Genomic DNA, 57324 nt, shown 5'->3' on the forward strand with positions numbered 1-57324 from the left:
ATCTTTACTTTCTGAAGGCCACCAGCCCTTCAGCAGTTCCTCTGCGTGATTCCTTTTAATCACTTGATTTTTTATTACAAATTTATTAAGATCACAGTTTTGACTCTTGGTATCCTTCAGTATTATTCACTTATCTTAGTATTTCCATCATTTTGTTGCGTGTGGTTTTTTCAAACTTCTCATCTGAGTGTGTGAGTTAATTTAGAGCAGCATACCAATTTCCCTTAGAGTATGAATGAGGAAAACAAAGTATCCTTCTGTGAAGCAGCAATCTGGTCATTCCCAATAATAAACAAGAAATAAACATTCTGTATATATGAATGATAGCTTTGCATCCTATTTTATGTTTTATCTGTCTGCTTTCTGAGCACTCCACATTCAAATTCTACTTACTTTACTACGTTCCAATGGCTTCAGCACCAAGATCTCAGCAGATTTACATTCCCTTCTCTGGGCAAAATAGTAATTGGTCTTCTAGCAGATTGCTCTCCACACAGTTGTCAGCTAGAAACTTGGGGAAAACACTTAATTTGTTGCTATTTCTCACCCAGTGAATAGCCAACATCAGCCAAACAATCAGCTGCACCTGAAAAGTTTCCCAAGGCTGTAACAAAATAACGTGCAAGCGGAGAGGATTCGCCATACAGCAATCATCAACAAACCAAAACATTGCTCAAAAACTTCTATGCAGAACTCTAAGATCAAATGCTCATTAAGGAAGAAGGCAGCTAAATAAACTTGCATCTGAAATTGTGTGTTTCGACAAATGATGTATCAGGAACATATTAAAAATGAACACACCGGGTTGCTCTGATTGATCACAAAAAGGCACCGAGGTAGAAAAACGATCCCGGGGAGAAAATAAAAACTAGATGACACTGTGGGCTGTAAAACAAATAGGTGGACATCTGGGAGACCTGGAAGGGAATGCCTAACCCCCAGTCCTAGTCATTGGTAAAGCATGGTTGGCATTTCCATCTCTTTGGCTGGTATGGATGGAGCTATCGACCACTTTGGCAGCAATACTTTCCTCCCACTGCCTTTCAAACAGGTGAACACAAAACATCTTTAAAGAAATACCACAAAATGTATCTATTATATTACAAGAGAGCAGACATTAAGATCACACAGTGACTGCGTTGGCAATGCCAAGCTTACAAAATAAAATGCGATATACGCACAGAAGCACACATAGAAAAACTTCAGTTGTATTCCTTATTTCTTAAATCTCACCTTCTTTTCCCGTCAGAATGACTGAGATTTAATAAATAAATAAATCCATCAACCATCAGAGACCCCTTTAAATTGTTAGTTTCAAATGTGACCGTATTCATGCTCTGCTTGCTCCCAATGCTCGAACTAATAAGTCTATAGTCACTTATTTTACAGGGCTTATGTTCATTTCATAGATGTTATAATCAATGCAACATATCCCTAAATTTATTTTGCATTTATAAAGTTTGCCTCGTTTACTAATAACCCAGGAAGAATTTCATGTGAATATTCACTGGTTTGATGTTAGCCCTTTGAGGCTAATTTGTACTTGTTTTTGCTCTGATGCTGCCAAGTTCAGGCAATGCAGGAGCCAAATCATTACCAACACACTAAGCATTCCGCATCCATCTCATATCCATTCTGATCAAGTGGAAATAACTCCAAAAAGCAGTGGAAAAGCAGTCCAGAACAGTCCTTGCTGAAAATACATCTGACTTGAAACATCAGGCTCGGCAGTGACAAATCAGGACATAAGGTGGCATTATTTCCCTTCCTTAACTATCTGCAGGGCCAGATCTGCATGTCAACAGTGACACTGCCGTGCTATAAACAAGCTGTTTGGTATTCCAGGAACAAAACAAAACAACAGGGGAAACAAGAGAAAGAAAACAACTAGGAGAAAATAAAGTCTGTACTGAGTTGCATTCAGAATACTACACAAAGCCAAAACCTGACTCCTCCCAGCTTTAAATTTTCCCCGAATACCACATGTATGAAGTGCTCTGACCAAAAGCATCATTGATGCTGCATTAACTATAGAGGACTTCTTAAGGAACGTAATGAAAAACTGAACTCTTCTGCTATCCTTGACTCAGCTGTGATTGCCTACACCACAAACTTGTATCGGATTTATATAGACATTTAGAACAAAAAAGTGAGAAAGCAGTTGCAAAGGATGCAGAAACTGAGGCTGCCTGTTCATCCACTTTCAGTTCACACAGTTCAACCCACCAAATAAAGGCAGTTGTGATGTAGAACAAAAGCAGCATGTGAGTACTCTTCCCATTCCAGGTATACACAGGGTCTTTCCTTTAACAGTTGGAAGCTACTGCTCACAGTGGAAAGAAAATGAAAACTAGAAAACACACCACTGATTAAAAACTGGACTTGACTCTCAGAAGATACTGCAACTTCCCCCTCCCTAAACAACTCAATCAAGGCAGATGCCTTTTGGGAAAGGATGCTTTATTCACATACAAAACCTCACCCAATACAAAGAGAACTAAGAAGAAAACTGACAAAGCTGCATTGTGAGAGGTAAGATGGTCCTTTTTGGGTTTAAAGATCTCCAGACACTTTACTTAACAAAACAGAAAAGTTGCCCTTCTATCCCCAAAACAGTATTTGTTGCAATATTGCCAAATATCGAGACACATTCATTCATTTATCCTGATACTCTAATTTCTTTATATTGCATTTCATGTTAAATTCACAGCTTAAGGTCCAGGATTGATTTACTCAGGCCTAGAGAGGAAACACCCAAAACTTGCTAATACAAATAATTCCATGTTTTCTTCTGTAAATCTTGTGTCATTTAAACACTGAGCCACTGGGTCCAGAAAAAGGCAGAAGTGGGAAGCACACACTGACCAACATCAACACTTAAATGAAACGTGGCTCATCACAGTCCAAGAGATCCCAAGTACAAAGTCTGGACAACTTTTGGATCTTCCTTTCCTCTTACCCCATGTTACTGCAGCTCTGGAGGGTCTCTTTTACCAGGTTGGTTCCTGTCCTTCTGTAAGGATATTATCTTCATGAAAGTGCTCTGAGTGGGACTGACTTGCTGTAAGACATGGTTTGATTTCATTTCATTCCATCACAAAGAGTCCCCTGACACAGTAATTAATCATGTCCTTCCAGTGCACTGAACTGTCTGGAGATGAAACTCCACATTCCCTTCCAGGGTTCCCCAAGTACAACATGGAATTTGTTTCATCTTTGTGTAATGAAGAAATGGAGCACATTAGAGGAGTGAATTAACCCCAACTTCAGATTTATAAAGGTGTCCCTGCTCTGTTTAATTAAATGTGTCTTAAAATCTCCTAATCCTAAACTAAAGACTTAATAATGTTCAGGAACCTCTTTTTCCTTACAGTATATTGCTTTAATCTGCTGACAGCTTAATACTGAAAGAAACGTACTGCTCCTCTACCTGACTTGGCCAGTACAAAGACAAAAACCCACATGACTGAGATCAGCTTCTCTTACGAAAGCAAGCACGCAGTACATAAAGGATGCCATGTGACACCACCCTAAAAACATTTTAATGTCACAAAGTAAGTGTCAAAGATTGCTCATAACCTAAAAAAAGTAAAAATCAAAATCAGGAGTAGAAGGATGAACAGGATGAACAGAGTGTAAAGATTTGTTTTCTTCTTCTGAAGATATGGAGATCTGTCTTTTTATCCCAAAGACGGCAAGCTCTGATCCATGGGTTTATGGCATTACACGTTCCTTTGAGAACATCTTGAGGCACCAGACATTATCCTGGGTTTCTGTGTTTCATAGCTCTGTTCAGGCTCTTTAAATTTAGGGTGAAACACAGGCATTTCAATTCAGGACTTTGGAGCCGGAATGATATCAGCATCTGCTTAGTCCAAAAGGTATCAAACCATCAGCAGAACTTCAGAAGAAAGATGACAGATCATGGAATGTCTCTATATGAGATCTTTAGGAGACAACCGTATCAAGAGAGCAGCGGTGTGATCCAGTGATGGAGAAGGAAGGATGAAGGTCCCTCTCAATCCAAGCCATTCTATGATTCTGTGTATGAACAGGGGCAGAAAGTCAGGTTGTAAAGGCTGCCAGCCCACATGCAAAGTATTCATGGGAAGTTGACCAACTTCTATTCCTTTCTTTTCCATATCCATGGTATTATCCACGTTCAAATGAAAGTTCCAACTTCAAGTGCTTCTCTCTTCCTATAATCTCCTGTCACACCACAAAGTGAGAAGGCAGGGAGAAATGTACAAGAATCAGACACAGCAAATGCTGCAGCCAAAGAGTACACACAGCAGATGGACATGCTTTCTACTCTTTCTTTCCCTAAGAGGATTATTTCAACAGGGCCTGGCTGGCGTCAGCACCAGAGCTAAGCACCAGCAACAACGCCAGCCAACCTTACTCTCCTGTCAAGGGGTTTCATTAAGAGTTTGGTTCCCTGTTGCTCTCATGGTAGCTTGCACGTGCTCACTAAATATCCCACGTTCACTCCCAAGGTATTTGCTGATACAGAAATCTCTTCCACCCTCCTCCCAAGGACCTGAGGCTGCAGCACAAGTCATCATCCTGCTGGGAAATATTCATTACACAAGGATCGGACAGAGGACTTAAGCTGAATGTGTATTACCTGAGCGGAAAAAACATTACTAATGGACATCATGTCCACTTCTTGGATTATACCGTCAGTCAGTAAGGAGTCCATGTAGGCCAAATAGGTGAAGAAAACAGCAATGAACCACTTCTTCTCACACGCAACCACTGTGGTCTAGACGTGGCTCCTGGCCAGCTCTGGGTGCTATGTAGGTTGGCAATTTAGGCCCACTGTCTTCATTTTTCTCCTTGAGGAGGAGGGATTTCAAACCTTAGAACTAAACAAACATTCCCATGTACCAAAGACTAAAGAAAGACCATTGTATTCTCTCCTTCTCAACTGTCCTGGTTTCAGCTGAGCAGTGCTAACAGCACTGCTGTATTGCTGAGTGATGGAAGCATGACGGAGGCTGGGCTGTGTAGTGCTGAGTTAAACCACAACACCAACAAATCTACCTGAGAACCAGCTCTGTCCTTAAATCTCATTTTCCCATTGCTAGCTTGAATAAAAGCAGATTTGTCTCTGACTGTACGGACAACTTAAAGGCATTCTTATGACTTTACATACATACATACATACATTCTTATGTATTAAATAAGAACAGATGTAACTTTTTAAGGTCAGTCAACACTTCCAAAAATCATTTACAAATCCCTTTCAGTTAAAACTAAAGTCAGAATCTGTGCTTTCAGATAACTAATTTCTGTAGTAACATCTGTAGCTCAAGGGAGGCACCAAAGCATCAGACTCCAATATCACCTAAGCTAAGTACACCAACCGATATGAAACTCAAACAGTTTTTCAGTATCTCCTACTATCAGTGCTTGGCTCGTCTATGGATATTCAATAATTGAGTTGAAAAAGTACCAAGCTGTGATATTTAGAAAGGATACACCAGACATACTTTGTTAAAAATTACTCATCAATTGGAAAATAAAAACTCTATACATTTGCCTCTTCCTTTTCCCTTATCCTGTACCAGGCTGCACTCTGTCCCTGCAGAAGCCACAGAACATTGACTTTTATTTTGAAGATATTTGTTCTTTTCCTGAAGGCTGAAAAAAATTAGAGAACCCCAAAAATGTTAGCCAAAATCTTGCAGAAAAGTGAGGAAAAGGGAGAACCTGCAAAGTACTGCATGAGCTCCAGTAAGATGTTTTAATGCTTTCAGGTTAGGATGCAACATATGAAGTCTAGAGTTAAGGACCCACTTTTAGCAAAGTATACACACACACACACCAAAGCAATAGTTATATCAATCTGCATATAATCCTGTATCAGAATGCTTGTACAGGAATGTAGATGTTACAAATTGCATATCATAACCAAGATTCACTTTCACAAATTACTGGAGGTGGCATGCTTGAAATCTAAGTCTTCAGTACAAGAGTGCCTAAATGACAGAAATATATACGTTTTATGGCTAGTGATTGCCTGAAGTGGCTTAACACACATTTCACTTGGATCTTAAAACATGTGTCACATTTTTGCAGGCACAGACTGAAAGCACCTGCTACTACTACCAGTCTCCTTTGGAAATCTCCATCTGCCCCAGACAGCAAGAAAAATCACAAGTAGAGTGGCTCAGGATGTACTTGTTTGTGCAAAGAGCCCACGTGGTGCTCCTACACTCAATGCTGGGCATGTAAAGAGTTCAGTTTTCTAATAAAATCTTGAGATGCAACACTAGTAATATATCGTAGTTCTCTCCATACTTATGTCACATCATCTTAACCTGAGAATCTCTTTTCAGGTGTAACATCCACACATCCTGTATCTTGTATGCCTTCATAATTCTCTGTGAAAATCACCTCAAAATTTGATCCGCCAAACTAATAACACTTAAAGTGATGTAGATTTCAAGGACCAGAGCTCAGGGTAGAAACCAAAGCAAAGAAAGCAACCAATGACAACACAAGTGTTAATACTAATTGAAGTCCAGCCTCTCTGTGGGGATTATTTTAGGAATATAAAATCATATACATTTGTACATGTGCAATACATGCATATTGCCTTTATCCAATTACACTCCATTCCGAACAAGTACATATGCCATACGGGAAAGTCACCACCATGAACCCACATGCACACAGCACCACATTCTGCTTTACGTGCACAAATCCCAGTGTAAAAGCAGATGGAGGGGCCAGTTCTGTTAAGCCCAGGTGATTATGTCACAGGTTTGGGGTTTTGTTTTGTGTTTTCTTTACCAGCAAACTGTCCATTAACTTTTCAGAGAACTGAAAGCAAAAGGAGAGGAATTTGTGAAGTCGGTAGTCCATATGGCTGGCAGTGAGTTAATCTGCGTCTAAGCAGCAGGTAGCATGAGCCAGGCTGTCTGTTGGGGTTGTTAGTAACCTAGGGGCAGATCATGGAACAGCAGGGAAGAGGATAAACTCAGCCTACAAATACAGTCAGGAATGTGGCAGGAAATTATTTTTGAAAACATATTCAGAAGCATAATAGCAACAATCAGACAGTCAGACTTTGTGTATGAAACCTATCTGGACTTGGGGAATACAACAGTAGTGCATACAACAGTGGGATAAAACAGATTAGGTATATGTATGTGCATGTGCCCATATATATAAAAATAGAAATATACATTACTCATATAAAAATGAAAGGTATGTGCACACCAACAGAGAACATGGAGTAAAACATAGCTTTACCCTACAATTTATTTGCTTATGTTTCATGCAAACCATTCACCAAATGGCTTTATAAAATGTTAAGTATTACATCAACATCAAAGAACAAAATGTAGAATGGCAGAAACTGAAAGGTTTGGTTAAGAAAGGAAACATAAAAAAGCAAAAACCAACAAAAAAAACCAAGCCACATATTATAAGAACTGCAGAGGAGAAAGTCTTTGCAACCCCAGTGCAGACTGGGTAGAAAGTAACACATCTTGGTTAGCCAAGAATCAGGGAGCACAGAGGGACACGCAACCTAAGATAACCTACAGCACATCTGTAGAACAGACTAAAATGAGAAGCAAATCTAATGACATTTTTCTCATTTAATATTATTTTCAAAATGTCACTCAATAATTTTGTTATTTTAAGTTTTGTCACCATTCGAGAGGAAAGGTGAGGCAGCAAATTATTATCCGGGTTAGAACATCTTATTTTATTCAGCTTTGTAACTCATCCCAGATAACATTAACCCTCCAGCTATCAGCACCTTTAGGATGAGAAGTGGCAAACACTGATCAAATTAAGCAACATGACACTGGAGGGCTTTACAACCATTCCTTATCTTGACGAGAAGACTAAGTTAGTCAGTTAGTCTTTATGAATAAAATATAAAGGTTCTATGAGGCCATTCAGTTCCATAACCTCTTGTCTTCCACAGTGGATGCCCAGGTAAGAATAAAGGAGCAAGGCAATACTCCCCCATAACTCAGGAACTTCAAGAAGTGCTGCCTTTGTATTTAATACTAGTGATTAGTGCATTAGTAGAGCTTCTATTTCAGCTTCAGCAAAGAACAGCCCTCTTATCTGACCCTAACAAATTACAAGACAGTTTAACACTCAGGGAGATACTCAAAACTTCCCGTCACAAGTGAGAGCTATTCCTCCCTGAACTTAAGCACCAGAACAAATCAAACATGACAGATGTCATTTGTATTACATATTAGTGCACTACAGGAAAGCCACAGCTGCTAGAAAAATGTGCTTTATAAAAATCTCCAGCACAGACTGTATAGTTAATAGAAAAAAAGGAAGCAATAACACATTACTTTATCCAATAATTCTGACATTCTCTGCATCCACTCAAAAATATACACATTTTTCCTCAAGTGGAAGATTATTGAAACTCAGGTACAGGAAACAAAAGAAAAAAAGCCTGCTCTTTCAAATAGTAAAGGGAATATCATCTAGGTTATTAAGTATACAAAACCTGAAAGCAGATGTTTCCATCTCAGTTGAGCACTAGAACACTGTTCAGGTCCAAACAAAGCCATGCAGTTGGGATGCTTTGAAAGAAACAACGTTCCTTAGGAATTAATATCTGTCCCCAAAATTGAAGGATGACAGCAAAAGAGAAGAGCTTCATGGAGATGATAAATGGGCTTTGAAGGGGCATAAGCTAGATTTTAAGAGAGGAAAGCGTATTAACACAAGTGTGAAATAAACTCAAAAGAGTGTATAACAAAAAGGCCCATGGCAGACCAACAGTTAGGAACTGACTGCATGTGTGGCAAACAGGAGGAAAAAAAGATTCACTTGCTGGGCAGAAGAACTGCACATTAGTGCTCTCTGGATGATCTCTGATCTCTACCAAGTTTTAAGGGTGCTTGTCCTGGCACAGAAAGGCCCCATCAGAGATTCTACCATAACTCAATCACTAAGTTCTGCTTAGTGAGAAAAAAATCTTATGACACGTATCCTCAATGAAATGCAAGAAGAGACAGTCTGTAGTAGATGACAGAAATGGAGTAGATTGATGACTTCGTACTTTCAGACCTAGCATCTACAGGGCAATGCCACACCTTTCACTGCCACAGGTCTATACTTGCTGCCAGCCCTGCCATAGACATCAGTGGCCCTAGTGGTGCAAGTCTCAGGAGCAGTGTACCTCAGGAGCTAATTGGCACAAGCACACATTGTCTGGGCTGCAGGTAAACACAACCTTTTTCTTTCACCTCCTCCTTAGTCCCACAGCTAATGAGTCCCCAGAAGGCTACGTGTTAAGTACCATCTGCATTTTAAGCTGCATCTGGGACTCAAAGCAAATAAACTGCTGTTGAACACTCTTTGCCTCCAAAGAGTTTTCATCAGTACTCCACTAGCTGTTTTTCTCCACTTCTTTGGGTTCAAAAGTTCTACACAGAACTTGTTCCTTCACAAAACCTTCACAGCTTGCTACCTTTTATTTGTGTTTTTCAGTCCTCCTCCAGTGATCTCAATGATACCAGCTCTCACAGATCACAAGTACCACCATGTTGGTGTTAAATTCAATGCATGACTTCTTCAAACCCTTAGGCTTACTTATGAGAAAATTCCTTCCTCCTCCTCTGCATTCACTTCTCTCCTTTAACTCTCAGGTCCTCCAAAAGAGCAAAATACTTTTTTGCACTGAGATCTATTTGTCTCAGAAGTAAGAAGGAGAAAAAGGAGGAGAGGCTCTTCAGAGGGCTGGCGATGATTCCTTGTGTATCAGTACTGGTATTACTCGGGTAGATGCAAGCAGCATGTGGGCAGAGTTTGACCTTGTAGGTAAGTGATTTTGTCAGGTATGTCTGCTGACCAGCTGGCACTGCCCAAGTTGTCCAAACAGTGACAACACCTGACATTTCCACACCGAGAGCTCAGCTCCCATCTATCATGGGCCAACAGTGCTTTACATTGCTCAATTCTTTAAAGAACAAATGAAAAACTGTCGAGGTAATAGGAAGTTTTTGTGTGTGCTAATTATAGCACACAAAAACACATTGTTTGTGTCCAACCGTGGGTCACACTGTTGTTACAAAGCTTTTGTAACTTTACTAATGCCTTTAATATAAGCTCCTATTAATTGTATACTCAACTTAATTCCTGAGCTCAGTGCTACTGGATTGCACTAGCCTGGCAGCTGACTATAATTACAGCATGCTTATGGTGTGCTTAACCCGCATTTATAAAGAGCATTAATTCTCTGATTCTGTTTTAATTTGCTGTGGGACTGACAGACAGGCTTTTGACTGTTTTCCACAGAACTGATCTAGCACTAGCAGTAGCCAGGTAAATACACCATGCTATCCAGCTAATATAACTCACTACTGCTTTGAAAGAAGGTGACACAATACTTCATCCTCCTTAGGATAGCTGGAACTACACCATCCTTCCACAGCACCCTGCAAGCTGTCTTTCTTATAAGTATCAGTTCATCAGAAATATTTATTATCAGAACAGCTACCCCATTAAAAGGCATGGTCAGAAGCCCAAGGAAGAAAGGAGCTCATATGATTACTACAGCTGCTGAAGACTTCAAAATAGTGTTTCCCTAATCAAGAAGTCCCACAGTCCCAGGCCACTAATATTTCAGCAGTTCTAGAGACAAGAGGGAGGAAAATATTTCCTCGACCGCTTCAGAACAGTTCTGGACATACTCAGCTGTATCTGTAGATCAAATGCAAACAACACTTTGCATATTTGCTTTCCAAGCCTGTATTGAAGAAAACTCATAGAAGCACTGATAAAATCCAGCATGTTGCATAAATCTGGAGATAAGCCAACATCTCGTTTATTCAGTTGGCTCTCAGCCCATACAAAATGCCATTTTTGAATGACTCAAAAGCACTGAGACATACAGATCTTCCTGGTGCTATTGCTATGAATTATAATAGGATCAGAGTGCATATTACTTATGTGTTATAAAGGAAAAGATGAGGGTGGGCCACACAAGACCAAGAACTGTTGAAGCCTTAGGATGACATCTGTGGATTGGCTGCATCCACTACCATCTTCACATCCCCAGCTAGCAGGTAGCTCCTGACTACGAAGTTCTCCCAACTAACAAGTTGTCTTTGCAGCATGTCTTTTTAGCTTTCCTTTTCCTCTTCTTTTTTCCCCCCTTCTGGTTGTTCGGGAAAGTAATAAATGATAACTACAAAAAGACACCAGAAAGATCAATGGACAGGATACCAGGAAAGAGGAAAAAATAACATATTGCTTGCCATGAAGAAGACAGGAAGATTTAAGGAAAGAATTCAGAATGGAAAAGGTTGCTGAAAGAGGAAAGAGGATTGATTGTATTTCCAAGCAGTACAGGACATGAAGCAATGGATTTCAATTGCTACAAAGATGGTTTAAAGTTAAGCATCAGGAGGAATTGCTGCAGAGGTTTAGTGAGGTACTGAAATTGGTTGGCTAAGGAACTTCCATTCTTCTGCATTTTAAGGACTGGCTAGGTAAATACCTGTCAGGCACAGCTTAAATAGAAATCAGCTATTTTAGGACCTCTAGACAGATCTAATGGCCTCTCAGGATCTCTTACAGCTATCTTTTTGAAGATTCTTTTAAGCTTTGTATTTTCTTCTTTGTATGTCTGCCTATTTCTCTGTTATTAGCCCTTTCTTTGGCAAAAAGCTAAAACAAAATGGCAACATATGCCCTCATTATAAAACTTAAAGCCAAAATCCAGTTTCTCTCATTCATCCTCTGAAAAGAATGCACATAAAAAGACTTATTTTTTTAATGTTACTATACTGATATATATAATGTATATGTGTGTGTATGCACAAAATGCTAAATTCCAACAATTCTTTCTGCAGAATGTTAGGTTCTCAACAAAAACCTCATCCTTTTGGAACACATCTTTTCATCGTGCTTTTTTGACTGTTTGATTTCACTTTTCACAAGAAAAAGAAGCAACTTTCCAGCTTGAAATAATGATTGCTTTTTTCCTTTCATTATTCCTTTTTGTTACTTCCTGCAGTAAACTCCTCATTAGACAGCCATTTTGATTTCTGAACTTTGTAAAGATGAAAGAAAACACAAAGGCAACAAAAATACGAGGCCTAAAAATGTTCATATTGCATACAGAGCAACTGCTCATGCATCCATGCTCATGTGTAATACACACCAGTGATATCTCATCTTTATAGATTCATAACCTGCTTAATCTCTACTTAACTAAAACCAAACAGGGAAGCCCTCTGTCCCCAAATGCTGCTCTGCCTTTATCCCAACAGGCGAGCTCCGGGTTTCTCTGTGTATGTGATTATTGCTGTGCAATTCTTTGCCTTTCTCTCTGGGCCATTTTCTTTATGCAGGATGACTCATTAGCTTTTATTCCCAGCAGGGAGCTGACATCCAATTAACCAGCTGACAGTCCTCTAGTGGCTCCCACTAGTCCTGTAAGGCTCTGTTTACAAACACAGGCTGTTGCGCCCATAAGGGAGAGGAAGCTGAAAGTCCCCCTGCCAGGCCAGTTTGTTCAAAACCTTTAGAGCCCTTTAAACAATACCTTTGTACGTTAAAGATCGGACATATTGCTTGCAGCAGGATGCAAGTCATCCTAATGACTACATCTGTGTTAAGTGGGAAAGGGAGCAGCAATTGGTATCAAAACAGGAGTGTTGTGACATGGCAGCTGCTTAGATTAGGGTTTCAGCTGGACAGACGAAGAAAAACAGGAGACAGGGAAACAGTGAATTCTGTTAGAGTGCACCTGAAGATTCTGTCCGCAGTGATGTAAAGCTCTCTCAGAAAAAGAAATGGGTAAGAAGCTACAGCTGTAGCAACATTTGCTCAACATCTGGACAAGGAGACAAGACATTTTATTAACTCACGTAGTACAGAAGCTTTGAGTCTGACTCTTAAACAGGAACTCTTTAGTACTTGCATCTAACGCAGGCTTTCTCTTTGTAAGGACTGACAACATCGTTTTTCTGCCTTTCATCTGTTGCTGGCACTAGTTCTGCTTACATTTTCCTCTTCAGCCAACTTCAGAGACTATAAGGTGTCTATAAAACTATGATGGCTGATTCCCAATTTCTGCTTGATGCCAGCTAAACTGTATAGAGTTCCTACTCAGATGCAATCTGTCTGTCACAGTAACTTCAAAATGAAGTCAGAAAAGCTTCTCTTAAAATGGCAGCAAGTCTATCTCCCTGGCAGCAAGTCTGAAATTGGACTTCATATTCAAACGTTTCTAAGTATCATACAGGATTTTTGGATCATTATTTAAATCCTAATCTTTATCCCCAGCTCCCTTTCTGAATTAGGTACAAAATCTCTTACTGATCCAAACACTTTCAAACCTGAGCTCAGTTCCTTTAAATATTCATGACCATTGCCTGATCTCTTGAAATAACCTGTACTTGTAGCAAATCAAAGCAGTGGCTGGTTTTCCACAGTGAACAAGGTTGAAACCACCTTGAAAAGGTCTCTACTGTCCCCCTCTACTTCTCTGGGTAAAGAATCAAAGGGAAATGGATTCTAAGAGAAACAGGCAAGCATGAAGTCCCAGTTTTGATTTCCTCCAAGGCTGCTTTGCACCATGCATACACACTAATGAAGTGTTATACCAGGCTTAAAGAGCTATTTCATGTGGATCTCTCCCGCACACTCTGGAGCAATACAAATGAGAATTACTGAGAATTTAAGGCTGAACATTTAGTCTTAGTTCTTTGTCTAATATGTATCACAACAGATATGTTGATATAGTAATCTTCATAAGTAGTAATTGTTGCTGTTTGGTTACAATAGCAGACAAAGCTTTCTGTCAGAGAAACTCCCTATAAGCAAATACAAAGGAATGCTTTGGTCAGAAATCCACAGTAAGAACAGCTTTAATAGCTTGAGAATTTATTCCTCCACTTCCTCTAGGTGACTTAAGAAGAGATTAACATCACAGCATCCCAAATCTGTAGTACAAGCCACATTACAGCTTCCAGCCTGCAGCAGCGCTGCCAGCCAGGTGAGCTCTAACTACCTTCAGCAGCCGCACAAGTTTAGCCAGGGGCTTCTCACATTCTGTTCCTCAACTTATTGGCAGCATCTTCATGAAGTCAGCGATAAGAAATTGCTGAGGGACAGGGACTTATCTACACCCAGAACTGTTTCTGCCTTAACAGTGCCATGTCGCTGTCCCAGACCCTGGGCTGTGCTCCATTTGTTCTAAGCCAGAATCCTCTCTGATCCTGTGAAGAACAGAACTAGATTCAGTACTTCAGATGCAGCCTCACCAGTGCCTAGCAGAGGTGACTAGGCCACCTGACCTTGCTAAATTTACTCTAGTACACAGACCGCCTGCCTGCTTCTGTCCTGTCTAGTCACAGATAAGCTGTTTGTTGGCTGCGTGAAATCACTCATCCCGGGAGCTCTTTCTGCTGCCAAACAGCAAAATTGCTATTTTCCTACCCTCAGCATTTCCAGTCAGGAAAACTATATTAATTCTTACACTGTTCTAACCTCAGTATGATCCAGACAGCAATAAGCCTGCATTTCCTGGAGACCATGCACACCCATGGGGAAAAAAGATTCTAACTATATTGATCTGAATCCCGTGGCACAGCCCAATTCATCTGTAAAAGACCAACAGATGGACAGGAAGAAACACCCTCTTCCCTCCTTTGCTGATAACAGTTCCCACTAAATACTCTCCTGTGTCCAAGTTATGCACGCTGACCACTCTATGAAGATACTGAAATTCACCTTGATAAACTTCCTACTAAGTTCTGTGTGTCTCCCTCCTTCTTCCTCTACCAGTCACTCTCTCTAAATTTCCCTCTAATTAATTTCATACCGAGCACTGAAAATCCGCAAGATTCTCTCAGACATCCCATATCACTTTTTGTAGGAACACTCTGGTTCCCCGGTGGTAAGTTCATGGGTAAAAAGTTGACATCTGTGCAGCAGCTCACAGGCTGCAATTTCAGGTATAGCATGTGTTGCACCTTGAACTACCGTCTCATTTCAGCCCCCACCGTTGAGACCAATTAAGCACAGAGCATGCAAGGAGCCGACCGAGTGTCGCGTGCTGACTATAACCACAAGGACTTAGAGGCCACAAATCTGTTATTACCAAGCTGTTCCTGACAGCAGCATGCTGCCTCCTAACAAAAAGGCCAGATTAGGATCAATCAAGTCTCCCTCTGGCTTGCCTGTGGGACTTTGGACCACAACTTCTACCCAAAACTTTCCTCTTCTGCTTCTGAGCACCTAGCTAGCCCCAGGCTAACAAGGTGTCTGCTGAGTCAAGCATGAGCTGAACCATATGCTCATAATTAGTTAACTTCTTGCTTTGTTGCTTAGAAGCACTATCAATAAATCAGCGACAGCCCGTAGTGGCCTTAGGAGATCCAATGAACCACCCCCAGCCAGCACGCACCCCTCCCTGCCACATGGGCGACCAGCCATATTTCATTCCAGCTGTGGCATTGTGCAGTGAATTAACTTTATCCTCAATTTAAAAGCCAGCATGAAATCGAGAGACTTGAAAAAAAAAAAGAGTAGAGAAAGAAAGAAAGAAAGAGGAAAGGGTAGGAAGAGAGGTAAAAATCCTAGCAGGTCAACTCAACAAAAGACTGGTGAGGGACAGTCTACAGAGATGGCCCTGCTTAACCCATTGCTGGAAGGCTGCCCGTTGGTAGCGCACTGACTTTCAAAGCCATTCTGTTTTACTGCCCAACGCTGTGATTGAAGGTTTATTGTTAAACACTGAAGGGGGGGAACTCAGTGATATCATTGTTTCTAAACCAGTTAAACACACTGTTAAGCAGCAGCTCAGACAGTAGGTAAAGTGGAACTAGAGCCAACAGGACCAGGGTGAGACAGACTGAATGAAAACATCACCAGGAGATGAGTGTGCCATGCATAACACCGTGTTCAACTTGGTACTTGAGCACACAGTCGCATTATTAGGGTATATCTAGGGTATATATACAAACAACTGAATTTCTAGCAGCCTACACAGCAGCTCAGCACTCTAATCTGAACGTCAGGAGATCACCAGTGCAATCATTTTCCTGTACCGAATGTGTAACTGAAACCAAGTTTCTGTTTGCACTGCTCCCATTAGCAACTTGTATTTGGTAAGAGATGCGCTTGATGCTGAAAGGCAGAGGAACCCTAAGTCCCACAGCCCTGCTACTAAAACCTCACTTTCAAAGACTGCAACAGGACCAACTGATCTTCTGAATTGCACTTACCGGGTGAGAAGTGGTTGCGATGTTGCTACCTTCTGATCTTCCTCCAATTTATCATCTCAAGAAGCCACCTGGCTGGTTACCTGGGTTCATCTCTTCTATGCTGATATATCCATGAGTGCTTCTGGCCACAAAGCCACAGGCATGCTTCAAATCTCTTCCATCACTGACGCACCTGAATTAAAGCCAAACAGAACTATGTTGTTCCAAAAAAGGTTGTATTTTAAGAATGTGCAACAGTTAAAAGTCAAGATCCCATTAAAACACAGGTACATAAAGAGGTTTCCTGGTCTTTTTGTTTCACTTTAAGTATCTCCATAAAATACACACTTCAGAACATAACCTTGGAAATCAAGTCTGCAGAATCTGAATACACATCCCTATACTACATCCATGCTTTCTTGTTGTTGTTTTCCACACTAGAGATGTTTCACTATATGAAATAATAGTATTTACACAATCACTTCAGAATGTCCACTTTAAAGGCCTCATAGTTGCAAAAACAAACAAGTAAATAAACAAAAGCACCGCATTTATAATATTTGAACCTGGGGAAATCCAATAATAATAGACACAGAGAGAAAAAAAGCAACAACAAAACATGAAAGATAACTGCACAATGCTCCAAGGCTGTCCCAAGAATAAAGTCGCTTTTCTCCTTGCTTTAGTATTTGGGACTAACTGAGCTCTCTGACACAGCCCCATCTGAGGTGGTGGGTGAGCAGAACCTTATGATTTTGTAGTCCTCAGTTTCCCCCTCAAGACTTAAATCCACTTGCAAGAACCTGAGCAAAGATTCCCTCATGTACCCCACTGAACGAGCTCGACCTGCACGTGCAAAGCCAGAGAAGGGATTCTAGCAAGCCCTCTAGTGTCCACATACTGCACAGTTCTGTTAAACACCACTACACAGAAGTGCATGATAACCAAAACATCTTCAGCAACAAGTGGCCCTCCTCATTCATATGCTCGTTATGATTCTTGAAGATTAAAATACCCGTGCTTACAGAGGTCTGTTCATCAGCAGAATATCTAAAATAGCATTTTCTTCATTACATGTTTTATTCTAAATTGGTCTACAAAGAAATACAGCAGACTGCTGAAGGCTATCAAACATGTCTCCAGAACCAGCAGCAAAGAGGCTCCACAAGGACTCATTTTCTGAAAGCTGTGCTTCAGAGAAACCACTGTTTTCTCTACACAAGCCCTACAATTGCAGTTCTTACTGCAAGCCACAGGCTGTTCATACACTACAGCCCTTTGCAGATGGAAGAAGCAAGAGACTTGGAGGGTGACATGCTGACTCTGAAAAGTATCAGATGAACTTGCTGTTTTTCATATAACAACACTCCTTTCCAACCGTAAGAGGGAAAGTTGGTGAATGCTGATCTGACAAACATGGATCCCAGTGTGCACATCTGGAAACTGCTGAGCTTCAGAGTTACCTGTGAATGGCAGACCAGTCATTGGTGTTCCATGGCTGGCAAGGGGTCTCATTTCTGAATGACCAGGAGGAAACAGAAAAACAAGACAAAAAAAAAAGAGTCCCCTAGAGCCTCCAGGTAACTCTGAATAGCTGCCATTTAAGCTTCCATTCCTTCTCGTCCCACCAAGAGACTATGGCATAAGAACTTTGAGGCACATGTCCCTTCACCAAAGCCTACTTTGTAGCACTTTACTAACCTTGTTTCTTTCTCTTCTGTACTATTACAGTTTGCAATAGAATTGTACAAGTGTAAAATTACAGTATGGCATCGATCAACCCTGCTCACTCATCCAGGGGCAGTGAAAAACCAAAGATTTCTCTTGTTTCTTATGCACCCTGAGGTCTTTTTACATTGCTTTGGCATTGTAAACGGCTGCCAAGTGGACGCAAGCCTCCCCCCTACCCCTTTCAACCCCAGGACACCATTAAGTATAACTGTATGAAAAATCCTGTTAGCAGAAATTCTACTGCACATCATTGCTTCTAGGGAGCCCACAGTGCCACTAAAGTGTGTAAACCTTTCCTTAAAATGAAATTTCAGCAAAAATTCAGAGGAGAAAACAGCTCTGATGTGTTTGGAATGAAATTCTTCTTTTAAAAAGCTCTGGTATTTGGAAGACATTTACTCTTTTAATCCATTATATCAAAATCATTGACAAAATCACAATGAAACATTTTGTTCCTTCCTAAAAACAAAAAGCAGTGAGGAAAAAGAAAAAAGAAAAAAATCTTTTACAGAGAATTAAAAAGCATTCAGGTTTCATTCCAACGAGCTGGGCGTCAGGACCTCAGCATTCTTTGAGAAAAGAGATTATTGTCTCCAGCCAGCTCTGGTGTAAGCCTATAAAATCCTCTGCCAATCTTTTAGATGAATTACCAGCCAGCTAATTCCTTTTCATCACCAGTTCATCGAACACTACCTGCATGGACTAGGAGCTGGAGGGTTTATGTATATGGACAGAGCTGCTTTACTAGAACGTCTCCCTAGTGATTTACTGTTTTAACTCAGCCTTTGAATAGCATGCACAAAAACCCTGACATCTTTCTCAGCTTGTGACAACAACATCCTTCACCTTCTGACCCCCAACACATTTCCACACATCCTAGGATCTTTCATCCATTATTGATTAGGAAAGGCAATGCTACACAGCTCTGCAATGAAGAGATGCCCTCACATATATTTACTCAGATCAGAGACCTCTGCCAAGCCTCCCAGTCGTCAGCCAAGAATGGAAAGTACTCAGCACTACACCCAAAGAGAGATGGAGGGGAGCCAGACTGCCAACTCACAAGCACCAGCCGAGAGGGAAAGCACTACTAAATAGGTGAAGTCCAGTACATTGGTACTGGAAGCTCAGTGCACACTAGAGAGCTCACAGACCAGGTTATGAAGCAGGCAGATGCACGCACCAGCAGCTGATTACACTGATTACTCCATTCAACTCTGCATCTAGTCCCATGAAAATTCAGCCCATTGCATGAAACCCATGAGCTAAGCTCTTCTGGCAGATCTCCCTGCAAAAATAGTTTGACTTCAATACAAAACACCATGGAGAAAAACATGGCTTTCAGCATGCCACTGTTTCACTCATAACACTCAGCAGTTTCACCAAAATGGTGGTGGCCAACCCTTATAATGCAGTCATGAGAAACTTCTGTTATGATCTGTCATTTAACTATGGGGCTACCTCAGCGCACTTGTTTACACTGTAGACTCACCACTTGGTGATGAAGAGGTTACTTACTTAGCTGGAGCATGGCAAATCAATTCAATGGTAATCTCAGGCTAGAGGAAAATAAATATGGTAGTAGTATGCTGCTGATGCCATCCCAGGAGGCTTCAGTTTGAAAACCACATCAAGGTTGGTGCTAAAACTCCCAGCCAGTTAGCACCAGAACATCATGAAAAAAGTTTGCTGTTCAAAATTAACTTTGATTTTGGGAGCCCTTGGTAACAGCCAAGAAGAAAGGGATTCAGTTGGCCAGGGGCTATATGAGTACATTTGATTACACTAATATAACACATAAGCAGACGCACTATTCCTGATTGATCGCTGAGGTACTGAAACACAAAGATGCAGAGAATGACTTGAATCAACAAGCATATTATCACGATGCTCTGACATTCAACAACAACGTATAGCAGTGAATTATACAAACACATCTCATGCTGCCTAGGAACAGAACTTTTTTCCATTTCATCTGTTCATTCAAGGGATAATTCTTCACTCTTGTATCTGGAAATATGAAGGAGTGAAATCTAAAGGGCTGTGAAAAAATATGGTCACTCGCACTGAGGAAAGATGAGATCTATCTGCAAGAGGTGCGCTGCTTCTCAGATGATCAGGAAAACAGAAACACAATTACACAGAATCAGACAAAATCAACATAGATTACACTGTATAAAAGCACATCAAGATGGCAAACACACAGGATGACTAAGAACCACATAAGACATAATCCAAGAATGACAGAGGAGATATAAATCTCCATGAATAAATTTAGATAGGAAATCATAGTAATATTTTGAACTGCTGAGGTGTAAGAAGTAGTACCGGTATCACAAGAGAAAACTTGTGGAGGTTTTTTATTGTCTGACTATGTAATGAAAGCAGGAAATGGGACAAGATAACTCATAAGTCCTTGCCAGTTCTGGGTCATCATAAGTTGTTACCCATGGTTTAGGTAACAGAACATCTATCCCTTTTAAAACAACACTATATGAGAGAACCAAGATAAGCTGTTAACAGAAGACAGAGGAGCACTTGTACAGAAAACACAGGGCACACGGATATCACTCGATGATTCAAACAATTTTATTACTTACTTCATCTGTAAGGATATTCTTATGCATAAGAAGCATGTTACCTTGTATAAATGTTTTATGTTCTGGGGGTAAATCTGAAGTATGGCTACAAATCTATGCAATTCTTTTCTTAGAAGATAGTGTGATGCAGCAGTAATGTGATTTTCTGCTTCAAAATTAAGTGTGTCCAATAAAGAAAATCCTAATGTCTGCATCGAGTGATAATGAGTTCCTTGCACTGTTGCCGTTCAGAGGATAATAGGGAACATGACTGCAAATTTGGAGGTGTAGAAGCTTCTCAGCACCTTAAATACTATATTTTCTAAAAGACCACAAATACCATCACAACCATTTGAGATGAAAGTGACAGATATTCATTTGGTTTTTCATTATTTAAATGCAATCCATATTCATTACTCAAATTAAGATTTCGTATCATTATAATGTTACCCTTTTCCCATGCTGCTCCTAAAACAGATCTTATTTCATTAGGAGAGTAAAAAAAAAAACAGTCCTTTTCAGAACATAGCAAACTAAACACTAGTAATGACAAATTCACTTCTGGAGAGCTTACAGGAATAAACCTCATCCAGAATGCAACATAGAACAAGGAAACCCAATCATAAATAGCTAAACGTACTCTGTGCCTTTATTTCCAACAACAAGATAGTTTTGAAGCCACCACAAGAGTAACATCTGGATAGCACAGATTTTATCCATTAACTCATTCCCCTCACTGTTAGAAAATACAGGTTTAACTACAGGTAAACTGTCACAGTTTTTAGAGCTTTGAAGCCACCTTTTGAATTTGATTGCTTCCAAGTACATGTGAAATGCCACAGTACTAGAGAGTATCAAAATAGAAGAGCCGAGTCCAATAGCACTGAGGGCTCAGTTTGACAAACTGCATTTGCAGCAAATGAAAGCCACAGGTGGATACACTGCCAGTTGACAGTAATTTCCAAACAAATCACTCATGAGACAGTGACGGAAAACAAGATTCAGCCTAAAATGTATCAGCAAGAAATAAAAGATTTACCAGTGTTTTTTTTTCTTAAATTAAACAGCAGACAGATTAATTTTGGTTACTCATCTGAAAAACAGGTTAAAATCAGCTGGAGCACCCTTTGAGATGGGTCCCTGTTGTGTATATGCAATGGGAAAACTATAAAAGAACCTGCCTTATTTGACCTTAAAAACATAGGAAAAGATAGTATGGGACAGCACTCTGTAAAAACATCAAGGACAAACACTACAGAGAGAGGAGGACTGTCTAAACTAAAGCAAGACACTGACACAAGGACAAAAGGGATTATATCTGCTATGAATACATTCAGACTGGAAACTAGAAAGCACCTAGCTATCAGAGCTCAGCAAGTATGGTGTAGCCTCACAGTGGGAACAACATGAGGAAACAAACCTAATTAGTTTTAAGAGTGGGACGGGAAAGTTTATGGAAGTAAACAGCGAGGGATTATATTTGGGAAGTGCCTTTTAGGCTTGTGCTTCTGGAGGCAGACTGATCAGGAAATGATCGGGACCTTTATCTGAATACATTTCCATCGTAAAGCATTCTTGCAAATTAGTCTCAACAGGTTTAATTAATCACACCTTTAGTTCAAAACAGGAAGGATTCATGTAAATGCCAGATAACTCAAGTACCTGACTATCAGATCAATACCTGGGCATATTACGTGAGCCCTTATTTTGCTGCTGATAGATAAATCTTTCCAAAGAAGGGTGAAAAGCACTATAGCAGCAATTTGACAGAGTAAATGAAGGGGATTTGGAATGAGTCTGTACACCTGTGCAGGTGTTTGCATGAAATGTAATACACACAGAGGTGAGTCTAGTATAAAAGATGATTTCAACTATATGCAAACATTATTATGTTCCTTCTCTTTACCTTCTCTTTTGGAAGCCAGTTCACAATGGCCCAAATGTAATTTTTCAGATATTTCTACATAAAAAGGAGTAACATAAGAAAGATCCCAGGAGGATCACTTTCATCATTACAACAAGCAAAATCATAACATTTGAAGAACATAGTAGATATTAAAACACCAATAAGCATATCTCTATTGAATCCAACAGTAAAACTGAAGTCTGAAATGTTTCATCCTTGAACTTTATTTGCAACTGAAGTGCAAGGTTAACTACAACACGCAGAAAGAGCCCTGAAAGGAGGCAGCTGCCTCAGACAAACAGTAAAAGAATTAGCAAGCAGTTGTTATTGGGCCTTGTTTTACACAACATATTTATGTGTAACTGCTGCCATGACTTGAAGCTTTTCTATCATCCTTTGTGACATCCACACACCAGTTTGCAAAATGAGCTTTTTCCTTCTTAGACCATCTACATCTACCTTTCCCAGATAGGAAATCACTCATAAGTTATGTTCCCAAACCTATGGGAACTTGCACTCTGATTTGGTGTCTTTTACCCACCTACCATCCTTAATTCTCAGGCACAGCAACCATGGTGTAGGACTCAATAAGAATGAGCTGAGTAAAGAAAAGTCAACAGTAAAAACCAACATGATGCCAGCTCCACAGATGCAACAATGGGGTGACTACAGCCTTACTTCATACCTGGTTTTCAATCAAAGAGAGCGTCCATTCTCCTCCCCCCACTTCTCAGAAGCAAACAGCATGCCTGAGCACAAAGCTCTGCCAAGAGGAAGCACAGACGGAGCCGCCAGCTCTGTGCCAGGAGAACGGCCATTGAACAGCAGCTGCGGGCCAGCAGCACCTGCCCCCATACCCATAAAGCGGGAAGGGAACTGTATCTGTTGGTCCGCTTTTGGGCAGCCTGTGATGAAAAGGATGACCGGGGAGCCTACAGGGGATAACTCTTATGCAGGAACACCCACTCCACCACATTCCCCACTGCAGACTCTCCTTTATCTGTCTCCAAACCCCACGGCCAGCCAGTACCCCCAAGCCGCGCACTACACCAACAGAAGCCCACGTGGCAGCCCAAGCACGCCGAGAAACACCCCCCGCTGTGCTGGCGCATCGTGATGACGTCACTAGTACCGCTCGCCTCCTCCAATGGCCAGGCCCGGCGCTCCCGCGCTTCCAGTGCTGGCCGAAGATGGCCGCTCTGTGGGGCAGCGTGAGGCTGAGACTGCTGCATGCAAAGGGGCTGCTGGGGCCAAGGGAGGCCCCGTGGGTCTTTAGTGCCTCAAGAAGCGCTTCTATGGAGCTTGCTGTCCGCTCCAGTCCTCCCTGGACCTGCCTGGACTGGCCCCTCTCCCACTGGGTGCCCACAGCCTTGGGGCTGCGGTCTCTCTTGGCTTTGCCCACCACCTCTGGGCCTGGAGATAGTCATCTTTGCCTGTGGTGGGGAAACCTTTGCTTCCACAGTGCTCTAGGTGGCCTGCAAGGCATCTTAGTAGGGGGCAAAGGGAATAAAACACACTAAAAATGGTAGTGCTGAACTCTAAAGTATTTAATAGAGCTTGTGTTCCTTGCTAGAGTCCTTCCAGCCAAGCAGGAGAATCATTGGCACCCAAAGAGTGTGGGATATTGTAGTAGTTACTGAGTGTATTGAATGCAGAACTGGAGTTTGGAAAGCTGCTGTAGCCAGGTGATCAGAAGCCGAGCTTGGTGTGGCTCTGGGGCATGAGCCCTTTATAAAATATCTCAGTTGGAAGAAAACATCATCAAGGGAGGTGATGGCAGTGATTTCATTTGGCATTGCTGCCAGTTTACCTTGGGCAGCAACCTAGGAAAACATGCCAGTAAGAAAAGAATGGTTGACAAGCGGCCCTCTTGGCTTTTATTGTCCCTGAGCCTCACTAATACGGTAACAGCACCAAGCATCCTCTGGGCGGGGAATGAAAGACCATCCCATATGCCACCCTGGCCTGCTTTTGGCTCAGCCTCACCCTTGACTAGCTGGAGATTGTGTCCTCAAGCAGGTTGGGTTACCTCCCTTCAATAGCTCTAGCCATGACAGGAGCAGGATCTCAGTGGACCAACTGCTCTGCTGGTAGCCTTATTCACACCAGCCCCTGCACAGACTACCCTCAGATCTTATTCTGCCTTTGTTGTTGTTGTTGTTTCCCCTGGGAAAATTTCAAGCCTATCCATGGGTTTTGATTGTCATGGAATTACATACACCTGCATATGACTTTTGCCACATGATGGTCGTGACAGTAAATCTTACACCGTTTATATTGCATTTTTATCCTGAGGTTTCCTCCTGGAATCCTGGGGCTTCACAGCAAACTGATTCCCTATAAAGTGAGACTGTTTCAGGTGTTTGTCATTACAGACCACGTTGTTATGAAATTTGTGCTTTCTTCCTCATCAGAGCTCTTCTCAGAGCTGCTTGGATCACATTTGCTTCTACACACTCCTGGGAAGCCATGGAAAACCCACTCCTTCAGCCAGACGTGCTGGTCAAACTTGCTTCTTCCTGCTGGATTTTACAGCTGCAAGCAAAGCTTCAAAATCAAACAAATCAGATCAAAATGTAAAAACAACAACAAGCACCAGCAACACCAGCAGCCCTGCGCTGAACACGTGGGATGCTTCCCAGGATCCCTGCTCATTTCCTGGAGTGAAACTCAGACACACCAGCCCAGTGCTGTCCTGAAGTGTACGGAGGCTTTTTTTTTTCCTTCTCTCCTTCTTTTCTTTTCCCTCCTTCCTTGTGTTGATTTGTGGGACCAGAATGACTTTGATTTCAGCAAGTTTGCTGTTTATTCACGTCACAAGTTTGACAGCTTTGCACCAAATCAGATTGCTGGGTTTCAGGAGAGCTCTGAGGCGTCACTGGGAGCTCCTTTAGATTAAACTCGCCTCCTCGGTCTCCCCCCTCTCCCCCTCCTTCAGAGCCATTTAAACCTCGCTGGGGCTTTAAACGTACTCCCAAGACCTGCATTTCATTCTGCCACTAACATGGTAAGTGCTCTTTGCATTTCTCTCGACCTGGAGGCAGAAAAGGAGCAGCTGGTCTCTTTGCCTTAGGGGCTTGCAGGAGGTTTTGTGCCCTCTGAGATGGAGAAGGAAGACGGCTCTCCACCACCTGCAGGAGCAATCTCTGCTGCTGTGCCTCCCCTTGGATGAGCAGTTTCCCTTCTCGAGGCTCCAGGCTCTGCTTCTCAGAGATTCAGATCGTGCTTATTTGGAGGAGGGAAGGGGGGTGACTCAAGAAACAACCCCAGGCTCTGCAACTGTGCAGTCTGGGACTCCTGCAGAACTGCAGGGGCAGAGTAGAGCAAGCAGCCTGGAGATGACTGCTAACACTGAGCAGCTTTAGAGCCGAACCGAGCCCTCGAGGTAGGAGGAAAGGACTGGCCAAGAACAGCCTAGCTCCTCTCCTCCTCCTTAACTTGCTCGGAACCGCAATATTTCCCAAGGGATCACAAGAAACAGCCCTCTTCTCGGCACACCTCTGCCCGGAGCCCCTTTGCCGCGGGGGCGGCACCGAACGGTGCCCAGCGGCGGTAGCGGGGGGCTGCGGAGCGCTGCCAGCAGTCGGGGGGCGAGCAGGCGACCGGCTCCCGGAGCGACACACGGGGCTCCCTGCGCTAGGCACCTGAGCGAACCACAGCTGGCACGGGGGGGAGGGAGCGCTGGGGCAGGGCTGACACCGCCTCCCCCCCGGTACGCACAGAGGAGGGGGACCCAGCCGCCGGCCGCCCCATGGCTACGACCCCTTGCCTCCGCAGAGCAGCAGCCGGCCGTGCCCGGAGCCGGACTTCCCCGGGGGCCAAGGCTGCGTTCGCCCCTGGCCCGTCCGCGCCGGGGTTTCCAGGGAGACGTGGGTCGCCGTCTGCGCCGCGGAGCCTTCCGAGCACGGCCAGGGCCGGCAGGAGGCGCGGCCGCCGGGTAAGTGCGCGCTGGCGGCGGGCGAGGGGTCCAGCGCCGGCCGGCCGGAGCGGACTAACCCCGCTGTGTTGTCTCCCAGGCCGGCTGTTCGCCACCGAGCTCGTTGGCCAGGAGGAGGCGTGGCAGGGAGACCAGCTGTCCTCCCAGCTCTACAGGAACAAGCAGGTAACGGCCCTCCGCCCCGCTCCCTGCACCACTGGGGTAGCGGCAAACCGGGCTTTCTCTGCTTTCGGGCGTTTTTTGGTCTTTTCTTGACGTGAGCGTCCCCCCGCCGTGTTATTCTACGAAGCTAGAATGGGGTACCCTGTACGTCTCTCCCTTCGTACAGCACCTTGGCAGCCCAGAAGCCCAGGGACACGGCTGGTGAGTCCCGCAGGCTCTGACGTTGCAGAACCTCATGCTGTTAATTAGAAATATATTATCTACGTCTTCCTGAACCCACGATGACTACTGTCATGGGACATGGCTCCCCCAGAATCACCTACTCACGTGAAGGATCAATCATATTGGCCATCAAGCATTTCCTTGTGGTTTTCCCTCTTTTCTTTGCAAATCACATCAAGCAGCAGAATGATACTGAGCAGTCCCAGAAAGATCATTCAGATGAGATACTTGGGATGGTATTTTGATACAATGAAGCTGATTGAAACTTTTATACTAACTTTAAGGTCCCTGTAATCAAACCCTCGTTACTGTGCTTTCTTTGTTTCTATGCCGATCATTTAAATGAGTGATTATCACCCCATGGTCAGCAGTTATCCAGGATTCACTGCTGGAGATCCCTAGCCCTCCTAACAGTTTCCAGAGTGATCAGGGGGCAGAAGTCTCTGCAAAGACCCAGCTCCCCATAAATAAAACTGTTAGGGCTATGCAAATAAAACATACCTGTTCAATTCTTGGGACCAGGACTTACCTCAGCTCTCTATATATACTTCACTTGGCATGGTGGTGTCCAGGATTGAAGGAATACCTGAGCAGTGCTTTACTTTAAAGAATGGCAGTTGAATCTTCCTTCTGCATCCAAGCCCTATCAGTTGTTAGCCTTCAGCTCCATCTCCTTTCTCCCACCAACCAACTATAAACTGGAATGAAAGAGATGTAAAGGGGTGCTTACTGCATCTCAGGAGAAGATCTGGTAGCTGCTGTTTTGACCGTGACAGTTTCTCACTGTTCACCTGTAATTCTTTTCTGCTGTTATTCTGCACTGTTTTTTTAATACATTTCTTCCCCAGAGTAATCTTTTCATACACTTTCTAAAGAATAAAAGAAGTCAAAAGTGAAAACTGAACAGTCATGCCACTTAGATTAACAGAGGCAAGAGGCTTAAGGGGATGGGTTGAGTTCACAAAGCAAACACCCTGTTCATCAAATCCAAGCAGCCTGTACCATAGGGCAATTGCTATTAAGTTACAGAGTCAACACCTATTCATCGGTATCTCTATTCCACAGCTTCAAGATACTTTGCTTCAGAAGGAAGAGGAACTTGCTAGGTTACATGAAGAAAATAATAACCTCCGACAATACCTGAATTCTGCCCTGGTTAAGTGTTTAGAAGAAAAAGCTAAGGTATTGTGTTCAGACCTGTTCTATAGACGTGTGCAAAAGAAACAAGTTGAATAGATACATGCCGTTAAAATACATGGAAAGTCTAGGAGTGCAGACAACTGGCCTTGCGAGATCCTATTAGGTTCTAGCTGTGCAGACAGTATAGCTCATAGCATGGTTAAGTGTAGGTTGTAAGTAGAGGAAAGTAACAGTATTATGTCCCAAATCTGTTCTTTCCTTCAGTGGAAAGTTCAAATTGGAATGCATCAAAATATTTGTTGAATTTGCCTGCTCTGTCAGTTACCACTTCTGAAAAGCTTTTTCTTTTCTTTTTTTAACTTTTTAGGTGATTTATGTTCTATGATTTGTTTCTGTCACCTTCCAATGGTACATTTTGTTTGCATGAGAACACTGATCTTAAAAAACAAACAAACAACACCTATTCCAGTCTTACCTGTGAAAAGAAACTCTTAAAGTCATGGCAGCTGCAGTTCCACGTGCTCCCTGGCCAAGATCACACCTGTCCCAGCACGACCTACCTCAGCATCCTCCCTCTTTGTTAGGCTGCCATGTTCACCCCAACACCCCACTCACCTGCCAAGTGCTGCTGGCAGCACCAACACAGAGAAGCACAGCACAGCCAGGCAGGAGCTCTCATTTCACGCCTTACTGAGTGAGAATGCAATCGAAGTACAGGCCTTATTGACATTGTCAAATTCTTCTCTTACAGAGACTATGTTGTTGCAGAGGCTGTAAGGACAAAATAATTAGTCGTATCCATATATCTAAGTAGGAACTTAGGGAGAAAGTATCTTTTATAGGGATAGAAGTAACTGTCTTAACTATCTAACATAAAAGATCAGAAATATGTTCTTTACTGTTAATTAGAGAAATCAGCTTTTAACCTCTCTCCATCTTTTAATTTATTTTTAATAGAAAGTGCTATCCTGCCATGGACAGAAAACCTCTACTATTCTCAAAAACACCAAAAGGAGATTAAAAGAGGACTACTGCTTTGCTCTTCATGAAACTCCTCATGCTTCTAAAGCTAGAAGGAACCTCTTTGATGAATTCACTGCCTGTGAAGAGCAAGCCAGCCCTGCTGTGGACAGCTGGGTCTTGGAGACTTTAGGATTAAAAGATGTCAACACCATTGATGAATCTTCAGCTAACTACAGTGCCTTGACCTCAGACCTTGGAAAAGACACATACTGCCTTAGCTCTGGTGAAGCCATCAACTATGATCACAGTGAAGCAGTGGCAGCAGCATACAGATGCAGCCACATGCCTCCAGCTAATAGTACCCATCCATGCAGTGAGGACTCTTCCTTCCTTTCTCAGTTTTCTTCAGCACCACACACCTCCTCACCAGAGCCAAGCATTTCCTCCCTTCCAACCTATGAGTTGCCATATTTGACTAATGATTTGTCACCTAACAAAACAGATGTGGCCTTCACAACATTTCTAAGTCCTCACCGCAATGTGAGAACACACACCTTCCAACAAGGACAAGCTTTTGTGCGCAGAGAAGATGATGGAGGATGGAGATTCACCTGGGTGCCCAAACAGGCTGAATAAGGCACCTGTGTCAAGGGTCAGCCATAGGGGATGTAGGAAACAGACACTTCATACTGTGCTCAAGACAAGTTCAGCCAGTAGAAATAAGTCATCCTGGACTCTGTTAAATGCTGCTGTTACACACACACTCATTATTCCCTCACAGATCTTCACAGGTGCGGCTCCAGATCACAGTGGGACACGCATCTCCCCTAGGCCAGAAGGACATTCATTTCTTGTGCCTGTGTTGAGAGGAATGCTTTTTCTTGCATTGTGTTTTTTCTGTCATCAAGTATTCCTTGTTAACTGATGATTGCCAGACTCAACTACTTTCAGCACTCCCACGTTGAAAGTGGAAGGGATTGGAGAATACACTTTGGCATCTCTCTGACATTCACAGATGACAAAGATGACATAAGTCTCTGGCTGAGGATCAGCAGCGTCTGAGTGATTTGAGTCTGTCTTAGCTACATATATTACCTTGGATTAAGGCAACCCATGCATTTTTTGTTCATGTGTTATGCTAGGTTGACCTACTCGCAGTCACATGGTGCTGTCATTTTTTGAGGGCACATCATAAAAAGACTCGCTTCTATTGCCCAGAGGCTATATAATTGCAAATGATTCATCAAATTTAGGAGATTTTCCTCTGCTGTGATTAGAAGTGTTTTCTGTATTGTTTTAAAGGTCTTTTATCTGCCAGATAAAAGGAGTTTAAGAAGTTAGAGCCCTCCTAGCTTCAGAAGTGTGTTATACAGCTTCATTTGGTCTGTTTTGCACTTGTGAAACCCGAGGTTTTGTTTCTAGGGAACAACTCATTGACCTTTTTGTCCTGATTTATGAGATCATACAGAGATTTACCTGAAGTGAACCTCAGCCCAGAGTTAGGACTGCTTTCTCTTTCCATTGTACCTTTCATGCTTCCTATGGGAAATGTTTACATTTCTCCTAGTTTGGGGAGGCAATATCACATAGTGTATAGTGTTTGGAATCCACAACCTTCAGCACCATCCCTTACCTCTCCATGTCTCTATCAGGCAGTAGCGACCTGTAGCTAAGACTATGACTGCATAAAGGATGCTTTAAAACCTCTGGCAAAAAGAGAAGGTGCTCCAGCACTGCACAGGACTTGTTTTTGTTTGTTTTTAAATACTACTAATTATATGAAGTCAACTGACATGAAGTAAGTTCACTGGTAATGTTTCATATTACTTTGTACACATTACCTTTGTTTTCTGCTATATAGTAGTTTGATACTTAAGTATTGGAAATGAAGGGAGCAGTTTGATTATTCTGGCTTTCAGAATGGCCCCAGTAAGATAAGGAAGTACTTACATAAGTTAAAAATAAGCATATGTGGGCATTTCCTTCCAGTGGGCATATACTTTTCTATAGAGAACTTGGGATTCTCGATGTAGTGGTTTCCCAAAAGACTTGAATAATTGTATTTCTCTGTAGTTACTTTGAAGTCATAGGGCAGACTCCCAGAATAGCTAAATTGAAAGTATTGATTGTAGCCACTATTGCACTGAATTAAAAATACCACCACTACGCATGGAGTAAATACATTATTCCAGGCTTTTGTTGTAGTCAGTTAAAATGTTGCCAGCTGATAAATCTGGTCAGACAAGATCACTGTTTGTATAGCACTTTTCTGTATTCAGATGGAGCAGGAGAAAAACTGTCCTACAAGCAGTAAATCAAGGCAATTCTCTTCTACTAATCTCCTCTTGCCTTACTTTATAAGGTAGCACTGAAGAAAATTCTTGTCACTGGAGTTTTTATTGGTGCATATGACTGTATAGAGAATGCCTGACCTTGACTTGAATAAGCAATGGGAAACCCTGTTTTGTGTGGTGACGTGGGATGAACAGTATATAGCAAACAGACAGTGTGACCAGAGAATTGCCCTCAACATAGCTGTAGATACCTTGTCTTCCAAAGCAGCTGTAAAACTTAACTTGAGAAAGTTATATACATTTTAATGCTACTGGATACAATTGAGGATGTGTTTGAATGCTATCAGTGAACAGCAGTAGCAAATACATTATTTGTTCTGTCAGCAAACATTTAATTAGATTTTGTTTTCTCTAAAGAAAGAAAATATTTCTCCATTTGACATTTCCTTTCCACATGTTTCAAATCACCTCATGTGAAAACTTCAGCAAAGAACCAGCACAAAGCCGTATCTTTGATACAATCCCAAGTAGGGTATCAGTGGAACCAAACAATTCTTGTACCTTTAGAACATTTTGTAAAAAGATGGCTGGTCCCATCTTTTGCTCTTGTCCATAGCAAATAAACTCTAGATATAAGAACATAGTTCAGTGAATTATTTACCTGAGCGTATCCTCTTTGTTTGCTGTGAGTTCCTGAGTTTTGCTCAGCATGACGGTATAGGTCTTGTGGCAGGGATTTCTGTCTGAGCTTGATTTACTGGGGCTCATCTGGGCAGAGTGTCCCACGTTGTTGCTCCTTGTTTGCACATACAAACTTAAAGTTCTGTTTGGACACCTGGGTGAGAAGAGGTGTCTGTCATCTGCTCCATGGGATCAGTACTGCTGATTGCTATAGTGGAAGGAGTACGCTGGAAAGGAAACAAAAGACACAAAGCAAATAAATGGCTATTTTTTCTTTTCCTATAACAGCATCATTTTTTAGCATAATAACTCATCTCCTGAGTTATCATTAAGAATGATACAGACAGGCTACTCTAGCACCAATGCACAATAAGCAAGTCAGCCCCTAGGTGAGTACTGAAAGTACTAGGTTCTGATGTCAGCTCTGGTGCACCTGTTTGTTTTTGTGCTTCAGTTTCTACACCATGGACCATTTCATAACAGTTAAACAAGAAAACACAATTCTTGCTGCTGCAAATTGTGTGAGAAGTTCCTTCTTGCCCAGGAGCAGCCTCAGGCATGTAGGTGTCTAGGATGTGGAAGCCTAACTGGGAAGTTCTTTGGACAGTGGTGAACTTCATTATCTGTAAATACCCATTTTGTGTTAACATATTTGTATTATTTTTTATTATTATTATTTTCTGAACGTACTGTGCAGCTGCACCGTTTAAAACAGCCCATGTTTTTAAGAAAGTATGCTAATAGTAACAGAATTTAATTTAACACTCAGTGTTTGGATTTTTGTGATTGAAAAGGACTGTGATTATCTGTAAACATCAATTTTACCTGTGTCATTAAGTTATGCCTAATAAAACTCCAAATAACATCTAATTGATGCATATCTGCCCACACCTTCACACTTCAGCATCTATTAAACAGAAGACCTGTTGCTCACACTGCACAACATAACACCTACTCTACTCTGTAGAGACACACAAAGAAACAATGCAGTCTGAGTTCATAATCAGTAGAGATAATGACACAACAGCTATGAATATGCCTGGATCAATCTAGGCTTACACAGTGCATTTCAGTGATCCATCACTTTTTTGACTCAAATAGATTCTATGCTACTAAACAACTAAGGCAGAAGGAAGTACTCTGCTTTTCTTCTGTTGCTTTTGAAGCATCAGAGTGCCACTTAATAGATCTGTACCTTCTTTTCTAGTCAGCTGAGCGTTGTGATCAAGGGTAACCTGATTCATCATAGTACTCTGCGTACTCTTGATTTTGATTCTGAAGTGATGAATTATAAAGTAGTACTGAGGTGTGATGTAAAGAGACTGAAGATGAAAGAAAAGCATGAGTAAAGAACATAAATCTCTATTTAGTCAGCTGTAGTGACACAGAAAGTAAGACTACATTACTTATTAACTTTTCTCTCTGACGGTGCGAAGGTTTATTAGTAACCACATACCAGTTGGGACCAGAAAGATCTATTTTCCATTGAAATGTGAGACTTTTTAGTGCTTATGAAGAGACACAAAGCAAACCCTATGCTTTAAACTCATTTGTCCTCTAGAAAAGACAGTAAGTCTCACAGTCAATTCATAAACATCCTAGCTTGTTGCCAGGTAGATGACATCCTGCAATACAGAAAGCAGTCTATAAATAATTTTTGGATGAGCCATGATTCACCTAAAATATCATTCCTCTGGTCCATTATTTGTGCATCATTGAGTTATTTCAAGGCTACATATGTATGTGCACTGCAGCCCAAGGAAATCAACATGACAGCGAAGCGCAAGGAGCAGACTATCAAAATCACCAGGGGCATCTGGGCTGAGCTTTTCATTAAATATTCCCACTTGTACCTGTGATACCATCATGGTTAGTTGAAACTCCCAATAACCTCCTCAGAAACTTATTAGTGAAAGAACACACTCTAATAAATGAACACCTGAAAGTCAAGCTTACACATCCAACATCATCCCTCACCGTCACCACGTTTTTCCCCGTTAACAAACACAGAAAGCGAAAGTGTGAGCACTATGCAACGCTTTCAAGGGCACGGAGCATGCCATCGGATGAGTCGGAGCACAGACCAGCAGCCCTATCCTCCAGCTGTGCACTGAATCCAGCCGCCGTGCAGCCAGCAGTGCCCGCAGCGCACCTGGAGCGCAGCCGCTGCCCGTGGTGGGTGGCGCCGCTGTCCAAGGTTCTGAAAGTGCCGCCCTCCGAGCAAGGCTCAACGCTCCGAGCGCCTCCTGGGACAGATTCTGCAGCTGCACTCCCAACGTACACATACTACATGTGGCAAGGCAGGAGAAGCAGCCCAGCTGCCAGTGCTTAAAGGGCCCTGTGAGATGAAATGTCTGGGGTTTTAGGAGCCAGATAGGAATGCTATGTGTTTGGAGCTGCATCTTGGTAAAGCTATCACAATTTACAGGTACAACAAACAACTGCCCAGGTTGCAAGCAGGCTGGGTAACAGCCACGCTCAGGCTTGAAGCTGAAACCCAAAGTATCCTACTACAAATCACTGCAGGTGGAGAAAATGCTAGTTAGAAAACTTTCCTTACATAAGGGAGATTCTACTTGCTCCCAGCTAGCACAATAAGACCAAGAAATCCCTGTGATCTCTAAGTAGCAGTATCCCTTTTAATCTTAAGCACTGTGTGCTTAATGTAACATACAAGTTAAACATCTGGACCTTAGAGAAACATGTTCTGAAAGTTAAAATCATCGTTACTTTTTTTGAATGTAAGGCTAGATAGACTATTCAGGAATCAATAACATTTATTGTACTGGAAATGATACTTAGTCTTAGTTGGTCTGGACTGAATTCTGTATCTACTGATTAGAATTCCAGATAGCCTTCTCTCTTCTCTTATCTGAAATTGTATTATCATAAGTGGCCCCTGAAATGTTTAGCATTTCTCCTCACTTCACAACATTCACTCTAGAATTACACGATACACCTGCTGTGAAGATTTTTTGTAATCAAAAGACAAAATAAGAACTCACTTGCCATCAGTCTCATTTTCTCTACCTTTCTAGCCCCATTTGAATCCCAGGAGTTCAAAAATCTGGCAATTCCAAGCAGTGATTAAAAGAAGTTTCCACGCAGTTTTGTTTAACAGTGTTGATTATAAAACTACAGGGTTTGAAGTCACAAGCCAACTCCTTTCTCTGTAAAAGAGACAATACTGGCCAGCCCCAGACTAACAATACATAACTCAAAACAGCTCTACTTAGAAGCTCAGAATACTACTGTAAAATAAGTTAGAATTCAGTTTGGCAGTACTTGCACTCATTTACAATTTTTGTACCTGGTTTGAATTTCAGTTTCCTCACCTGGACCTAAAATTAAACAGAACAAGTAGAAATGAAATGATCCCTTCTTGCTTCAGGAAACAGGGCTAATATTGACTACCTATAGGCCATGAAATATGCAATGACACCTTTCTGCAAGTGAATGGAGAAAGGTCCTGATTTAATACTGGTAGGTATTGTTTAAAACTGCTAGCTTCATTTTCCTTCAAAGGCTGATACCAATCTGATGTTTATTATTGCCTTCTTAGCTGAAGCATTCAACAGTACTGTTGTGTGAAAACTGCCGTGTTCCTCCATAATTGTCTCATTTCAGCACAAGTGTTTTTCTGAAATAAGTGGGTCGTTTTTTTGCAGCCTGAAAATTGTAACACTCTCTGAAATCTGCATGAGTTAGTGCTACACCTGAGAACAAAATGGAGCTGAAAGAGCTTTAAGTTTCTTCTTACTGAAAGACCTTTTATCAGTATGAAATATCATTACCTCAATGCCCCTGTGGCTATTTCAGAGGTGTATAAACACTTGCTGCCTATCTGCTAGCCATTCAATTACTAAGATCTTGATACTGTGTAAATATTTAACTACAATAGAGGATATAAATCAGAGAAAGTGATTTTGTTTCATTCCACTGGTGGCAGTAAATCACGGGCTATTCAGACTACTGGGCTACACCCAAAGAGCAGAGCTGTGACACAGGTAGACATTATCTAAGGTTTCCTGTAAAACAAGTCCTAATCTAATTCACACTTCACAGGGGGGTGACGAGCACTATACCACAACTCCAAGAGCCAAGACCACTTCCAGAAATTTTTCAGGTCAACTAGAAGGGAAAAAGCTGCCAGTACCCAACTATTTCATTATTGTTATTATTAAAACAGGCTTTTGAGGGACACAGAAAGGCTGTGAGAGCAGATGTAATAGAGTTTAGGCTGCTGGATATCAACATCAAAAGGGAAGAGGGGAAAAAAATAAAAAAAAAAAAAGCAGTTTCTGTTTTCTACCATGGAAGTCAACGTATTCAAGTACAGCCAGCCTCCCAGCCGAGATTTCTCTGCCATTACGTATCCAGGAGCTGTTGTAGAAATCATTCTGCTGCTACTCCAGACATACAACACTGTGCTCCCTATTGCAGAGGGGATATGAGTTTTATTACATCTCTGTCCTTAAACACACAGTCTGTAAGGCCCTACCTTTCTCTATGCGTACTTTCGTCGGGGCATTTCGTCTCACTAGTGCCACCTGGTGGGCTCGACTCTACAGACCGTCCCAGGGGAGGAAGAGGAGGATGCAGTCAGAGAAGCTGCAACAAAAAATCCCAGCGATTGCCAAGAGGACATATGAACATGCAGGCATAAGCACATCCAGCACACTTTGCTCAAAAAGTTTTCCAGGCTGCATGGCATCACCCACAGCTGCTGACACTGTAAGTTATTCTGCTGCTGCAAGGACTGATTGCTTTCTTTCTCTTTTAGCTGTCCTCCTTTCCCACTTGGCCCACGCGTGGGTACAAGTTCAGAAAGTGTCTGCAAGCCCCAGTGCATACAAACAAGCCTTGTGTTGCATTCCATTTTGATTTTCTCTACCCCCCTTGCAGCCTCCCCTGACTGAAGTCAAAGAAATACTGAACCATCCAAGTAAATCAGTCCATTACATTTTCTCATCTGTTTTAAAATGCTCTCCTTGCTGCCAAAAAAATGACAATTCTCTACAGAACCAGGCTCACAGGATGGTTGTATTGAAGCTATTTCTTGTTGCTTTGCCTTCTTGAAAAGTATGTTGGCAGGGGAACATGTCTCCAGACTCATGTCCAGTGCCCCATACTGAGTACAGCTCTGACAGAGTACAGAGGGTGTCCCAGCATGAATCTACTCTGTGAGCACTCACCTTTTACCATGGTCATCCTAAGACAGACCAAATTAATTTCATCATAACTGAGAGATGCCAAGTAAAACTCTGTACGTAGATATGAGCCCAAATGTTCTTCTGAATTAGCCACCCTGAGGGATGGAGCTGAACAGTTTTGAACAGAGGCACAGTAGGATGGGGTTAGCATGGTAAGGAGCTTCTGGGATGGCACAGGTGTCCCCTCCCACAAGATGTGGGGGTGTTATGAGAAACAAACCCAGTTTCCCCTACAGAAGTGCCCTGCAACACTGCATAGTCCTGTCCTACATTTGAGCTCCTAAAGCCTTTGCAACTACTTCTGCACTGGAAAAGCCTGCCATTAACTACACTACTCCCTCTTGCTCCCCTCTTCAACAATAGTGAGCACACAGAAACAAGAAGGGGAGAAACAGGTTATACAGTGATAAAAATAATGATTTAGTTATTTTCAAATGATTTGACCTTGCCAAACCTTTCCGCAGAAGGCAAAAAGCAGGATCAGTATCAGCTTAGAGGAAGGAACTAATTGATAAATTGTTTGGTAAATTGATAGGTAAGCCTATTACTTGAGCTTTGAAACATCAATTAACAATTGCTTGGGGAAATTCTCATAGGACAGAAATGAATCCAATCTGCTCCTGTTGCTGCAGGAGTTCAGTTCAAGGGAGACAGCACATGCAAAGGGCAGCAAAGCTGGGCAAGGAAGTAATGTTAGTACTTAGTCCTTATAGTGATTTTATTTTCTGCCCACTTTGGGATTGGCTGGTCATTTCAGCATGGATGCACTCAGCAGTTTCTGACACACTGTGCTGTTTTGCTCTGCTGGCTGCGTTGTGCCTGCCAACATTTGTTGAGAAATAACAGGAGGTCACACATGGTGTCAAAAAAATACCTCTGGCACAGCACATAGAAAAAGGCATTGTATTAGTGGCAATGAATTCAGACCTACTGATGGTGAAATTAATGAAATCCGTGACTGGCACTCTTCGCATCCCACTAGAGGCTACAATGAACAAAGCAAACATACTGGCCACTAGCCCACAGAATCAGCAAACCCCACTCTTGTGAGGCTGCTGAATTCCTATTGCCTTCCCTGGCAAGCCTTGAAGTGAAGAGCAAATCGCTTGACTTACCAAAGATCTCTCTTCCCTGACTCTAAGGCAACGGGACATCAAGAGACATGAAAGCAAAGTAATGCTCAGTGACATGGAGAAAATCACATTTGCTGATCATTTTGACTTTCGTGGTTTCCTGGGCTCTTTTCCGTCCAGCTACAGATGAAGTACATCCTTTCCTTTTCTTCAGTTTTAATTCTCCATGAAACTGAACACTATTACCTGAGCAACAGGATTCAGTCTTCTTTTCTCTCCTTGGTATAATGGTTGGCCTTCATCTATCATCTCTGTCAACCACAGAACAATAAGAACATCTCTACTTTCATATAAAATACATGATGAGAAAAGCAGAAAACAATCCTACAAGGCCACAGGGAGGTGGTGTACCACCTCCTGCTTGTAGACCAGAGGTTGCCTAGACAAAACTTTATTCAGAATAATTCTGAAGTTATTCCTGCTTGAGCTAGAAACTGAACATGAAATTCTCTGTAGGTCCCTAACTCAATTTTGTAACAGTGATTTTTATTCCACATTTACACAATCAGACACATCTCCACAAGCCACACACATGCATATAGAGTCACTCAGCACTCATCCATGTGTGCGTAGCCATCACTACATCCAGGGTGCAATCCATCACTTCTCCCTGTAATACAGGGTAACATTGTAACCCCTTCCTCTTCCCTCTCTTCAAATGCCAGAAATCCCACTCAGCCGCTCTAACTCTTCCTTCAGGAATGTCAAAGGGTGATTATTTCAGGTGGTTTCTGTATTAACCCTGGCTAGATAGTCATGCGATTTCAAAAGAATAATTTAACCCTGTTGTTTAAAATGTAACTGGGTGCATCAAGTCAGACACATGTAGGGTCAAAGCTTCCAAAAGAAGATTAAAAGATCAAAAAGACTCAATTAGTTCCTTTCTCCTAAGGCATTTTAATGTGATTCTTTCATGTTTAATGTTTAATATGAGTCAAATAACTGTTTGTCTCTCAGATACGAGCCACCAACTGCCCAGATTCCACTTAATACTTCCCAGCTGGTCCACCCAACTGATAGCCTCAGAACTGGAAAAAAGTCTATCCTCTTTCACAGTTTTTAACATGCCAATAGGTAAGCATGGGTGAAGACCCCTCCCAAGACTCCATCATAGCTCTGAGTCTCAGGGCAGGAGTTCACTCTGTTCTGGACAATGCCCATCCCTGCATAAAATCTGTATAAAGGCTATTTCACTTTTACAACAGAGTGGGATTCCATTTGCACCAGACCAAATTACTGGGGCTTCACTCTGAGGCAGAGGTTCCCTGCTATGCCCTTTCTTGTCTTCCACAAATTTGGCTAAGTTTGTCATGAACTTCTATTTTAGCATCTCAGAGGAGAAAACTTCCTTATCAGGGGATAAAGGACAGGATACGGATCCATGAGTATTTTTCACATCACCTTTCATTCATTGCACTGATAGAACCAAGTTGTTGTTAACATTAACTAATAACTATTCAATCATTATTCCCTTCATTCACTCCCACCCTCATACTTGTTTACATATCGGAGCAAGAGCTGGGAGTCCAAACACAGCTTGTTAACACAGAAGTAGACAGTTGTAGTCAGGCTGACAAAAAGCAGATTTACATCTTAACACAAAGTCTGATTAAAAGATCCACTGTAAGACTGCTGCGCAGTTCCACCATCATTCATCCCTCACATCACGCTGAGAAGTCTGATAATCTTTCTACCTACAGGTTGACTGATTTCTCCTAAAGCTGAGACGAAAGCAGTTGACCGATTCAGTTTTATGGAGGGCTTGAAACAGCCTCTGATTCATCTTGGAAAAAAAATCCCTAAAAAACCTCAAATGAAAAAGCTACAACATGTTCAGGATGATTTTCTATCTAAAATGGAAATCTCAAAATCAATAACATTTCTTGACGTATTTTGATTTTTATGGAAACTGCATTTTTTCAGTGCAAAAGTTCTGCTGAAATTTTTTCAGGAAAGCTACTCTCAGCTTTGAAGGAAAAGATGGGGCAGGGAAAGCAGAGCTATCAGTTGTTAAGTGTTCTCATGTGGGAGATCCAGCTGCCTACAGCAGCCTAGCTGGAATCAGTATTGCACCAAAGCTACACTTAAGCTGCACAAGCAGGTAAAGAGAGTGACAACGACTTGTGATCTATTGATGTTCAGCAGATCACCTCTACTTATAACCAGGGTGAAGAACATAAATATTACCAATCAACTCCAAGCCAGCTGTGTATCTGGTAAATTAAGAGGAATTTACCAGATAATGTTGTAGCAGATCTAGTCTGGGAGTTGCAACATCTTTTTAAAGGTGAAGGAGGCAACCGTAACTTGTACTGACGAAACCAACAGACTTGAGACCAAGGCCTTTTGTTTCCTTTACTCTGAGAAAGAAAGAGAGGAGCATGCCTGGGTCTGCACAGAGTGTTCACACTGAACAATGTCAGACACACGCCAATTTGGAGGCCTGCCAGTACAGAGCCACCTTGGTGAACTCATACTGTGAAGCAGAAGGAGCACACTAAGACCAGACCTAGGTTATCACAGTCCTCTCAGAGAAGGCCAAAGCAGCCATTTGTCATCATTATGTTCATTCCCTATTCTTATTTCTGTACTCCCTAGAAAATAAAGTAATGCTTGCTGAGAAATGAGAGAAAGAACAACTTGAATACTTGAGACTGGCTAAACTGATGGAAATGATGAATAACGAGCATGCTGGCATAACTCCTATTCTTCCTTTATGGCTGTTGCACAACCTACTGCTTAAAATATCAGAGCCTTGATTTACTGCTTGCCATGGCATAAAAAAGTTTCGATTGCTTGGCACCTCCCTTCTGCCAAAACAAATGGGAGAGCATTCACCTGTGGTGCTTATGTGCACATCCTACAGGACTGAATCCTCAGACACTTTACTTTTGAAGACTCAGCTTTTTAGAAGCCCAGCACATGCTCTCCTGTATCAACACTAATGTCAAACTGGAGACCCTATTTTTGTTGCCAGAACATATTTTTACATATGAAAGAATGTAATGTGATAAATTCCCTGTGATAAGCAGGAAACTAGAAGTTAAAGAAATGATGGGAAAGCAGAACTTCCCCCCCCCCCCCCCCCCCCCCAAGTCTTTCTAGTGTTTTCCTGTCAAAGAACCTTAAAAGTGAAGACTGCAGAACCCAGTCTATGATTTTGCGCTTCAGCAGAGAAATTTCCCAAGTAGATTTGCCTCCACTGTAGGCACTCACTTAAGCTTGGAAAGCTCAAACTGCAGTAAGAAGTCAAAGATCAAGAACAGCCCCTGCCTGTGCACAAGAATACAGGAACTTGAATGCACACATTAACACACAAGCCCCCAGTTTCAGATTTTCATCCAACAGTTATCCCTTCCCTGCTGCAGAGCTCTGTGCTGCCTGAGCACAGGCAGGGATGGTCTCATGAAATCAGAGTTGTGACTGTCATCCACAGAGATGAAGGACACCGACAGTTTGGTTTAAAACCAAGGAAACACAAAGAGCGAACTGAGGGCACTTGCAGAGATGTGTTAGTTATGTTGTCTTTGATTTGATTATTTATGCTAACAGCCTTGGTGGCATTGCTTCTCTGCCACTGCCTGACCTCCCCAGCATTTATATAGTCTCCTGCTCTTTTCCTATTGGAAACAGGTCTTACTTCCTAGTGATCAGCAAAGGCGATCTTGTGAAGACTGTGAACAAAGTGCATCTCCTATTTGACAGTAAACTTTCAAAAGAACTGATAATTCATGCAGGTCAGAGGGAACACTCTGTTTTAAACTACTCCCCTTTAGGAACTAGCAATGAAAAGACAGTAATAGGAAAAGTGGTCCTAAATCACCTCTTGTCCCTCAGACACATTGGCCTAATAGCAGATCTGTATAGAACTGAAGCTGTTATCTTGTAATAATTAAAAAATCTGTTTGGAAGTTTTTTATGTGAGCTGTGATAAGCTTCAAGTACCACTACACAATGCTTGATAAAGAAATAGTTAAGAGTAAACCTTAATTTCTCATTGCCATCTTCTGGTCAGAGCAGTGTAGTGTACGTACTTGCTCAAACAAGATGCAAAATAAGGCAGAAATGCAAAATAGGTCACAAGCACAGCCCTGGTTTGCAGTGATGTGCTGTGAGCCAGGCAGGTGAGAAAGCAGCTCTCTTGGCTTCACTGCCCATCTGTATCTACTGTGCAGGAAAGTGATTCTGTGAAAAAATGATGCTTGTAACTTGAAGTTGGTCAAAACCAAAGTTCAGGGTAACCTTTTTCTTAAATTATTTATCTTCCATTCTCTACCATACTTTAAGTCATATTGAAACCATTACCAATCAGTTCTCTTGGTCTTAATTGCACTTAGTTAACAAAAACTTGCTTTTAAAAAAGTTCTTGGATGGTGCCCTACAGATGCCAAAACACAGCCTGATATCGAACACTAAGAAGAAAATCACAGAAGTGGGACTTCTGTCCCAGCTGAAACCAGAGCAACTTACAACCCTTTGGGGAGCATGTGTGCTGTGGCCATGAGTCACACAACAGGGAAGCAGTCAGATGTTTACATACGTCACACATCAACTACAAAATAATTAGGAAAATTTTTGGCTAATCCTCAAGTTCTGCTCCCTTTAGCCTTTAGTTAAACAAGCTGGAGAATTTAACTGTTCTGTGAATTTAAAGTAGAACAAGAAAGGAGCACTGAACACAAGTTTAACTCAAGAGAGAATAAAATACAATGAAGAACAAACATAGCATGAGATATTAGCAATAGCAAAGATCTCTGCTCACTCCTGATTGTTACAAGGAGTGGGACAGCTACTGAGAGCTGCTCCTGGCATACTGAGATGGTGTCTGCATCCTTCCTACAACAGTACCACATGGCATTTTGCTCATGCTCTGACCTTCTCCATACCACTTCATTCTTCTGCACTCATGGTTGGAAAATGCTCTTGACCTGAAGCACCACAGCACGCTGGCAGCTGCTGGGGCTGCTCCTGCTAATCAGACCATCCCTCTCTCCTCCCTCAAAGCCCACTTCTGTTGCAGCCTGCAAGCCAAGCTCACCTGCTGCTGACACCAGCAGAAGCCCAGGTATCTCCTACACCTGAGTTATTCATCATGTGTGACAGTGCTGGTAGCCAGACTAGCTACTCTTTTCCCATTCTTTGGGTAATCTGAATCACAGATCTCATCTCTCTCATGTAACAGTTTCAGCATGTAACTTGGTTAAAAATCAGGTTTACAAGGTCTTTTATCCTGACATTACTGTTTTCAAAGACTCGTTTATCTTCTGAGCCCTGGAGGTGAGAACACACAGTTGTATTTTCCTGCTTCAAAAGCAATCTCTACACACTTCAGTTCCCTTTAATCATTTATATAGTTCAGTAGACAAATAAGAAGGTGGTTTATTCAGACATCCAGTTATATATTTGTTTATAGATTCCATCTACTCCACTCATCAGCTGTTTTAAATACCATTAGGGTGCTGAAGCCAGCTTGCATTCACAGTCAGATTAAGTCTGTCTTATGTATCTGTTTATATGGAGATCAGCCCTCAATATGCTATTTTTCAAGCCACAAGCAGCTTTGCTTTTCTGGGCCAACACTGGCATCCACATCCCAGGAATCAAACACTTCTAAAGAGATCCAAGCAGTGAGACCAGCCCAAGAGTTAGCCTGGCTTTGTTATACTTATTCCTTGAGTAATATAAATATTTTCTCTCTTAAATCTTCTTTAGTAAGCTAGATCTAGGATCATTCACACTGAAAGCAATTACCAACAATTAAGGGGAAATGGCTTGCATAACAGTATACCCAGAAGAACGCCTTGCCAGGAAAGCATTTATGAAACACCACTTATTGGCACTCTGATTACAACTATCTGCTGCTTCTGTTGTATTTACAAGTTCAAGCTTCACTGCACAAGTTCCATACAAAGCTGCTGTAATTCCAAGGGGGTAGTATGAATGAGTCTAAAAATGTTTTGATCTGTCCTATTAATAGCATTTTACACCAATAGGTACTACTGGATGTGCTAGGTCAATAGCAGCCTATATACCCCAAGAGCCGTGCCTTACCAACAAGCCCTGGAGGCCAGCAGAATTGCAGCACAAAGAAGAACAAATTGAGGTTGGTGAAGGTTAATCCAGAAGAACAGCTGAAGCCTTGAGGAAGTATAAGAGAATCCTCAACTCATGCAAATTAACAGAGCTTACAGAAAGGGAGCCACGTGTGAGCAGTTTTGGCTTTTCACCGCATCTCTACAGCAGCATAGCCCTGTCATATCTGCAATTTGTGTTTGCAGTGCAAGCTGCCAGGTATACAATCCATGGCCTGCACGGAGGCTGAAAACAGACTTTCAAAAGCCACCAAGCAGATTAATCTGTCACCAGCATGAGTTAGCCTAACCTAGTCAGATAAGATGTAGGCTTAAATGGTATAAAAAGTGGTGAACAGAGCAGTTTCCTCTGGTGAGCAAACCTAGCATTTTAAACAAGCAGAACAAACAATCCTAATTATTTTTCCCCCCAAGAACAACCATTTCTACCTGTTAACTTACCTCAGTCATCTTTACATATTGCCACACTGTGCCAGAAACAGCATCACCTTTAGAACTGGGTCTCTTCCTGGTAACTCCTAAATTCCAGCTCTCTCTGGTATGTGAGCTTATGAAAAGCATAACAAAGGCATCCAGAGCTAGGATATTACTTTAATATGTATTTACATTACAACAGCACCATGAAGCATGACCAAGACCACACAACAGTAAGTGCTTCATATTCACTAAAAACATAGTCCATGCCAAAACAAGCTTACAAGCTTAGCATGCTGTGGGGTCTTGGTTAAGCCTATTAACGTGTTACTGACATCTCCAGAGGTCACAGGCTTGATCCACACTTTGCCAAGATTGGCTTCAGTGAACACAGAGTCCTGGCAATAGCCAGAACATCTGCACTATGCTCAGCTTAAGAGCGTGTGAAGGAGAGAGTAGTGGAGAACAAGCTGCTGTAGCTGTCACTCTTCAAAGCAAGGTCTGTGGGAGCGGCGGGCAGTGAATCAAGGAACCTCTTCCTCTGTCACAACAGGAGGGAACTACTGAAATTAAACACGTACCTTCAGTGTACTTACATACTTTGAAAACTGCACAGTTCCATAGGTAAAATGTAAGATCTTCAACTAACATGCAGAGGAACTCTCCATTCAGTGAGAACACTGTCAAGAGCTCACAGTATGGGAACGTACCAGGAAGGAACCCATTTCAAGGCATCCAAATAAGGCTGTCCAGCTAAAGCAATTACACTGATCTAGGAGAATAGGCAAACAACAACAACAAAAAAAAAAAGCAGGTTCAAAGCAAAATAAGGAAGACAAGCAGAAGGCCAGATCTCACAATGGCCAAACGTGCCCATAGCAGTAAGGAGCTTCTAAAGTTAAGCCAGAATCAGCAGTATTCAGTGCTGGAAAAGAGAACAACTCAGCAGATATGGCTTAAAATAGTACTGAAGACTCCAGCCTAAGCTTCATCCAAATTGCTGAGCCAATGGGCAGGGGCTGTTGGTAGAGGGCTCAGGTGAGGCTGATCAGAGCAATTAAAGCCTATTAGTGCCATCAGGGCCCTAACCTATGTTTAGAATCCTACCTTGAGGGCTGTGTTTGGGTGTTTGCTGTACCACTGGCTTTTAGAAAAGAAAACTGAAGCACCTAGGAAACATGAGGGTTCTCTTAGCCCTCTGCTTGACTACTGCCTATCCTTTAGCATAGTAGTTTATTCTACAGAGAAGCCTATGCAACTGTGGTTTGAACAAGTAAGCCTCAGCATAACACATAAATATATTAAAGAAATCAATAGAAAGCTTCTTTCCTGTTATTTGGATTGATTTTGAATCATCAAACAACAGTATACAAGGTTCTTCTGTGCTGGGATCCAGAAAGATGCAGCTAAAGAAATTATTCCCCTGGCTCATCTGGGTGCTGGGGTGAATTTTGTCACTACTTTCTTCTCCACGGCTGCTGCTTCAGAAGTTACACACACACTGCCCATCAGCCCAGTCACTCCCACTGTTTCAGCTGTCTTTCAGTTGGTGACATGATAGAAAACAGCTCTGATTAGCTTTGTTTCCAAATCATTTGTCTAAAATGGTATACTGGGAGTTCATGTTTTTCAACTCAAAGTGAGACTGCAGATTTATTGATGAAAAGTTGTGTGGGGATGCACACAGGATAGGTAAAAATGTCATCTAGGCTCCAGTTAAATATTGGCTGAGCAGTGAAAATTGTGTTTGGGTAAAAATAAGACAAGGTTGGTCTGAAACAAAATCTGGCTTACAGAAGGTGGTTTTATAGAATCACGGAATCATAAAAGTTGGAAAAACTACTGAGATCATTGAATCCAGCCTTCAACCCATCCCTGCCTTGCCCATTAACCCACATCCCTCAGTGCCACATCTCCACGGTTCTTAAACACCTCCAGGGATGGTGACGCCCCCTGCCTCCCTGGGCAGCCTGTGCCATTGCCCAGCCACTCTTTCTGAGAATAAATTTTTCCTGATATCCATCCTGAACCTGCCCAGCACAAGTTAAGGCTATTAGCTTTTGTCCTATTGCTGTTATCTGGGAAAAGAGGTTGAGAACTACCTCATAATTTCCACTGTTTTATTTACATGTTATTATAAAAAGGATCACTGAGAATGTTTGGTCAGGTGTTTCTGGTTCCCCCTTGGTAAAAGAGTTTCTCTGCTCCTTAAGTATATTCATGTCCCTGAATTTTTTATGCCATAAAGCCCAGGATGATAAACTTCACTTGACCTCCTATTTCATCAGTCAAAAAGTCAAGTCAGAGCGCTGTTGTATTTGATGCAGTATAAACATTTAACATACTCCAAAAGGTTGTAAAGGCCAAAAAGCAAGACAACAGAACTAACTACATAAATAAATGACCTATAGGAGAGGCTGGAGAGCACTGCACAATGTATTTCCTATGGGTAAATCTGAGTTCAGTACCCAGAAGCCTGAGGACTGACAGTGGAGATGCTGGGACCATTGACTTACAGACCGACCCTATTTAATTATATTATGTACTTATTGATTTGTCTGTTTCCATCTTTCTAAGGCTTTTCCAGTGTTTGTCTTTGTTATGTGTATGGAGAGCTCTTAATAGAGTGAAAACTGCGCTTCTCTGAGAGGCTTCATTAACCACACCATATTTATACCTGTGGTCTCCATTCTTCCCCTGCAACAAGAGAAAAGGTGGAGGAGAAAAGCTATGATCAGCCTGGGTTAGAAATGGAAAACAATACTTGAAGCATTTGGAGAATAAGGACCTGGAAAATAGCCCTGAGCAATTTCCAGAAATGTCCCCAGAGATCCTTGCTTTATTCAATACCACTCATTTCTGCCAGCCCGTTTTTATCTCAGACTTGAATGTTTTCATCTCAGTATATACAGCTTGCTTGGTAATCTTTAACTTGTGACTGATTTAATTGTTATTGAATGTGATTAATTAGGACTAGAACAAGACTTTGACAAATAATTTATTGGATCCTTGTCTGCTCCCTTTGCTGACTCACTGGTTTTGGATGGACATGCTTACACGATCCTTGGCAGGTTCCAGTTACCTGACTCCAGAAATGTGTGAAAGTATAGACATAAATACATAGACTTGTTCATCTCGAGTCCATAAGATTTTATGCATCTTGTGAAATTCTTGACTACAATTAATTCAAATAATGCTGAGTTCTCAGCCTAACTGTACTTGGAATAATAATAATACAAAAAGGTAACTTTAAATTAGCTTTGAACAGAGCTATTTATTTATTTAATCAACAATCTTTTCCTCTTTTTATTTCTCAGGGATGCAGGTAAGGTGCACATTCCTTAGGCAGGAAACCTGTTATGCTGTGAACCGAGCTAGGAGGAAGCCTTTAGAATCACAGAATGGCTTAGACTGGAATGGACCTTAAAGCCCACCTGGTCCCAACTCCCTGCCACGGGCTGCTTGATGCCACCAAATCAGGCTATCCAAAGTCCCCACTCAAAGCCCTGGGCACCTTCAGGGATGGAGCATTTTAACAGAACTATTTGTCAACCAAAGTATGTTTTTTCATCTAAATGAAAAGCAGAGTGGTGTAGAAAAGCCATAAATAAGCTTCTCTATCACAACAAAATACTTTTTAAGTGCTTTTTTTTTTTTTAACTGTTATTTCAAAATAATCTTTCAGAATGAAATTATGTAAATTATGTTTTAACAGTTGTTTCAAGCAGAATCACATCTGTTTTCATCCTGGAATTCAAAATCTACTATAATTATGACTACTCTGGGAACGTTCAGTTTTGCTCTGGGACGGCTTCAGGCCTTGACAGTCAAAAAACAGAGAACTTTCAGACTTTTCTGGTTTGAAAGTCAGACAAAACACGAGAAATCATCATTACTGCTACACCAAATTAGCATTCCCTAGACATGATTTCAAGCACTAACTGAGGTACTTTTTATGCATGTATAAAACTGAGTTTCCTTAAGGTGTTCATAAAAGTGAGGCTTCAAATAAGCTTACTTAGGGAAAATCTTTCAGCTGCTCTGCATGCAGGTGGAGAAATTCAAGTCCTGGCTTAAGCAAAACCCCATTTAATGAACTAACTCCAAAACATACCTGGGTAGTTTCTAACTCACGGAGGATTATGACAATTGGAAAGAAATGTATCAAAGCTTAGGCCAACACAAGAAGTAAGAGCCCGTGTTTTTCTCCTTTGTAGGGTACGTGCTTCATAAGTATCTTGAGATGCAGCCTGGCATCACCTCAGCTCAAGTATTGTTTTAAAACATGAGGAATAGCACATGTAGACAATTGGACTGAAACACAAACAGAAGTAGGTTGATAGCTATTTACACTAGATTTAGAGTTCTTTTTTATATGATGTCTCAACTTACTAAAAATACACATATTTAATTCTAATTTTCCAGGGCCTCAGTATATTCATCATCATGGTAACGTGTTTGGCAGGCTTTGGCACCTGGGACCAAATGAAAAGAAATGAGGACAGAACAAATACATATTAAGAAAGTTCAGTCCTACCCACTTACTTGAGCTAATAGGTCTTATCTGTACACTGCTCAGTAAACAAAAGGTTGATCCAGATCAGCAGTCCTGCATGATTTGCTTGGGGAGTGCAGAGCAGGTAGAGTGTGTCACCTGGGGGTGAGTTCATCATTGGTTCCCCTGTCAGCTCACCACAAGTCCTACTTGGGAAGTACTGGGCTGGAAAACCAACAGAAAATAATAATATCAAGTTTCTAATTTTGGAATAATAATAACAAAAATTCCCTCTCCTTCTTTCATCAGTGCTAACAGGTTGATTATTCAGTGCTCTGTCAAGAGCTCCCGCTCTTTTGTAAGGTCACAAGATGCAACTCCTGTCCAGCATGGTCAAGGCCAGTCCTTACTTTCTATGCATTTTGATTGGGCAGTGGTGGAACGTTTGATTACTACCAGCCACTTAAATTCCTTTCTCCTTTCCACTCGACAAACATTTCTCCAGGCCAAACACAAGGAGTTATATTGTACACAGTCTTTGAAATGTACACTTAATTTTCAAGGAGGCCGTTTCAAGGAGGGCAGCATACTTGCAGTTATTTCGAACTAGCAAATGAAAAGGAAAAAGATAATGCAATGGTAGAGAATTGAAGCGTGACTTCTGTGATGTTTGTTGGGTTTTTCTCTCTGCCAGAAAAGATTCAATAGTGTGGAGGATTTATCTGCACAGTCACTCTCTGCCCTCCCCACCTTTCTCATTCTGTTCCACCCTCCCCTGCATGTTGTAGTTCTTTATTCTCATCACGGTTTATGAAATGCCTCATTTGAAAAACAAAGTATCACCAGCATCTGTTAAGTAAAGGAAACCATAGCCAGCATGGTGATGTAACCTTTCCACAGACAAAAAAATGGACAAATGAGGTGCTCAGGTTGGAAAACCTCTTTTGGAAAACACCAAGGCTGCAGAAGCTGGTGGATGTTGCAAGTGGTATTACTGTTTTCAGCCATTATAAACCATGTTGTCTGTAAAAGCAATATGTCACATGTAATCTGCAAATGGTGGGCAAGAAGTGGGCAAGTCTGAGGCTGTCTGGGAAGAAATAGAGCCCCAAAGTGCTTTACATGTATCGACAGAAATGAGAGATGATAGACTACACTGAGAAGGTAGACTGTGAGTTCCATGGTGTTGATGGTAAAGATATCAGTGCGTCAGAACTCATAGATTTAAAAGCAAAACAGAACAGAAGAGCCTTGGTAGGATATTCTTTTTCCAGAGTTCTTAACAATCCTTTACATTTTAACTGCCTGTAATTTCCTCAAATGTCTTGCAGAAAGAATATTTGAAACTTTCAGTTATTGAAGAAGCAATGAAGCAATATATCTTAATTGGAAGCAAACTTTCAGCCAAAGTGCTTTCTGGCAAACGATCAGAATTGTTCAACTTTTCCAGGACATACTTAAATTTTTTGCCACTTTTAATTAAAAAATATCTTAACAAAAAAAAAAAAAAAAAAGTATAACAGAGCCAAACATCACGTTTTGTTCTGATTTGCAGCACCACCGTGAAGTTCCTTTTAACTATTGATGGTGACTGGAGCTGGGTAAAAAACTGAGGGTAAAGCAATTCTCTTATTATTGAGATGATGGTTGACATAAGGTGGGGTGTTAGCACCTGCATGTGTCAGAGAGAGGGAGAGAAAGACGCTTGCATTCAGTCGTTTTACGGAAAGCCCCGAGCAATAAACTGAGAAACCTTTCACAATCTGCCACTAGAAACTCAGAGACGTTGCCAGCACTGGAACAAAATGACCCCCAGCTCACTCCTGGAGGATCTCTGGCTGCAGGGCCCGGAGGCTGCAGGACAAGACCACTCATATTTTAAACAATTCCAATCTGTCACAACAGAAACTAGTTAGTTGTATTTCGCATGTCTTGTGGGCAGATGGATGACACACAAGATGAAGGGCCGCACGTCACCTTGCCTCTGGCACATTTAATTTCCTATTGTTATTTTGTGGTTTATTGGAATTGCTCAGCCATGAAGCCTTCAAATTAACTGAGGATCATCTATGCATTTTCTAAGACCATATCTGCATTAGCAAGTAATGTGGATTAACAGGAGCCATGCACCAGGACATTTTTGTTGAGGACCTGACATTCACTGTAAACGTATTTCATGGTCAGGTTCCATTAGTAGTAGTGATATTTTTGGTTCATGCTGTCCACAGTCTGGTCCCAGGAACTGGTTGCCAAACAGTGACTAGAAGAGCATTTTGCATATTCCAGGTAAGCTTTCTGCAAAAGGAGACTGATTCAAGCACTCATAAGATGGCATAACAATGCCAAACAATCTGGATCTGAACACAGACATTACTGTGGATGCACACTCAGGTCTTCACAGTGTTTTTAATTAATGGACCTATAATCTCATCCTGTAGTTTGGAAGAAAATCACAGTCAACCAGCTAAAGACTCTTTTCCTTGAGTATCTGTACACTCTAGGATCACACCTGGGGAGGCACTGTGGTTAGTAAGGAGATTTCCCTGTCTTGAACTTCAAGGTTTCTAATTTATGAGCTTAATCAATCCTCTAGCCAAATATGAAAAAAATGATGCAAGAAACTTCCCATCTTGTTCCATAAGAGATGGGCCTATTTCTCTTTCTGTAAGACTCACCTGACCTTAGGGGAATAGGAGGTGGCCCGGGGGGATGGAGAGCGGAGCAAAGGAAAATCAACAAGAAATTAAGCAGAGGATAAGATCAACACCACCATTCATTTGTCCTAAGTGTATGAGATAAATTGAAGAATAGAGATCTCTATCTCAGTAAAATGTGCATCCAGAACCCTTCTTCCCCTCCACTGAAGTAGGAAATATGTAGTTTATGACCAGCTGGGACAATTTCTAGTGAATGGCTTTGAGGCAATAAATCACAGAAGCTGGTTTGTCCACATTTCTTTCTTTTCTTCAAACTGTTTGGCTAAATCTCCCACAGAGAGTTACGCCATGCAGGGGATTCAGCAAAATGCATGAAAAATGTACCCAGGTCACCTACAAATTCTTCAATTCTGGCCAAGCTCCAGTTGTGGCTTTAATGCAAGACAATGCCTTACTGCTCTCCTTCCCTGAGTCCTATGAGGGCAGCTGTTTAAACATTTATCATTAAATGTTTCAAAAAAGAGAGCTCAGTGTAGTACAATGATGCTATTTGAGACCTCAGTTTTGTTTCCGGGACCTATAGAACACATGTGGGTTTGGGTGGGGTCATCTCATCATCCCACACAGTTGGTTTGTTTACTCACATTTGTGCTAAATACCTACTACTTTGTGTGTGTGCATTTGTGTATTTTCCTAATTCTTCACAAATTATTTCAACACAACCAAAGATCCAGAATGCTGGGAAAAGGCCTCTTTGTAATTGTATGAAGGAGAAATAGAGCCAAAAGAGAATCAGCTTGCTTTCTCATGCTGCTTCCAACTGTTTCTTGTATCCATTATCTCCTACTCACTCTTTAACATCATTTAACCTGTCCCCATATAAACATGCAAGGGATGCTACAAGTCTAAGTGAGACCAAGGAGGGCAGAGTAACTTCCGGAAAGACAAATACACTGAGAATTACTAATGACATAGAACCTTGTTTCAGATCTGGAATTTCCTGAGCATCAAGTAGTTTTGAGCTGGGAGACTCTTGCTTCCTTGTCTAGTTGTCACCTGTTTTCCTTTGTGCTGCTTTTGTCACTGCTGGAAACAGCTATCAGGATAAACAGACCTCTAGAGCCACTGTTTGAATGGCCTTCCATCCCGAACCAGGTTTGGGTTGATGACCTAAAAAGATAAAACTGATCACCACTTCTAGATGTCAGTCAAGATGGTATGGATCTCCTCTGTGTTCTGGAAACATGGTTTCAGAAAAGGTGTGATTCCCTAGAGGAGAAAGATTGTTAAATACCACACACATACACTGAGCTTGAAGGCTCCCAGGTTGCCTGCACTGTTGCAGTGCCGTGTATGTTGTAGGAATGGGCAGCCTATCTGCACTCAGTGCAAATGTGAGCCTCTGTTTGCCTTTCAACAAAGTTCTTCAGCTTGGTGGCCAAAATGAGGCTGCTAATGCTATATGTAATGACCTACTTAATGTCCCATTTTCCAGAAATGATGAGAACTTACAATTATCCCTGTGCTCAGTGTGAGCTGCAGCTGCTTAGCAATCAGAAAGTCCAAAGTAGGCATTCAGATGTCTTATTTTAAATGGGTGAAAGGAAAAAAAAAAAAGGCAGCTAAATTCCTTCCTACAGTAAGGTCACATGTAGATGCATCAGAGAGAATTATGTCCTCCTATTGATTGTCATGGGAATCTGTCTTGCTCATGAAATCCCTTCAGTAAATAAAGGTCAGTCCCCCGCATCTCTCTGTTTTTGATTACTTCCTGCACTTGATGGTGACTACTCCACCAGTTTGCACTTCCAGCCTTCCAAAAGATCCTATGCTATGTTAAAGTTTAATGCAAGCCCTTCCCTCCTTACACTGTCACAAGGCCATACAGTGATCTTTCCAAAGTGTCATGGGGACAACCAACCAGAATCAGCTCAGTGTGAGATAGAGTTGTTCTTTTCCAAAATCTGAGTAATGTCACCCCTCAGAGAGTGCAAACCCATGATCCATACACTGGAAGCCTTGGCTTTTCCAGGCTCCTTTGTGCTGCCATAGACTTTGCTGACCATTCACCCTGTTCATTTCAGGCATGTCAAGGTAATAGAAGATCTCAACTGAATGGCTCTACATGGGGCATTTGCACAACTCCAACGGTAATTATTTCACCGGAACAAGGCCCACGCACAGGCTTTGTTGGTTTTGGCTCACAGTCAGGTGTACCAGCACACATGAGGTGCAATTTACGATCTGACTCCTATTTGGAGCAAAGCCTTGTGGACTAAAAAACCCTTCCTGTGGAGGGGAAAAAAAAAAAGCTACAAGTTGCCCAGGGAGGTGGTGTATGCTCTGTCCATGGAGAATCTCCAGGTTAGGCTGGACAGAAGCATCTGAAAGAGCTGTAGATATCCCTGTTCACTGCAGGGAGCTGGACCAGATGAGCTCTATAGGTCTCTCCCTACTAAAGCAGTGCTATGATTCTGAGTTCATTGAGATGCTGAGAATCAGGAGGTACAGCAGCACAATTCTCTATCTAGTGAGTCAGGGCTTTTTGCCACATAGGCACACTTCAAACACATTTCAGTGCACACTGGTGTGAAAAATAGCTTGCTTTGGGGACAATATCAACAGAACATACTTCTTAACGTGATACTTAAGGTTTCATTGACACCATTTATTATCCTGGCTTAGATAAATTTTCTCAATAAACTGAGGACATAGCCATGCTGAGAAAATATCCTGTTGTTCTGAAGTTACCATATCCAGGTTTCACTCTCCCATAGTCCTCCTCTGCTTTTCTAGTTAGCTTCACATTGACTTCAGGGAGTTATTCCTGATCTGCTGTGCAGAAAGAATGACTTAGTGCATGTCCAAGACTGCTGATACATTAGAGATTTTCATCCCAGAAGAGGGAAATAATAAAATAAAAATGGCTGAGAACACAGCAAAGCTAGTGCAATTCACAACAGGCATGCTGGGGATGAAAAGGTGACTTCAGCTTGCTGCCTCTTCTAACATCAACACAGAGGAAAGTGATGTGAAAAACCAGGCAGTGTGTTCAAAAGGTACAAAAGGAAGTATTTTTCTCTACAGAGTGCCCAACTGAATGTACAGTTTTCTGAGCAAGAATGCTGTACGTGACTGAGAGTAATAGGGGTGCAAAAGGCATTCAGAGAAATTAAAGAAGAAAATTTCATATTGGCTAGTAAGGTTCCAGCTCTGCTTTCCAAAGTAGCTGAGCCACAAAGCGACAGCTGGTTGAGAGGATATTCCACGTAAAGAAGAACATGGGAGGATGGACACTGAACTAAAAACCCCTTGGTCTCATAGAGATTCTCCTACAAAAGCAAAATAAGATCAAAGATGCCAATGCTGTGCTCCAAACCCAGAAACACATAAGGATCACTGTCTCTGACCACATCTGAATTAAACCTGGGTAACCCCAGTAATTTTCTGGCTACTGATGATCTGCCAAAACTGCAGATGCTGAACCAGGCATCTCCTTTTGGGCTGCAGGGTTACCTTGCAGAGACCTGCTTTGCCCTCTAGCGACTATAAAGCAGAAAACAGGGTTTCTGTACCATCTATTCTGATTTATTAAATCAGGTCCCTGCTATGTCTGCAGGGCAGTAGACAAATGGAGGGGTTGTTCTGACTTTGGCCTCACTGAGAATATTAGTCTCCCAGAGCAGTCTCAGCACTGCATACTGCACAGAGCAAGAGAAGCTATTCTGAAAAGTTGAGAACAGACACCCTAAATTGAGGAATGAATGTCTGAGTGAGCATTAAAGGAAAATCCTCCAGGGCTGATGTTATTTCTAGTCTGCACATGCACTGGAACTGAAAAGAGGTTATTTGTTGGGAAAAATGAATGGCTGAATAATGGAAGTAAAAATAGTGACTCTACATTCCTTTCCAAAACTGTGTTGCTTACAAACCCTTTGGAAACAATTGACAATTCATCAGCACATGAGCTCATAATTTGTGATCTATGGGGCTATAGACTTTATGATCTGTGCTCTGTGTAAGTGAATGTTAAAAGAGCTTTTAGTTGGAAAAATAATAACTGATCTTTGTTCAAGCAGTAGCAGGGAGGACAGGGGTTACAGCACATATCTAGATAACTGGGATAGCTGAGCTATATGAAAAGCAAGATGTCTAAAAATACTGTACAAAGGCAGTATTTATTCCTATAAAAGGAAATACTAAATATTTTTAATAAAATATAATATATTTATAATATTATATTATATATATATTATATTAATATATTAAAATATATTATATATAATATAGCAAAAAAAAGAAATAATCAAATTTCTTTTTGGAAATTCTTATACAGTCAATTCTCATAGTCAGAATGCAGAGCAATTGTGTGATGGAAAACATTCCTTTTCATGTTTTCATATATAAATTAAGAATTCTATAGAATTCTGCCTAAACCAATTGTAAATATTGGTATTTTCTCAAATACTCAAGCATGAACATTAAACATAAAAGATGCCATAATCTAGTGTCACTAAGCCAAAAAACAACCAACCAAAAAGCATCTGAGATTATAAATGAGTTTTAATGGAAAACCTGAGCCTGGAAAAAGTCTTGAGCAATTATGCAAATATCTACCAAAAAGAACATGCCAGGCAGGCCAGAAGACATTGTCTCAAACCCTCGTTGGACTCAGTAGAAATTAAAGTCTTTCTCAACTAACCAGTGAATAAGCAAGGAAAGGTTTTATGAGGTGAAATGCCCTGTTGTAAATTTCAACCATATAACCAAAGTAAGCTTTACCTCATTATTACCTATGATTGCACCCAAGAACTTACCCTTAATTAGGATTTGCTGCAAATCACCGCATTTCTAAATTACAGCCATGCCAGTGTCTGTATTGAGCTTTGCTATGGATCTGGTGGAAATATTCATGCTAGAAGAGAATGCTACTGAGAGCAGCTTCGTCTGATTCTATGTTTGCAGCACTGAGAACAACTAGTGGTTGCTTCACTATTTTCCCAAATGATGAGATACTCTCCACGTTGTGCTCTTCTGAGAACTATCTCCCACCTGCCACTAGATGGCATTAAAGCAAGGTGAGCACGGTGGTGGCTCAGCTTTGGAAAGGGCCCTTCTCTTCCTGAAGTTAATTTTCAACATGGGTAGGCAAAAACGAAAAGTACCTTTAAAACACGGGCTGCCTTTATATCTGCAAACTTTTTTTCCTGCATTCACCATTGCTTACAGTACATGCAGGTACCAATCCATGCTTAGCTTTACCACCCTGAGGACTGTACCAACAGTCCTTCCATAAGCAGATCAGCCTGAAAATAACTAAGACAATGATAACGAAGCTTTTACAACTTTCTTCCTGTTTATTTTGTTGTTGTTGTTTTTTTTAAACTCTTCAGAATTACAGGCCTGACTGTTCTATAACCCAAGCCAAGACCAGGTAATAACCAAGTGCATCACAGGAAGGAAAACAAAAGCAGCAGATCTGTGATAATCA

At 41.7% G+C, this 57324-nt stretch overlaps 1 protein-coding gene and 1 long non-coding RNA gene across 2 annotated transcripts; one reads left to right on the forward strand and one right to left on the reverse strand.

The window, feature by feature from the left end:
- Positions 1 to 3984: 3984 nt before the first annotated feature.
- Positions 3985 to 23388, reverse strand: LOC140256299 (uncharacterized). The gene is made up of 3 exons (XR_011904678.1): positions 23116 to 23388; positions 16236 to 16407; positions 3985 to 4209 (listed from the first exon to the last, which is right to left on the reverse strand). It is a non-coding gene; the product is annotated as an uncharacterized lncRNA (long non-coding RNA).
- Positions 23389 to 23546: 158 nt separating this feature from the next.
- GMNC (geminin coiled-coil domain containing) lies at positions 23547 to 31639 on the forward strand. The gene is made up of 5 exons (XM_072344676.1): positions 23547 to 23641; positions 26153 to 26367; positions 26447 to 26532; positions 27817 to 27933; positions 28849 to 31639. Exons 1-5 carry the CDS (start codon positions 23547 to 23549, stop codon positions 29488 to 29490), a joined length of 1155 nt encoding a protein of 384 aa, XP_072200777.1. The 3' UTR covers positions 29491 to 31639.
- The last annotated feature ends 25685 nt before the right edge of the window (positions 31640 to 57324 follow it).

The sequence above is a fragment of the Excalfactoria chinensis genome, chromosome 9 (genome assembly GCF_039878825.1).
Source record: "Excalfactoria chinensis isolate bCotChi1 chromosome 9, bCotChi1.hap2, whole genome shotgun sequence".
In the NCBI taxonomy this organism is placed as follows: Eukaryota; Metazoa; Chordata; class Aves; order Galliformes; family Phasianidae; genus Excalfactoria; species Excalfactoria chinensis.

What these genes read in the sequence shown, in the direction of transcription:
- GMNC (XM_072344676.1), top strand. Translation starts at nt 23,547, where the DNA reads ATGACGTCACTAGTACCGCTCGCCTCCTCCAATGGCCAGGCCCGGCGC. An exon ending in TGGCCGCTCTGTGGGGCAGC is followed by an intron (nt 23,642 to 26,152) that starts GTGAGGCTGAGA and finishes CGGTACGCACAG; the next exon opens with AGGAGGGGGACCCAGCCGCC. An exon ending in AGCTCTACAGGAACAAGCAG is followed by an intron (nt 26,533 to 27,816) that starts GTAACGGCCCTC and finishes TCTATTCCACAG; the next exon opens with CTTCAAGATACTTTGCTTCA.